Genomic DNA, 72,089 nt, shown 5'->3' on the forward strand with positions numbered 1-72,089 from the left:
AAACGCAATTTTGTTGGATGGGTTCTTGTAACCAATCGATAATACTAAGCAAATACCAGAACCACCCATCACATAACATAACATAGTTTAGTCTTGATCAAGTAGGCCAAGAATAGTACTCAACTCATTATTTATTGAAGCACAAGTACGGAACACACTACAAAATGGCTGACGAGGATCGGATCCCTGAGAAGATAGCTGATGTCAATAAAGAAGATGAACAAAAACGAAGAATTAATCGAAGGAGAAGTACACTCGGGTGAATTAGGCGAGGAAGTTTCTACAAGTTCCATCAGCTGGTTCACGTTCAAGTGCACCTGCGGCAAACTTTACCAACGGAACACGAAGCTCCAGGTTCACATCTGGCGGAACAAAAGTGAAGTCCCAATAAAGTCCCTCATGGACAGCCTTAGGGTGCGCTCAAAACTTTCGACAGTTATCACCACGCGTCGAAGTCGAACGCCGCGGCTCAACATCGAGCAACTTCGTAACGTAAAAGTGGCTCAAGACTACGCGCAGCAGTTAGCAGTGGCCCTACCAACGGAAGAGCAGCTTAGCGCAGCTACACTTGAAGATGGCTGGAGGGACGTCCGATCCGCCATAGGTAGTACCTCGGTTACAGCACTAGGCTTCGCGACTCCGAATCACAGAAACGACTGGTACGACGGCGAATGTGAACAGTTGAAAAACGAGAAGAATGCAGCATGGGCGAGAATGTTGCAACACCGTACGAGAGCGAATGAGGCACGTTACAAACAGGCGCGGAACAGGCAGAACTCAGTCTTCCGGATGAAGAAGCGCCAGCAGGAAGAACGAGATCGCGAAGCGATGGAAGAGCTGTACCGCGCTAAGGACACACGAAAGTTCTACGAGAAGCGCAGAGGCTTTGTGCCACAAGCCGAGATAATCACGGGAATATTCTCACGAGCGAGCGTGAGGTGGTCGAGAGGTGGCGGTAGCATTACGATGAGCACCTCAATGGCGACGTTGCAAGTACCGAAGGTGGCGTGGAACAGATCTAGGAGTATGTGCACAGGACGAAAGACTTCCGGCCCCTGACCTTCAAGAGATTGAGGAGGAGGTTGGCCGGTTGTAAAACAACAAAGCCGCTGGAGCAGATCAACTACCACGCGAGCTTCTAAAATACGGTGGAGAAGCACTGGTGAGAGCACTACACTGGGTCATTACCAAGATTTGGGAGGAGGAAGTATTACCGGAGGAATGGATGGAGGGTATCGTGTGTCCCATCTACAAAAAGGGCGACAAATTGGATTGCGGGAACTACCGCGCGATCACACTACTGAGCGCTACCTACAAGATACTCTCTCAAATTTTATGCCGCCGTCTATCACCGATTGCAAGAGATTTCGTGGGACAATATCAGGCTGGATTTATGGGTGAACGCGCTACAACGGATCAGATCTTCGCCATCCGCCAGGTGTTGCAGAAATGCCGCGAATACAACGTGCCCACACATCACTTGTTCATCGATTTCAAATCGGCGTATGATACAATCGATCGAGAACAGCTATGGCAGATTATGCACGAATACGGATTCCCGGATAAACTGATACGGTTGATCAAGGCGACGATGGATCGAGTGATGTGCGTAGTTCGAGTATCAGGGGCACTCTCGAGTCCCTTCGAATCTCGCATAGGGTTACGGCAAGGTGATGGTCTTTCGTGCTTGCTGTTCAACATTGCTTTGGAGGGTGTAATAAGAAGAGCGGGGATAAACACGAGTGGGACCAAAGTGGGACGATTTTCACGAAGTCCGTTCAGCTGCTTGGTTTCGCCGATGATATTGATATTATTGCTCGTAAATTTGAGACGATGGCGGAAACGTACATCCGACTAAAGAGTGAAGCCAGGCGTATCGGATTAGTCATTAATGTGTCGAAGACAAAGTACATGATGGCAAAGGGCTCCAGGGAGGAATCACCGCGCCCGCCACCCCGAATTCATATCGACGGTGATGAAATCGAGGTGGGTGAGGTGGGTCGACCAAGTGGAGGACGATCTGCGGACCCTACGCAGAGTGCGGAACTGGAGACAAACAGCCATGGACCGAGTGGAATGGAGGCGGCTACTATGTACAGCAGAGGCCACCCCGGCCTTAGCCTGATCGGTAAGAAGTAAGGACAGCCTTAGGGCTGGTCTGGTGAGGGCACGACATAATTAAGTCCCTCATGGACAACCTCCGGGTTGGTCCAGTGAGGGCACGACAGAATCGAAATCCCTCAGGAAGGATTGGAACTAAAACATTCGGTCATTTTATATACCAAACGCTCATTTGGAGATGTGGTAGTTTAGTAGGCCAAGAATAGTACTCAACTCATTATTTATTGAACTGTCAAGAAGCAAGTACGGAACACACCACACAGCACATTTGAATTTAAATTACATTCCCAATCCAAGTAGTCATGTGGTTCATGGTATCCCATAGCAACCTAGAATTTCCACCCAGTTTGTAATTATGTAGCTCGCAATCAGACGCTAATGTAAAGCACGTGAACAAGTTAATTCCAACAGTTCTAGCGACGACGTTTTAAGTAAAAAAAAAAATGCGAAAATCGAAGCCTACAGCAACACCGAATCATCCAAAATGGCATGCGCAGGAGGAGAACCAGCTGGACAGCCAGCGACCAGCGACTTTTTCAGATCACCCAGTTTCTGCAGCGGATTGCAGCTCCGAATCAGCCGAATCCGGAACACACGCTAGAAGTTCTCTCCTAGAACACCACTGAGTTCGTTTTCGATCCAGAGAACGGCTTCACATCCGAGAAGTGGTTTGCACGCTACACGGACCTTTTCGACAGCGACGCAGTATAAGTTCGGCTGCTGCTGCCAAATTTGAATACCATCTCCCATAGCCGGTATCTAAACGCCATTCTTTCGCGGTCTACTGAAACTCCGCAAGTCGGTAGAAGAAGGAGTACAACTTCAGGCCGATGAGAGGAGCGCGGTCGATGCGTACATGCGTGGCAGTGTAACGATGGCGCATGAAACCATACAGCCAGAACCGTATGGGATAGGGAAAACCGCCCCACTGCTTGAGTGGCATGGCCCAAATTTGCCGAAGAGGCGCGGGCCTCGGAGGCCAAGAAGCGCCCAACATAGGTAAAAGACCGTTGAAGAGGAAGGGGACGGCCACCGCGAGCAACCGGACCCCATGCTGGTGGCGGCCAAGAAGCGCACCTTCTACAAGGCACTAACTAGCTCAGTAGGTACAGAGTAAAAAAGTTCAGGCAAGAGCTCTAACGGCGGAGGCGATTGATTCTCCAGTGTCCACGCCGAGTCAGCCGCGTAATCGCCGGCTAAGAATAGGACTACTAACCCCAATTCAAGGTATCAAGCGACCCCTGCCGAGGAATGAGTGATCCGAGGGTGTGAAAAAGATACTCGATCGTTACCGGAGCCAGTGGAATACCAGGGCACCGAGGGCCATTAACCAAAACAGCTAAGGACTGCCCGCAAGGTGGCTGAGCAACAGCTTGGCAAGATAATCGACTTTGCGTCCACGAAGTCCAACATTAGTAAGGACCTGAAAACGGCCTTGTTGCGACTCGTTGCCAGTCGATGGACAATGCCAAGCAGGAACACACGATACTCGCGAAGACTGCAGCAGCGGCGATACCTGTGATAGATCTCGCTTTCGCAGGTAGTCCAAAAGGTGTGGCGGATGCGACTGCCCGTGAAAAGCACTCGAAGAAGCGGGATAGGTGCCCGCAAGGCTAGGCGAATACTTACTCCGAAGGTCGGCAGCAATGCCGGCAAGTCGGACCACAGAGTAGAATAACTAGCCACAGAAGTCCAATGTCGCGACTGTTCGTGTGACTAACATCTAGTTTGCCACGCCCTTACAGCGTCAACAGCGGTACTAGAAGTGTCAAGTTAATTTTGTTTACCATAACAAAAGGTCCTCTACAAGATGGACACTTTGAAATGGTAAATTATTGCAATTAAAGTTATTAAAATAATTAAATAGAAAAACTGACTACAGCGCCATTGGAGTTCTAGTGTATTTCTATTGACCACAGCCAGGTGTCCCGGAAAGCTGGGAAGGGTGGGCCTGAAAAGGCTGGGCTATCTCGGAAGGATGGGAACAAGGGGTTGCGACCGTTGGTAGGCCCTTAGCAGCCACACAGTAGGGCGAACCAAGGGGAGACGGTAGAGCGGAAGAAGAAGAAGACGAAACCACATGTAGAAGTAGCGAGGGATGCCAATTAATCAAGGCCTAAAAGAGTAGGTGCTAAGCGTGTGAAAGACGACGCGTTCGTCATCAAGACAGAACAGTCAAAGTACTCAGACGTCTTGAAGGCTTCCGGAAGGGAAGGTCGACCGTAGACGCTATCCTAAAAACCGCCGGAAAAGCACTCGAGCGTAAGAGAAGGGGAATTCGCTATTGTGCAGTAGTGACTCTGGATGTAAGGAATGCGTTTAATAGCACCAGTTGGCCAGCTACTGCCGATGCGCTTTTGCGTCTGGGGATACCCGGGTATCTGTATAAGATTTTCGGAAGTTTCTTCCAGAATCGAGTACAAGTGTACGACACAGAGGTGGGTCGGAAAAGCTTTCACATAACCTCAGGAGTCCCGCAAGGTTCCACCCTGGGTCCGGTGTTATGGAATGTCATGTACGACGAGGTTTTGAGCTTAGAGTACCCAGTGGGAGTGGAGATTGTCGGATTTGCCGACGACATTACGCTCGAAGTCTACGGTGAAACGATCGAGGAGGTGAAGTCGACTACCGACCACTCGATCAAGGTTGTAGAGGCGTGGATGCGGTCCAGGAAACTGGAACTGGCTCACCATAAGACAGAGGTGATGGTTGTTAACAACCGGAAGTCGGAGCAGCAGACGGAGATCAGTGTAGGAGAGTGCACTATCCTGTTAAAGCGCTCCGTCAAACACTTGGGCGTGATGATCGACGATAACCTCACCTTCGGTAGCCACGTTGAGTATGCCTGTAAAAGATCCTCCACAGCTATTGTGGCACTGTCCCGGATGATGTCCAATAGCTTTGCAGTGTACGGCAGTAAGCGCAAGCTTCTGGCTAGTGTTGCTACGTCCATACTTAGGTATGGCGGGTTCTCCCGAATGCCCAGTGTGCTATGGTTTAGAGGAAACAGCGGAACACGTTCTGTTCGTGTGCCCGCGTTTTCGCACAATGCGTGACCGCATGCTTGCCACATGCGGGGAGGACACAAACCCGGACAACTTGGTCCAGAGGATGTGTAGGGATGAGTTTGGCTGGAACGCCGTTTCAACGTCATCACCCATATTGTCTGGGAGCTACAGAGGAGGTGGCGCGTGGACTCGGGGAATGGCTAGTTCAGATGCGGTACAAGAGGTGATCCAGGGGTTCGGAGTCGGCTTCTTAGGTCATATCGGTGCCCTGCGGTCGGGATCGACCCTTACAGCGATTAAGTGGCGCGGAGAGGATGTCCCGGTAGCGTTGCTGTCGTGGCGTCGGTTTACTGGGTTGGATCCGAGCCTGCGGTTGGGAAGGTTCTGGTGCATCTGATAGGGCCTGAAGGGTAGTGATACCCTTCCTTTGCGGGAAGGTCAGATCGGGTTGCACGTGGGCATCAGTTCTTGATGTCTGCTAAGCAGTTGGGCGCGGCCGGGGTTGACCCTGCCCGCCTTCCGAGGACAAAGGGAGTGGTGAGGACCACTCAGGAAACTGGCTAAGCGCCAGCATGCTACCGTGATGGACTCTCCAAAGCGAGTCGTCGATGTTCGTTACTGCAGGCTACGCAACTAACCTTAAGGGTGCGATGTGCACTAGCCCTCTGAAGCAATACCTGTTTGGTGGTTCCAGTGGTTTGGCGACCATAGGAATGTGTTTAGTGGGTCAAGGAGAGGGTAGTCCTGGCTATTACTATTGTAGTAGAGGACGGCCTCAGCCCCACACTACCCTAGCCTTCCTGCTAGGGTGCCTGTGGCATAAGCCGTGCATGTCAAGGCGATCCCTACCCAGAAATGGACGCAAACTGGTATACTGGTGGTAACCAAAAATCACAGAACTCCGCGCATCCTGCCTAAGAGTTAGAAGGAGGATGCAAAGAGCTCACACCGATGAGGGTATAGAATGGAAGCGAAGGGGAATCCGCTATTGCGCGGTCGTCACACTGGACGAGAGGAATACGTTCAACAGCTGGGCTGCCATTGAACGCCATTCTTTGTTGAGAGGATTCCTCCAGTAAGGGTAGATATATTCCTCATATAAACAAGGGACGAAGGACAATGTCATCACAAATGAAGCTACAGTCGTTCCACAATTTCCTAATAACTCAACTCTAAATAAATGTATTTCCGAACTTACTGTTAAATCAATATAGAATAATGTGTATAATTGCATATTACTGTGTACCTGTACTTCGTCTAGTAGCCGTTCGTGAACGCGATCTAGTCTGCACTGTGGTCACGCACAATATAGGCATATAAAATAAACGATTGTTCCATGTGTTCATCGCCTTCTCGGTTGAGTTGGTGATGATGATCATCGCCGATTGAGAATTTTTTTTCTTCGTAGTTTTATGAAACAACGTGAACTGGGTCACCCCCAGCCTCCCACAGATCCATCAGTACAATTCAGTTTTTTAGGTACGGTTCGTGTATATCTTCTAAAGTGCAGTACGAACCTTACCGCCGGCATTCAATAAATACAAGGCCTCTTCTGTGGTACGGAATTTTTGATTCAGTGTAATTTTCCAACGGGTTAAACCACGCAAATGGTTTGCGGGTTGCGTTCACTAATGTTAATGTATATTATCATATATGTTTTATTCGATATAACAATTAAAGAGTGGATAATTGTTGCACAGTGTAAAAATAAATGTATTAAAAAAGTGATCGATAGTTGTGGATTTAAAATAACAGGTTTCGAAATGTACAAATTAATTTTAGATTGTTTTCCTTCAAGAAAGTTCCATATAAAAACATGTTTACTGGAATATTGTCTTTTCACGATTGTAATTTTAAAAGCGAAACTCCACGATCAGTTAGTAAAAAAGGCGAAAGTACTTGTACAACACATAAGACAGTGATAAGAATTTGGGAGAAAAAAAAACTTTCACAGGTATGCTTACCGCGATGACAATCAGTTCTGTTGTTAGTAGGTATAGTTGGTAGTAGTGGACGACGATTAACAGCGTTCGCTAGGAACGTGTTGTGGGGCGAATGGTTACCCATTTGAGGTACACCTCAAGACTCTACAGATAAACGCACTCCATCAGCTGCTTGCTTATACTGCTGTAAGGAAGAAGGGCAAATCATCCACTGTAAGTAGAGAAATAGGTGTGATTCCGGTTTAAGTCACGCAGGCTACAAAACTGATAGCTTAGATTTAGAGGGGGGTTAGATTTTAGGAAATGTGCTGAACTTTATATAGTATGAAAGCTAAAAATGGTGGATGCTTGTATGTACAACGTATCAATTACCCTGTCCTATTCCTTGAAAAGGTTACTAGTTCTGAGCAGGCTGAAAACGGAAAAGGAAAATTTAACTCATAATACACATAAATATACATAACACAAACATTTTACATAGTAAGGAGAGAGTATTACGTTCAGTACGAATGCAGATTTATTTTTTGTAGACGTTATATAGGTATGACAGTCTTGGCTAAGATTCCCCAGGAAATTCCCACTGGCAATTACTGGAGAAAAACCCAGCTGGAATTGTTTGAGAAATCTAGGCAAGAATTCAGAATTCCTATAGTAGAGATATCCTTAAGGTATTTCTTAGCAGGAATTTCTATTGCGATCTTTGGAGGAATCAGAAGAGGAATTTCTACAGGAATCTTTGGAATAATTATAGGAAGTATGAAGAAACCTTTAGAACAATTCCAGCAAGAATTTCTAGAAAAAAAACATCAAGAATTTCTGGAGGAATACGAAGAATATTTATCCAGGAATTCCTGTTATGACTCCTCTTGTAATGCCTGATGAGACACTTTTGAAACCTCTGCTGGGGTTGCTCCAGGAATTCCTCCTGGGATAACTCCAGGGATTCTGCTTGATGTTCCTTCAGGATTTACTCTTGTGATTCGTCCAAGGATTTCTTCAATGACTTCTCCAGAAATTGCTCTTGGAATCCCAGCTGGGATTCCTTCAGAAATTCATCTTGTGACACCTCAACGAATTTATCCAAGTTTTCTTCTTGACATTCCTCCGCGGATTTCTCCAAGGGCTACTTCGCGATTTCCTCTAGGAAATCCACTAGAAATTTCTACTCGATTTTTTTGCAAAAGTTCCTCCGGTGATTCCGCCTGAGATTTTTCAAGGAGTTTCCCTAAGAATGTCTGCTAGAGTTCCTCCAGGAATTCTTCAAGTGGTTCCTCCAGAAATTTCCCTGAGGATTCCTCCAAGAATTCCTCGTGGGATTCATCCAGCAATCCCTGCTGTAGCTTCTCTGTGGATTCCTCCAGAAATTCTGTTGGATTAGATACTTCCTTGAGGGACATCAGAGGAAGATGAACAGCAGGCACATCTCAGTGCAGATAGACATGATACTGCTGGTATTTAGATGGGAATGCATTATAATATGTGTGTATCTAAATTGAACAAAAAAGAGGTTCTGAATTGCTACTGATACTATGCTATATGACTACTGTATTACTAATACTTATACTATATTACTGGAAGTGCTATTGAGATTTCATTGGGGTTTTACCCGGAAATTTGTGGTGGGAGTTCTAAATAAACTCCAGCAACATTCCTGGAGAAATCCCAGCTAGAATACTTAAAGGAATCTCAAGTTGATTTCTAACAGCAATTACTGGGAAACTTCTTAGAAAATTTGTGGAAGAATGCTTATAGATATCCTTTGAATTTTTGGATAAATTTCAGCTGTAATTGCATGAGCAATTCTAGCAATAATTTCTGCAGGAACCCTAGCGTTCCTTAAGGAAGTTTTCCAAAATTCCTATAGGGATTTCTCCATGGACTTCTCCAGCATTTTTTTTTTTTGGGATTTCTCTCATTTTAGATAAAGACTCTGTTCCGAGAAGTAGCAAAAAACAGAAGAAGATGTAGGTATTTAATTCCAAAGTATAACTTTATACATAGGTATTGGCTCAAAACCTGCAAAAATGCAAACGTTACACATATGCTGAGAAATGAAGAATTCCTTGAAAAGTTTTTGAAGTTTCTGGCGAGTTCCTTACCGAATATTGAATGAGATTAATGAAACTTTTGAAAGAATTTCAGATAAAAATGGGATATAAACTCCCGTAAAAGTTTCAAGTCATGCTGGAGATTTGATCCTCGATGAATTCTTTAGTGATTAGAAAATGTTTTATGGGAATATTGGAACGTTCCAGTACTGCTCTATTATAATCACTTTGATCTGTTGTTCAATCGAAAAGTGATAATCGGACAGATAAATCATAAATCCGTTTATTCAGCTTACTGTTAAAACATCATTGAGCGTTCCCACAATAGCTGAAGTATTAAACATCAAAAGTATTTGTTCAACTTATGTAGACCACAAAAATCAGCTTTCGGAAACTGTGGAATATAAGCTTTTTAACGAACAGAATAAAGTTCTTCAGCTTATATTAAAGCTAGTAAGGGCAAATCGAACAAACAAAAATTGCTGACGTTTGTTAAGCTTATAATTAAATTGCTGTTCACATACGTGCCAAATGTTGCATTTTGACTTATTTACAATGTAAATAGCATCATTTCAGTTAATTATTCAGCATTTGGTTTTGATCAGCTGCGAATGTTATAAACCAGCAATAGTTCGACATACATGCTTATTTATGAATTGTTCCTTGGGATTGCATCGACGCTGCAGCAGGTTTTTCTTGTAAATGTGAGAGCTTAAGGCTCAAGGCTGAAGGCTGGAAGCTGTTTAGCGGACCTGATGATCTACACAGCGCACCACTTCCGAAGTTAAGCCCAGTTTTGTGTTCAAAAGGAATCGCCCAAGAAAGTTCTTGAGCGATTCCTGGCTGAAACTTTCAACAGAGACTGGCATTTGAATTGTCATTTGAAAAACGGTTTCTTGAGCGATTCAGGCAAGGAATTTCCCATGCATCAAGATAGGCCGAAAAATTCCTTCTGAACTGCAAACAGCCCTTTAGGTCCGACGCATTGACTTGGAGAAAAACTGGATTGATAAAACCGTTTGAGATTGGGGACTCTTCGGCAGTGCGGGAAGCAGATGGATAGCGTGGAAGCGGTCGTTCGAGCTCTACTTGGAATGTACTGCCGTGAATCGCATATCTGTCCCATTTGCATAGGAAATCCAGCAAAGATGGGACTGATATGCGATTCACGGCAGTGTAGTGCACTATTGGAAATACAAGAAGACTTCTATGATGATGCGAACCACAATGCTGTCCCAGCTCAAAGGAGCGATGTCTGTAGTCGGAATCCTGATAGGACATTTCAGATCCCTCGTATGCATCCTTCACGAGAGAGTAGTGTTTCGCAAGATGTCACAAAACAAAAACGAAAGTGTCGCAGGATTTGCAAGACGGCTGCGACATCAAGGTGTTGTTTGTGATTATGGAGCTGCGCATTACGCAGCAAATCTTCGACGGTTTTGATGCGGTTGTTAACATTGGCAGACATCATCGAAGAAGGAAAGGTTCTGGCAACAATTCAGCCTTGTAAATATTTGATAGTTCTCAGGTCAATTGACAGATAAAGTTTGTGGCAGTAGCTCCTCTCTGGAGCCACCATGGTGTCAGCACAATCTTGAAATTGGCATCACGATTGGAGTGGTGTTCCTATTGCGATGGGACCCTAGGATGGGGCTAGACGACTCTACTGAATCCAGCAGTACTCTTGTCTACAGCTATCGCGATGATAAATCGACGATGATCAGTATGACGAAACCCGCAGTCGTTTCACGGTACCGTTGCGAAGGGATGCAGTATTACATTCCGTGTATGCCAACCAACAAACTAGACGGAACGTGTTACTAAACGCCAACAAAGCATCCTCAATGCGGCTTGATGCTGAGTTACTGTGTTGTACATCTGGACGGAAGCTTCTATGCAAACCCTGTACCAATGAATCTGGTGAATTTAATCCACATGTATATGCTATGTGAGCAGCTTCTATGCCACCAAGTCATAGCTCTTTTCTCGGCTGCAAATGTAACCACTAACTGAACAACATCTTCAGAAGGCGTTTTTTCAGCCTTTTCACAGTTGTTAAATAATAGTTATATGACATTCCAAATTAATCGATTAAATATAAATATTTAGGTTATGGATACCGTGACGCGATACATGTAGAACTGGAATAACCGCTTTTCAAATTGAATAATTAAAGCACCTACCCCTACTTGGAATCGAACTCCCGATCTCCGTATCCACTGGTCCCGATGATGTCCTTGCTGTGACATAGCATAGAAAATAGCTCGTTTTATTTTACTCCAGATAAGGCTTTATTATTGTGCCACAAGACACCATACCCAACTTCATTTTGCTGCAAAAGCTTGTGAATCGTCAAACGCAGTAATGTTTACAATGAACATGCTGTGTGGTTGCGCCAACAGGTTCTTCGGCACAGCTTCTAGCTGAAAGAATGTTCTTTAAACAGCTACGAAGCGCTGTTGTTTTGAGTATTTGGCAACATTACGACACGTACTGTATAAAAGCAGCTGTTTTATTCAGGCTGGTGCTCTTATTCGACTTGCACATCTTCCGGCAAATCTTCCGGAGTTGGATTAGAGTGCAATAACCCAAATAACCCAAATAACTTCACAGCACACAGATGGATAGCTGTATAGTATGTGTGTAGTAGCTATATTGTTTTGACTAAAGACACTGTATGCTAAAGACACGAAATCTGATGATTGTTGCTATTGATGATGATTGTCGCGTCATGACGATGATGCTGTCGAGCAATGCTTTTAAAGTGCGTTTGATTGGTCTCCTGCTCGATTGGAATGACATTGACAGCAAATTTGGAATTCCAATTGGAACAATTCGTGTCTTTGCATACAGTGTCTTTAGTTTTGACAATAATGTTCACATCTGACAAGCCGTATTATAATAGCTTTTAGCTGTAATGATATCGCATAACGGCCTTCAAAGCGCTGCTGGTTTGTGCATTTGTCAATATTACTAATTGCACTGTATAGTAGCAGCTGCTTTGTTAGTGGAGGCTCCTATTCGATTTATTCATGTTTTTACATCTTCCGGGAAATCTCCCGGAGTTGGAATAGAGCGCAGTAAAGGCAGCCCCAGTGACAAGTGATTGATTTCAGAAAACCGAGATCTCTGTCAACCGACGACCAAAGTTCCCACCAAGTTTGGGTACTCGATCTTCCCTAAGGTTACTCACAGCCTGGCCGGTGCCAGGCCGGAGGTAGGGATAGGAGTTGCTGAGCAGAGGCTTATGAATCTCAATGGGATCTAAATTGCACAAAATAGCCACGAGAGGTTCGTGGGAAGTCACCAAGCCGTTTTCATCGACGGCTGGTTGACAATGCATTACATCTGCGGCAAAGCAAATCCTCCAAAAATGCCGTGAATACCAGGATCAAACGCATCACTTTTTCATCGACTTCAAGGTGTCATACGACAGTATCGACCGCATAGAGCTATGGAAACTCATGAACGAGCACAGCTTTTTCGGGAAGATGGTGTACAAATCTTCGTAAGGATTTTGTAAGAACTGTTCAGTTCATTCGGATCTCAACGGGAACTTCGACAAGGTTATAGACTTTTCTGTCTACTACTTATTCAACATCGCCCGGGAAGTGTAATGCGACGAGCCAAGCTCAACAGATGGGGAACGATCTTCATGAAATGTGGGCAATTTGTCTGTTATGCGGATGACAACGAGGGTTCAAGCGGTGCGGTTAAAGACAGTGTTCGATGACAAAAGAACTGTGTGTGACCCAATAGAATAAGCAACAATCTAGCTACGTTCCACGGCAGCTTCCCGCATCCAGATGTTAATGCCGAGAAAGTATGGTCTAAACAAAGTTGAGAACAATAGAAAATAATCCTACGGCAACTTTTGCTTCAGTATTATAGAAATCAAAAAGGAAACACGTTGCAGAGATGACTAACCAGTCAGTGCTACAAAGTGAAGAAAATTTCGGGAAAAATGCAAAAAAAGCAGATAATCGGACAGAGCACGTAGACCGTGATGTGGAATGTTGATTCGAAACAATGGAACGTTGATACGTTCCTGTAGTACCTGACAAGGTAAAGGTAGAAAGTAATAAAAACTAACACACATTCCAACAAGAACAAACAATATACACAACTTACATAAAAAAAATCATAGAACCTTTTTCACCCAAAACAACACAAACACTCTCACACAAAAAGGACCAACATCCTCTACACTCACCTCTTGGTGGGATTGGCCTTCTGGTAGGGATTCTGCAGTATCCGCGGCTGGCATTCCATCACCTTTAGCAGCAAACTGTCCAGGTAGTCCTCCAGTTCCTTCACCTTCTGCTTCTGGTAGTTGACCTCGTTCTCCAGATTGTGGGCAATCTTCATCATGTCTTCCCGCGTCTTGCCCTCGTATTTGGCCATAATCTCCGGTGACACCTCGGTAACCAGCTTGCTCTGGCGCGCCGCCGACAGGAACGATATCGGCAGATCACCGGTACCGTTGCTGCCGTTCTCGCCTCCGATGATGATTCGCTCGTTTACGTGCTGATGCTTTGTGGCGCCGTTCAGTTGCTTCCGGCTGCCGGACAGATTCTCCATCGATTCCGCCCGGTGGTCCTTTATGAAGTGCTTCAGCTTTTTCGTGAAGGAGCTGCTGTCCTGCTTCTCCAGCTTGGGTGACGGTTGGTTAATCGATTTGCGACTGTTGCTCCTGCTGTTGCCGGTTATGGGCCCATTGTTGATTACCAGCTTATCACTGACTTTGCTGATATCTTGCGATCCGGCACGGGGAAGAGGTCTCGGTTTGTCGTAGCCTTCCGACTCTTCTTTCTGGGTTTTATCCGTCAAAAGTGGAGAAGTAGGAGCAGTAGCGGAGGTGGGAGGAAGGGATGGCTCTTGAGGTGCCTTCTTCTGGTGTTGTTCCTCGTCTTCTTCCTGTTGTACGGAAAGCATTACACGTGAGCTTTCCCATGACCTTCTCTTCAGCGAATCGGTGCTTCCAATCTCTAAGTGTTTCCCGTAAAGCTTCTGTTCCCATTCATCGACCTTGGCCGGTGCTGCCGGCTCAGATTCATTTTCCGAGATTAGTCTCGGAGGTTTGGACGGTGGCAAAGTTACCGATTTATGTTTCCTGGTCTCATCCGGCGTTGAAGCGCTTGATTGTGTCGTGGATTTTGGCAAAATATGTCCTGCTCCACTTTGGGCCCGGGTGTTCAACGAACTGCCCGAACTTTTATGTGAGAGATTGTCGAAAACGAACTCATCTTCGTCCTCGCTGATCACACCTGGATCCGCGTCCCCGAAGGTCTGACGTGATTGTCTGGACTGTAATCCACTAGGTGTGCCGATACTTGAATAGCTGCCCGTAAATGATGCATCATCGGCTACCGAGTCTACATCCTTGTTCTTCTTCTTACCGATCCCACTGATGTGTACCTTAGACCCCAGCGATTTGGCGAACTTTTTCAGACTCTTTCGCTTTTCAATAGCACCGATGCTGAGCAAGGAACCCCCAACGTTAGACGCCAGGTTGCTGACCGAGCTCTTGTTCTTCTCCTTCTTGCTCAGATCCGTCAACGAGCCGGCCTTGACGGTGAAAGCTATCCGAACTTCCAGCTCTCCGCGTTCTTTCTTTTTCTCTTTGCCCGGTTTGCTCTGCAGCTTGAACCACCGGGAACGTGGCCGTTCGTACACGTCCATTTCGTTGAGAGGAAGCACGACCTGGCCCAGGAACTCGTCAAGCCCGAGGGTGTTGTGGTGTAGGGCCGTGAGAACCAACTCTGCTCGGTTGCCTTGCGATGGGATTTGCCTGGAATTGTGGAAGGGGATCGTTAGAAATTCGAATGTGTCCGTGTGTAAAACAACCTCTATATCAAAAGAAAAAAAACCTAATTAATCCACCTCGCGATGATGGCGCCTTTCACGTGCCTTCGACCTTCAACCCTATTTCAACAAAACTTAAGTGACACGTTGATAAATATCGAACTTCCACACGTTTAACAAAAATCCGTTTCATGGCACCAGAAATATCATTTATCTGGCTTTTTATGTTTGACCCGCAACCTTGAATTTTGAGCCATCATTCTGGATTTAAGTCCGCCATCTTGGAAATTCTGGTCGTTTCATACTTCATCCCCAAACCTGATATACCCTTATTGAATGATTTATCAGCCCGAAACATTATTGAACAGCCGCCATATTGAAGTTTTGGACGCCATCTTAGATTTAAGATCGCCATCTTGGATATTCTTGACGCCATTTTTGGACTCCGAACATATTCTCAATATTATATATACCCATATTGCATGGTTTTAGGGCCTAAAACACCATTAAGCTACCGCCATGTTGAATAATATTGACACATCTTGGATTTTAGGCCGTCATCTTAGATTTTCTGGTCGTTATTTTTGGACTCCAGATATCTTCCCTATACATATGAAATATACCCACTCCATTAAACAGACGCCATCTTGAATTTGAAGCCACTGACTGTCTTGGATTTCAGGCCGCCATCTTGGATATTTTGGTAATCATTTTTGGTCCCAGACATCTTCTCCATACCAAATGTACCCATTTTGCATGGTTTTAGATTCAAAAACTCTATCATACAGCCGTCTTGAATATAGTGCCGCCAACTTGGATTTTAGACCGCCAGTTTGAATATTCTGGTCGCAATTTATGGAGTCCAGACTTCTTCTCTATACCAAATATACTTATATTGCATGGTTTTAGAGTATAAAACTCCATTAAACAGCCGCCATCTTAAATTTGGAGCCGCCATCTTGGATACTCTGGTCGCCATTTTTTAACCCTAAAAGGGATACCTGGGGTCCATTGGACCCCAGGCGCCTTTCAGAGCTCGTCTTTGATGGAACACATTCAGCGAGATGACGAAACTGAGACCATGAAGGTATCCCTTTTAGGGTTAACTCCGCACATCTTCCTCATACCAAATATACCCATATTGCATGGTTTAAGGGCCTAAAACTTCATTAAACAGACGCAATCTTGAATTTTGAGCCGCCATGTTGGATATTAGACCACCATCTTGAATATTCTGGTCGCCATTTTTGGACTCCAGACATCTTCCCCGTATCAAATATACCCCATATTGCACGGTTTTAAATCCTAAAACTCCATCAAACAGCCGCCATCTTGAATTTGGAGCCACCATCTTGGATTTTAGACCGCTATCTTGGATACTTTGGTCGCCATTTTTGAACTCCGGACATCTTTCTCATACCAAATATACCAATATTGCATGATCTAAGGGCTAAAACTTTATTAAACAGACGCAATCTTGAATTTTGTGCTGCCATCTTGAATTTTAGACTGACATCGTGGAATTTCTGGTCTCCAGTGTTGATTTCCGCACAAAATTCGTTAACCATGCTATAAATTACAAAAATTGCCGTGATTTGATGTATCGCTTTAGTTTTATATACAACCAGTTCTAGCGGTGCTGATCTGGATCACTCAAATGGCCATAACTCCGGAACGCCTTGATCGATCCGCACCATTTTCAATAGCAAACATTGCGGTAAAATTTCGGTTCAATTCGAGCTATAATCCGTAATAGGCCAATGGGAAGTGCCTTAAAAGTGAGTGAACTTATTTTGCGCACAGACATACATACATACCTACACGCGTACATACACACATACAGACATCGAACTGAGTTGATTGGTATATGTGACTTGACTCTCCGAGCTTTCTAACGAAAATTCGTTTTTTGAGTGAACATATAGCCTTTCAGTCTTGCTTTCATTACACTTCAGTACTTATGCTAACAGCGGTCGCAGCAGAGACCGTGAAGCTGAAGATGCCGAAGTCTACCAGGAACTTTATGGCAAGCAACCGCAGAAGCGTGCGAAGCAGCCGTCAGGTAAGGAGCTGCCAGGCGGCGTTCGCAAGGCTAGGAGGTTTTTGACCACGATAGTAATGGGCAGTAATGCCGATAAGTCGGATCTCAGCCAGGCGTCTTGTAAAGCTGGAAAGGGTAGGCCTGAAAAGGCCGGTCCGTCTCGGATCGAAGGGAACAGGGGGTTGCGACCGTAGATATATCCTCAGCTACCCCAGGTTAAGTCGAGTTAGGAGGAGGACGCCCCTGTCCATAGCAAGCAAAATAAATAAATAAAAAACAATCAGAAGAATAGTAGCATAAAAACATCAGGGCAAGGATAGGTCGGAGAGCATGTACAAAGCACTAAAAGGGTGACGCTCTCGTTATCAAGACGTAAGAGTAAGTACTTGGAAGTATTGAAGGCAATGAGGAGCGATGCCAAGCTCGTGGATCTTGAAGTCGACGTACCCAGTATTTGACGTACTCGTACAGATGAGATGTCTCGTTGTCGAGATGAGGACTCTTACAGCGGGAAACAACTCTGAAGGTGAAAACCCTAGACTAGGTCACCGAGGCGGAAGAGCTCGTCACAGCCCTGCGGCAACAGTGCGAGCTAAAGGTGTCCACCGTTGGGCTAAAGAAAGGATCGGCAGAGACACAGATGGCCTTCGTACACTTACAAATACATTAAAGTAGGGAAGCTCAAGGTGGGCTGGTCGGTATGGCAACTGACCATACACGAATCACCGTAGCCTTGCTTCAGGTGTGTGGAACTAGGACACCAGCCATGGCTCTGACTGGTGCAAGTCTTGTAGGCGAAGTGGAAGGGTGTTAAGGCACAGGGCTACACGAATCCTTCCAAGTGCTTGATTTGTTCCAGGGAATCCGCTAATAACAAGTACCCAAAGGAAGTGCCAATAGGTACCCGGCCTACAGAAGAGCCACAGCTACCAAGTCTCAGTGCAGGTAACGAAGCTGTACCTGAACCTTCCCAGCAACTGCTGTAACACAGCCCAGCAACTGCTGTGTCAGGCAATAGCTGAGTGGGGGACAGATATCGCCATCACAGAGCCACCGAATACCTTACAAGTGCTTCGTGGCGTGTTCACCAAGGTAAATGGGTTCTTCTTCTATAGTTACATGCAGCTCCGCAGTGGTCGATCAGACAGTTTACGCAGATGCTGGACTTTATGACGGTAGTGTTGAAGAGCGATGGTATTATCACGTGGCACAACTGCCCCAAATGGAGGGAGGATAAGGTGCCTCTGGGGCCGGCCTTCTGATACCAACGACTGGACCGTGGAATGTGGAATCAGCGTTACTGGAGGGTAGACGATGGCTACACTCACAGCAATCAACCGGCGGTTCGCTTCAGTATCGACTACAACGTCAGTACTACAACATCAGCGGATAGAAGAAGGGGCGACAAGGCCTAGTTCAAGCCCTCGTAGTTGGAAGCAGCGCTGTTATTGGTCGAGAGCTTCCCATGACGATGAAAAAGTAGGCCCTTTCATCGTCACAAGACAAAACGAGCATTCACGCTCTTCGTCATGTCATTTTGCAATGATCAAGCGTCATGACGGAAAGTTTCATATTGTTATGAAATTAAAATTTTCACCTGGTCCAAGTAAATTTAGGCTAGCCGTTGTATTTAACAGATAGAGTGGATATTCATTCATGCTTTGAAGGATTTAAACTATGACAAAATCCATGAATGTTGTAGTAATTGCCTTGTCTACAACCATGTCACGCTCCGTGATGACCGAAAAATGAGCGAATATTGTTAGCCTCTCTTGGTCATTTCCTCCCGATTCGATGACATTGAGAGAGGCACTTCTGTAAAATTCGCGTGACGACTCGTGTTGACGCTGACGCTTTCCAAGCCTGGTTGGAAGACATTGCCAACGATACTTATCGAGGTGGAAAATCTGCATCTTTTCGCGCCGCCGAAAGTCATGTGTCGGAAGGATGAATGGTCGCCGTAAGGTCGAAGGTGAATTAGGGCTCCGAAACGCGGAGATCCAGACGTACCTAAATCATCCCTCCATCCCTCCGGTGAACACACAGGAGCTCCACGACTGAATGCAGGAGCAGTACATGCTAGAAGAATCGCCGAATACAGTGTTCGCCGTACTAGAGCCGAGTGAACGACGGAGCGAGTAGGCAATCGTTTCGGAACGGGTCTTCTGTGGCGAAGCGAAGAAAGGTGATTTCCTGACAGTTAACATAAGGCTCTATTGCCGTCCGAGGGATGAAGATGAAGGCACTTGACCAGTGCTGAAGAAGAACGTGTGTCGGCAGATAGAAGAAAACAATCGAAGGGATACGCTCACAAAGCAACAGATGCGAAGCTGTCGGAGACACCACAGGTAACTGTGCCAAGCGATACTACGTGGACGATTACTTCTGCAGCGTTGACACAGTAGAGTACGCGATCCGGCGTGCCAACGAAGTGAAATCCGTGCATTCGTATGGCGGATTCCAAATATGGATAACAAATTCCGACGAGTTCATGGAGAAGCGTGGAGAACAAGGTGGTGAGTCGGCGGTACATTTCAGCCTGGACAAGAGCACAGATTACGAGACGTCTTACGATTCGCAAGCGTATCGTAGCCGGAATACTTAAAGGTTCTCCGAGGAAAAGATCGTCCACCCAAGCGAATCGTGCTGAGCATCGTGATGGCGCAGTTTGACCCGTTGGGTTTCCTCACGCTAGTCACCATTTTGGGTAAAATGCTCATCCAAGACTTGTGCGAACAGGGGTGATGTTGTGGACGAAGAAATCCTCGGCAAGTGGAAACGATGGACGAATATTCTAGCGGATGTTCAAGCCTTCAAGCTACCACGGAGCTACTTCGGCAGCGCACGGTCGGAATCGACTAAAACATTGTACGAATGCGTGGCGTATTGCCAAGTCACGGTACAAGGGGAGGCGATGTGACCAGTCGAGCAAAGGTGGCACCGTTGAAGAAGCTGTCGATTCCGTAACTAGAACTTCTTGCAGAGGTGGTGCTTGTTGCACAGAAGTCGCAGAGTGTGCGTGATAACCACAATTTTGTCATTACCAAGGTGGTTTTCTGGGTGGATACTCCGGTCGTCCTTTACTGGATTTGATCTAATCAGCGTCGGTATAAGCAGTTTAGATGATCAGCTAACAAAGTGAAACATGGTTCCGCATATAAACCTTAGCAGGCCTTGGATGAAAGGAAAGCAGTTTCTGTACGAGAGCGAGGAAGATTGGTCAAAGAAGGCGCCGACGAACACAACAGAAGAGCTGCGAGTTCATCTGCTGCTACACGACGTGTTGCCTGCTAAAAGTCATCGACGAGCTAAAAATTATACCGAGGAACAAGAGTCGACCAGTGAGTTAGTGGATAACCATCGAGAAGTCCAGTTCGCTGTACAAGCCGACCCCGATGTGGTTGACGAGAAAGGACTGCTTATTACAATCATTATCCCAGTTTTATGTACCATGCTTCGGATGGAGGGACGAGTCGAAAGAGCGGAATTTCTACCGTTCGACCTGCGATTTCCGGTGATTCTACCGGATTACATGGCTGATCGTTCTACACTTTCATGGGAGAATCGGTCACGGCTCTGTCAGTACAGCGACCGATGCCGATTTTACGGCCGTTCAGCTACGTAGGAGTCGATTACCTGGGGTATTTCAACGTGACACAAGTGTAGTATCCCAGTAGCACAAACAGATTAAGATCTAGATAGCCTTGAATAACTGTAGTTATAGATGACAGCTAATAAATATTCATTACTATTCAAACCACCAAACGATCAAGTCTAGTTTCTACAACAAGGACGCAAGACAAAGAAGAGGTGGATCGCGCTGTTCATCTGCATGGTGGTTTGGCGAATCGAGGCCGTTGCGAATTGGAGAGGTAGTGTATGTACGTGGTCGTGAGTGCCAATCGGAAGTGCTGAGTCCGTTGAGTAATCGAAGAGGTCATCGCGTCTTGCGACGGAAGGATCCGTCAAGTGTGGATGCTTACCAGCACTGAACGATGTAAGCGAGCGACAGTGAAGCTTACCAGTATGAAGATCGACTGTGGTAACCCTGAGCTCGATTGAACTGATGTACGAGACGGGGAATGCTCTAAATTGACCGCAGAAGAGGAATTGACTGCAACCTACTCGATCGCAATTGTGGAGGAGTGGATGAGCTCCAATAAACTGGAATTGGCTCACCAGAAAACAGAGATGGTAGTTGTCAACAATCGAATGTCGGAGCAGCCAGCAGTGATCAATGTAGGCGATTGCACTATGTATCGCTTCCAAGCGCATCGAAGATAAGTATATGAGGAGGACATAGAGTGGTCAAATGTCAGCGTGCGTGGAACAATTCCGCCAATGACAGGTGGACCCACCGGCTGATTTCGAGGGTAGATAGTTGGGTTATGAGAAAGCAACATTTTACCTGTCTTAGGTCCTTTGCTTCCGACAGTATCTACAGTCTAGTATACGAGACGGTTCCAAACCCCACACTACCTAGCCCTGGGCCTTTTGCGTATCTGTTCAGCAGATTATCCCCTCACTGCCTTAAAAAAAACTAAAGCTTCACAAATTTAAGATTGATCATTGCTGTTCTTTTGTACTGGAGATTGATCTGAGCTATTCTAGCTACTAAGCAATCGATTGAAGAACAGGCTAGGAGCAGTTCTTGCCAACAGGGCCCTGTAGCATAATCGGGCTAATAATATTAGCTACAAGTTACAAGTTATAAGTACTATTATTACAAGTGCTAATAATTTGTGTTGCATAAAGGCTCAATTTTCTACTAATATTATTAGCACTTGTAATATTAGTGACCATGAAAATACAAGTTGTTTTGGTTCATTTATCTGTCAAAATTCATCCGGCAGTTCACTATTAATTTGAAATGGCAGTTGATGTTTGTTTATATTTTGCATTTTCCGCGTAACATCCGGAAATAACTTCATTTATTCCGAAGTTTTGCATTCTATATACGATAGATGAAGAAAAGCATGTGCTGTTTGGATAATTTTCGGTCGCTCTGACGAAATTTTTTTTTACAAAGTATGGCACTGCAAGCGAGACTGCAAGTACCTAGATTTTTAGTAAAATGTCCCAAATAGTACTGGTTGAAAAACAATGTATAAAGATTTAGCAACATGTATTATGCTTCTTGTTAAAATCCGAAGTGATCTGGGATGCAAAAATTCAGCACCAACATTTCAAAAGGGCGTAACTGCATTTGGAAGTAATACCTTCTTTCAAAGCTGTAGGTCGTACTGCATCCGTTACACTCAAACCACCGTGGTTGTCGGAAAGAGGAGAGTTTTTCCCATCTGGTACTTGTTATGAAAAACATGAAAATCATAACACATGATCCACAGCTTTAAAAGAAGGTGATGATTCTAAAAGCAGTTACGCCCTTTTGAAATGTTGGTGTCGAATTGAGATTTTACCTACTTTTATATGTCGCAACTCGATTCGAGTTAGTGTATATATATTGTAGCTCATGATTAGCTTAATGATGCGCAATACAAGCAATTGATTCAAATTTATTTCGCATCTGCATCTTTACCTGTGCTTATGCAGTGACCATAACATATAACTTTACCAAGAACCTCCAATCAAAGATGGGTATTGTAGAAACTTTGGAGAACTTGAGAGACTCAGCAGAAATTATATTTTGGATACAAAGTGTACATCAACGCAATTTTCTCTTCAATGAGTTTCGAAAACGTACTGCCAAATTTAATCGTCGAAAACTGGAATTAAGGTTGACATGTTGGATAAATAATATCTTTTGAGTTCATCAAAATGGTAAATCGATATATTCAAAACTAAATATGACTTCTGCAATACTTTAAATCTAACTTGTAAATTATTTTACAAGACCTTTGAGACTTGTAATCAAAAGTACAAGTCATAGCTAATATTTTATACTTGTAGTTTGTTTATGCAACATACACTTGTAAATTCTACTAATAATATTAGTCCATCCGACTTGTAGTATTGGACTTGTAACTTGTACTTGTAGTATTTTTATGCAACAGAAAATTATAAGTTACAAGCTACAAGACTAATATTATTAGTAAAATTTTCATTATGCTACAGGCCCCAGGGAAGAATTAATGATTGCTCTGGAGCTATACAGAAAGATCTGTTTAATGTTACAACATAAATCAAGATAAAGGGGCTGTTTCTGCAGAGTTCACACTCCAGCATAATTACTTACAGTTCGCACTCCTCGTGCCATTCCACAGCTTCCGGTGCCTTCTCCTTGACCGACGTCGTGTACTTCTCCTTGCCGAGTGCGATGATGACGAAACAGTTGTTGGTTCCATGCTTGCCTTTTATCAGCAGGCCTTTGGCTCGTTGGACTGCGATTACGAACGGCGCGGAACGAATATTCGATGTGCCGAAAACATGAAAAGAAGAAACAAAACGAAGCGTAAGTAAGGTTGGCTGTATTCATAATGCTCTGTGAATCTGTATAGAAATGTTACGAAATCGCCGCGCCGGCGGACCAGATCCGTTCGCATTAGTTTGGGAAAAATCGCGAATCACAAGCTGTGTGTTCACATGCTGATGCTTCTGCTCTTTTGGCGTAATTGAAATATGTGAGTCATTAAAGAGTTATTAAACGAACGAAAAAAAAGTAAAAGATCTTCCGTTTTCTTCTGTTTGAGACCCCAAAACTGTTTCTTCACAACAAACACCTCTCTCCCGGGGTGGCGCGCGGGCATAATCATCATCCCCAATCGCGTGTTGTGTTGTGGTGAAGCAACGAAACGAAACTGAAAGTAAATTAGATTTTTGATTGGACTGCTGCATCAAACGTTGTTGTATACCGGTTCCGCAGCTCTATTTGCTTTCGGATCGAACCGGTAAGCCGAGGCAGATGCTTCGGTGGGATTCCCTAACTCCCTGCCTAACTGAATGGCAACGGGGAACCGTTCTGAAGATGATCATAGTTCATGCATAGCTGTTGCCTTTCTTTCCGTATCGTATGCCTTTAGAATCCGATCGTCAAACATTCGTCTAATATATAGTAATAAGTTTAATTAAATTACCAAGGTGGCTCTAATTGAGGGCAGTTTGCTGATGTATCGACTGTCGAAGCATATATAGCGGATAGCAAACTATAGTGATACAACAAAAATATTGTTTGGGTACACTATTTTTTGCAGCAGCTGTTCGGAGCAACTCAAAACTGAAACTTGTTCCATTCATAATTATTATTGACTATTTTAGCACTAAACTGTTATCCTCACTACTCATACAAATAGTTTCCTCCTTCTCAATAATATTTTTCATATTTTTCATTTCAGGTATGTACTGAATATGCTTTTTCTTGTTTGTGTTTCATTTGATTTTTGTTCTAACTTTCTACAATTGCGCTGCCGTCCAAAGGTTCGGCGATTACACCGACTCCTGCCACCCCGCGGTATGAACAATCTCCACCCCGTAACATCTGGTATTTCCTCCGGAACTGCTCCGGTGTTAGCCGTCTCTATCTCCAACATCGCTAGATGTGCTGCAGCTCGCCGATGTATCTTGCCATCCACAGTATTTATGTATGTATATTCGCGTGGCGGATTCTCCCATCAGACCCCTGAATTCCGCCCTGATCCAAGGAAAAAATCCTTGGATCTAGTTGTTCCTGTTCCGCCTATGTACCACGATCGCAAGATCTTCGACTTCCAGCAACTTCCTTTCTTAGAACTATTTCGTGCGGTGATTCAGAGAAGGAAGATAGTCTTTCAGCCAACGTTCCCGCATCTTGTTGGTCAAATACTCTGACAGCTTGAACGTTCTTCAGGGCTTGTGCGTAGTCCACAGATTCTTCCAGTGTCATATCCGCATTTGTCACTGTTCCACGTGGATGATTCGAAGGTATAGCTTCTTCATCGACTGTTACTTGTGGAATATACGTGAGTGGTAGGGTATGGATCATATCTTCGGTTTCCGCTAAACTCGTAGACAAGATCTCATCTGTCAAATAGTCTTCGACGTAATGTCGATGTATAATGCTACCGTGTGCAGCATAGTTGTCCCATGTTAATAGGAATTCCCATAGAACATGGGACAACTATGCTGCACACGGCAGAATGGCTGCTGCTGCTGGATGGTTTGTTGCACTCCGGTTCTTGACGAGCTGTGCCGATGACGTCCATTACGTATATTTTCGACGGTTCGCTGCTATCGTTTCGGAAGAGAAAATTTTGGGGCTGTTTATTTTTATGAATGATCTTAGTTGGTGATACATCTCTCGGATGTCCCACTAACGACGACTCTTCTTTCGCGGAAGTAGATGATCACCGATATTAGGCACGAGTACTCAGATTAGGCCCTTTCAACAACAGTGAATAAAGCGAAACACCCTGGATGGACACCGCTGCGTCCCAAACGTGTCGAACTTTCTGGGGTTTCTTGGACTTCAGGATGCCATTTAGCGGAAGATACCACACTTTATCGCTATCAAACACCGATCAAACACCTTTCTTCTTGTAGCAGGCCACTCCTGATATTAATAATAGTAGTAGGCCTTGATTCTAGAATAGAAAAAAATAATTGTCATTAGTTAGCCAACCACCAATCAAGTCAGAAGCAATAAACCTTAGCTCCTAGCTACCTGTTTTATTTCCTTGGTTATTCCCTTGGTTACGGCTATAACACTTCTGGTACTCTGTAATCTGCTGCCGGACGTTTTGGTATAATTCCTGTGATGTTTAAGCTACCTCTCAAAGCAGATCAGCAGGACGGTTTTCACTAACTTGAAAGCTTCCCTGCGGAATACCCTGCTTTTCTCCAGATTATTGCGCCAAAGTCACTTAATCACTTATATGGTATTTTACGTGTTTTACCAATAATTTAAGTTTTATTCGCTAATTTAGGACTAGATTTGCAATTACTTTTCCTATAAAATTTGATTTTTCAGTGAAGGAGTTCAATTGCACGCGTGCTCTCAGGTGGAAAATTTTCACTGATTTCAATTTCAGTCACCGCTTGCTGCGATCGCTGCGATGGGTTACACCTCGTTGGCATGGCAACCACGAGCGACATCGGGACGCCAACGAAACCCGAGCAAAAATGATTACATGGTGGTACTGTTGGCGACAGGTGACTTTTTCAACTTCCTTTCTAACTGCTATAAGCGTGTCAAGGCCATTGGATAACTGTCAGGGAAGCTCATTTCGTCCGTTTTACAGAGCAGCTCTGTTTCAAAACGATTTCCCACACGCTGGGTAATGCTTTCCACTTTTAGTAGCACATAGTGACACTTTAGAATATCATAGAGTTTTCTTCATTGGATATTCCTTGGTGATAACCTAGGAACCCACTAGTCGGCGTTGAGTTCGCTTGCCGAGGTCCGTAGACAATCTAACCACGTTTACAACGAAGTGCAATCGGCTCTTTCGTCGTTCCGGGTCTCGCTTCTAATGGAGCAAACGCGTGAATATTGTTAAACGGCACGTTCCACTGTGATCGTTGAGACAAATGTTTCACAGCTTTCATTTGATCACGACTTTCATTCGATCTGCGTAAGATAGATTCCTGAAATCCTGGCATAACAGTAGGCTCTCGCTGGTAGGTATACTTTGCATGGCATGCGTTCTGGAGCATGCGATCCCGTTCGACTCACTCACTTCACTGTGCCTATACATAGAACGCACCCTTTTCTTTTGCTGGTTTGCTTCGTGCTCTTGCACCAGCGACAGTTCTGAACAAACTGCTGCTTCTCTCCGTCCAAAAATTTGCTAACCAGATCCTGGATAAGGATCGGGGTCACCAAGTGAAGTGCGAGCTCCGCCACGGCATTTTCAAACGGAAGCGGACCTTATTTAGATAGCTTTGCAGTAATTGCTCTGGACGCCTGTACAGCCAGGGCCGGATTTACAAATGTGGGGGCCCGGGGCCACAGTGTTGTGGGGACCCTTGTTCAAGAATATAAAATTTTCTTCATATAGAATGGAAAATATCGAAAAAAAATTGATGCATTACAGGGTCCAGATTCAAAACTCTAGTTTGAAAACGATGAAACTAGTATTTATATAAAGTAAAAACGCTTTTCCCAAGTGTGCTTGTGGCATTAGATTTAATAGATTTAGTCTGAATTCATGACTCGCTAGAAAATTTTCAAGAATAATTTATAGCAGAAAACTTCAAGAAATTTAAAAGTAAAATTTATAGCGCAACCGCAGGGTCATTTTTGCAAAAGCTCCAAAAAGAATTTTTAGCGGAATCTTTAATGTAATTTCAGGAGGAAATGCTAATTGATTACCATGATTTTTTGTGGAACTTAAGGATAACAAGTTCTAACGACAAGAGAACAAGAGAATTTTCGACAAAACAAATCAACTTATGGCAAAACGTCATGGAGCAACGAAAAATCTGTAGTGCTTTTTAGCGGCAATTCTAATAGATACTGTTGAAGATTTTTTTTACAGAAATCTATGATAAGTTCTTGATCGAACTATCAAGTTCAGTTCTAATAAAATTTGTAATGAAATTTCTAGAAATCTTTGCTGGAAATCTCGGACGTATTTTCAGCGCACTTTTACAAAAAATGTTTGCAACTTTTTTAATTCTCTCAAGATTTGTTAGATAGAATTTCTCCACATTTTTTTCTGCAATTTCCTCAAAAAAATCTATGGAAGTTTGGCATCACATCACAATTCAGGAAGAAAACATCATAAGAACTTAGCCATATTTTTTCTAGAGAAATTCTGAACGAAATTCTTTGCAATAATCCGTCTAAATTTCTTACTTGAGTTCCTACTAAAACTGTTTGAACATCTATTCGCGATCTATTCTGTTTAATTTGAATAGATTGCGAGTTTTTTCTAAATTACAAAGAAGTTCTTGCAATAGAAGAACTCTGTTAAACATTCTTCAAAATATCTTGGATTTTGTCTTCGGTAGAAATGAACAAGAATATTCTTGAAATTATTTTAACAACTTCATGAAAAATTCCTCAAATTATCTTCAAAATTTTTCGAAAGAAATAAACGCGAATATTCAGCAAGAACTTTTTGATTCTCGATTTACAGATTTTTGAGAATCGTCAAGAATTCAAGCGAATATTTTCAAAATTTTTAAACTTTATAACGAACCAGTTTGGAATTTTATGAGTAGTTAGCTGAACAGACAGCTGCAGTCTTTCCAATTTGAACAGTAATTTAAAATTCTCATGTCAAAAATAAATTCAAGTGATGTTTCTTGGACTACCTCTTTTTTCTTGTTTTTCATTTTCATCCGTGAAGTGAGATTTTGTGGGGGCCCCTAAAATGTGGGGGCCCGGGGCCCTGGCCCCCCTGGACCCCCCCCCTAAATCCGGCCATGTGTACAGCTGACGAAGTTTTGCAATCACTCTAGGAACCGACTTGAGGAGTAGAAGCTGTCCACGTACCAACTTCAACGCTGCACCTTTCAGGCTGCCTTGGAGTCTCACCAAATTCTCCACTTCCATATAGCCTTCGACGCCTGATACGCTTCGAAGCAACTAGGCCGTTCTACAAGTTTACCAGTTTACTCGAGAGTTCACTTCTGGCTGAAAGCTGTTCTTTGCTCAATCCAGTACGCCGCTCTTCATTCAGGGAAGCGCTGGTGATCCTTCTTCTTTGCCAAACTTTCTTCTTTTTCGCTCACTTCTTATCCACACTCCGTAAAAAGCTACAAATTCGCTTGTCAATTTAATGACGACTGGAAGTTTCGACCTGCCGGAGGGTTCCTCTTGTGGCCAGACCGATTCTAGTCCATCCTCCTTTTTGCACTCGAAGTTCTCCGCTTTGTTTAGTTGCTTGTAGAAACTGCCTCTCACTGAGTGGACACACACCAATGATATCGCCATCGTATTTCATCTCAGCTGCCAATGCCCCGAAAGAAACGTTCACTCCTGCTTCGATCCTTTTCTTCAAGGAAAGCAAATTCGCTCTTACATCAGGCACATACACCGGAGTCCAGCGTGAATGTAATTTTTCTCCGGCCACATCTATCTTTGGACTCAGCGCTCATGAACACAACTGCCTTTCTGCTGCTCGCTGTATTCGCTTCTGCTTCGTCTACTTCTGAATCGTACTTGCAGTCTTTGGCCTCGTGCCCTTTCTTGTGACAGCGATGACTTTTCTCCTGTGTTACGAGTAATAACGAGGTGGTAGACTTCTAACTATTTATTAAGGTGTGTCTTGCACTAAAGCTCGTAACTGAATGAATCAATAATTTCTGCTACCGCTGTCATCTTGGTTGCGCTCCCAAACCATGGATTGCTTGGTTGCACAACTGGTGGTGGTAGCATCCTGAAACTTCTATGGCTCATTTCGTTGTCCATTCCACGGCTCCTGAATGCTCCCAACAAACGCTAACACAACACATTTATTCCGATTTTCTGCTAATAGTCTTTCTCTTACGGCATCCAGCATCAGTTTGTCTTCGTTCAGGTTTTCCAAGGCTGTCACCTACGGATCGTAGGATTCGGGAAGTGTGACGAACTATTGCAGAGTGAAACGCGTGTTTTAGTTAAAGGTTACACAAGAATGAAAATTTTATTTCTGACAGTAGCGGCACGGATTATCACCGACTACTTCGATTGCTTATTCTAATACTCCTCCCTATTCCGAGACGCCTAGAAGTTCACAAAATCTACGTTGTTTTTGAACTGCTATTGGCTTCGTGAATCCGTCGGCTGGTTGTTCCGTCGTCGGAATGTACCGTAGCTGCGCTACTCCTTGTAGTAGGCTATCATGCACAAAGTGGTAGCGGATCGTGTAGCGGATGCTTACGTGCTTCGTACGAGGGTTGTAGGAACCGTTATTTGCGATGCTGATTGCCGACTGGCTGTCGCAGTTTATCGCCACCGAACGGTCCTCAAACAGTTGCGAACGTAGGTTGTTCCACCACATCGCCTCCTGAATGGTTCTAGACAGAGCCACAGGATGATAGGGCGACGGTTGGCTGCTTCTTCATGTTCCATGATATGGCTCCACCTTGTAGCGTGAACACGTAACCAGTCGTCGACTTTCGGTTGTCGGGGTCTTTGTGACTCGTGCTCATTAATTCGTCCACGTACGCCTCGACGCTGGGGCAATCAACCAGCCGCACAGATGTGAACTTACGTAGCAGTCCAATTTTCCGTGTCAATCCGCTGTCCTGGAATGCGGACTGTAACTTCTCCCACGCTTCTTTCGCCGTGGCCGCATCTTGCACCAGGCTGTAATTGCAGCTCTCCAGGCTTAGGCAGATCGTCGCCAGGGCCTGTAGCTTCACTTCTTCAGGAACGCCTTCACCGTTTCCGTCCACGGCACACCAGCTTCCCTCGCGGATCAGGATCATCGGCATCGCTAACGCCCACGTGGTGTAATTTTCCCGTCCTCGTAGCTTCTCAATGGCTGGCAGTGCCACGGAACTCCTGCTGACTCGAACGCTTCCTGCTTCAGTCACGCCTCGTTCGACGGCGGCCACTCCATCTTCTCGCTGACCGGAACTCCTACTCGTGAACATCTTCCTTTTCTTCTGTTAAAAAAAATCTTGAAATCTGCAGGTTAAATCTGGGCCCATAACCTATTGCAGAGTGAAACGCGTGTGTTTTAGTTAAAGGTTACACAAGAATGGAAATTTTATTTCTGACAGTAGCGGCACGGATTATCACCGACTACTTCGATTGCTTATTCTAATACGAACAGCTGCGAAATCAAATCAAATCGCTCCCGCTGACATGAGTTTCCGGATGAGCTCATCGAACGTCTTCAGGTGGTCCCTGATCGAGGAATCTTCCGCCATCTTGAGCTTCCCAAGTTGTTTACGTATGAGCGATTGCGACGAAACCGACTCTTTGGCGTAGGCACCTTCCAACGTCACCCAGATGTCCTTGGCCGTTTTCTTCTCCCGGATCAAATCCAACAAACCGCCGTGAAAGAAGGAAATGATCAGATTCACTGCTTTCCAGTTTATCTCTTGAAACATCGCTAATTCGGCTGCAACGGTTGGCGCATCCTTCTTGATCGCGTCCAGCAATCCGGCCGACTTTAGCAGTTTCTCGACTCAAAACTTCCAGTTTTCGAATTCAGCACCGGTGAACTGCAGAATTCCGTGCACCAGTTCGGAGGTTTAACAGAGAATGGACAAAATTGTGCCCTTGTTGACACTCGTCAACAACTGGATTACTAGGATAGTCTTGATCGGGTAACTAGGATATCGAACGGGGTATTTGATTACCTCGATCTTGAGCATTTTTGATTGGTCCTCTACACTGAACGGCGGCTTGCGGTAATGACCAGCATAAAATTGTTTTTAAATTTACCATGGCAAAACATAATCATCGACTCACCAACGCTTTTTGTGTGCGTTTTGTTTCTTCTCACATCAACCGGTTCGATAGCCGAGTGGTAGCGTGCGAGCCTGGTGATGTCAAGGTTCTTGGTTCGAATTCGATTGCCAACAGAAACTTTTTTTAATTGAAAATCGAGTCCATGGTAAAATTGAAAACATAATTCTGATGAATTGAAACGAAACTCAGTCTGCACAAATTTAGTGGCGTTGTGTATTTAAATTGACCCTTAGAATAGTAATTTTCACCGCAAGCCGCCGTTCAGTGTACTGTCAGATCGGTGTAACACGCAGAAAATAATTTACACAAATGACAAATTACGTGGAAAAAATACACGGTAATAGGATTTATTGATATACACCCGATTCTTTTTTGCACGGGTCTGGGTTTTGCTATAACTCAGTCAATTTTTAACCGATTCTCACGAAATTTCGTACACTGATAGTACTAATGGTGCCTACATGTGTACAAAATTTCATGAGAATCGGTTGAAAATTGACTGAGTTATAGCAAAAATCACACCCGTGCAAAAAAGATTCGGGTGTACCCGATTAGACACACAAAATTCAATGGTTTACTTCGGTACATTCAGGTCTTGAAATTAGTTTATGGCATTACCAAGCTGAAGCTTAAGAATCCATGAATGAATCACCATGGTTTAGTTATCGAATCGACAGTTCACCATCATTTACACTCTGGTAATCAGCCAAGTGTGCAGTACCAATCCTTCACTGAAATTGTGGGCGTTTTGCTGTGTTATCTGTTATCTTACGCCTGGTCGACGATGTGACGAAGCTACCTTGTGTTTGTTTTATATTTGCACAAAAATCACTGCTATCGGTACCGTCAAGGCACCATTCACCGTGAAGGCTCCATTCACCGTGTGCCTTCGAATATTTTTTCATTATTTCCATATTATGATTGAATGATATGACAATTTCCCTTCAATTTCACCAATACAATGTTGCATTGGTGAAATTGAAGGGAAATTGTCATATCATTCAATCATATTATGGAAATAATGAAAAATATTCGAAGGCACACGGTGAATGGAGCCCCCACGGTGAATGGCGCCTTGACGGTATGTCTTTATCTCGAAGTCACGTTAATTACCATTATTCTTATTTTATACTAAGTATCGTTTTCGAACATAATATTTTTGACGAAGTAAAACTTTTTCACGAATAAATAAAATGGCACTAGAATAGAGAAAATAGTGAGGAAAGTCCTTATAAACAATTAATTCATAAACCCTTAACTAAATTCACGTGATCCACATCATGAATCTGAACTGCTCCGGAAATCACACAATAATTATTATGAAAGCCGAAAGACACCATCAAAGCAGTCGCTGCTGATGTCTTCAAGGTGCTGTCCAATAAATCATCACCCAGCTTTGAAGCGATTGTTTTTCAAGGCCTTCTTTGCCATTCTCTTCGCCTCTTTCTCGCAGCCGGCCATTCGTCCAACATCCCAAATGAAGAGAAATTTAATCACGACGAATACGCCGCCGGTTCCACTGTGACAGGTGTTTGTGTTGTACTTGAAAAAAAAAGAAAAAGCCATCATGTTGTTGTCGAAACATCCATCGCCGTTGACACGACGTCCAATGCCACAGGAAATTGTGGAGTTTGGGTAAGTACCAACAAGTGAACAAACCAATTTGCGGGACAAAATATGACCGAAAGAAGTTAACTGTGTTTAATATATAGAGCCAATAACCAAGATTAACTTGTTGAACTGAGACAACTAACTGATTACCTTTTTGGTCTCATTGATCTATAGGCAAAAGTCCCTTGCATATAGATAAATTTTTGTGTAAATAACTTCAAGCGTGTAAGCCAATTGCACTTCAAAGCGTAGAACGACATCCGTGAATGGATTAAAAAATAATATGTTTACTACGGCTCTGGGGCCAGTTGAGTAAAAGTGAGGTCCAATTTGCAAGTCAAACTGTATGTACCTATGGGACAATTAAAGCCGGAAAAAACTACATTCAGGAGAAAGCAGCTTGACTTGCGGTTATCCAAGAAATATTTTGTTTTAACTTACTTTTCATACGGAAGCTTGTGATTAACTCAGTCTCCCACAATTGTCACAATTGGTCGACGAAAGAAAAATTATCGCTAGTCAGATTGGTTGGGTTTCATGGGCTGAATGTAGAGTGCTAACGTAAAGATAGTTATCACGCGGAGATTAAATTTCATATTGCGTAAAAGCATGACATTGGAAATTTTGCTTGTCATTTTCGCAGCTTTAAATTCATTTCCGGTGCATTGATCAGAGTAGCCCATCAAATGGTGAGCCCGAGCAAACCTTCAACCTTTATAACACCAATCCGCTGATCTTCACGCAATTTGCTTCGTTTTTTACGGCCTACTGTGATGGTCATCGTTAGTAACTAATTTTTACCAGGATTGCGCACTTTGGACAAACTTGGACCGAACCGCTGCTCGTTCCGTAGTTGTCCGTCCACCAGGGACCACGTAATAAACAATTGAAGTGAAAGTGTTTATTAGTTGGCGTTATTGTGGATTCCGTTCCGTTCCGTCCATCCGCAATCGACAACATCAACAAAGGGGAAACGGAGAACGAAAAGTGACTTGAAACCGGAGAGTGGAGGCAAATTTGTTTCCGAAAAAGAGTGCAACTGGTGGTATAACTGCTGTCGCTTTTTTTTATAACAAAGCAGGCCGGAGCTATAGCAGACCACCTACACTGCCGTTATATGCATAATTGTCCCATGTTATATGGGATTCCCATATAACATGGGACAATCGGGCGTAGAACGGCAGTACACAAGTTATCTTGAGCACGGCTGTTGAAGTGCTTGTTTTCGAGATGATTACGTTATGTTTTTTTTTTACATGGGTGCAGTAAATTAGGAATCAATCTTTTTTTACTACTTTGCATACCGGACATAAGATTGAAGGAAGATATAGCAAAAATGTTTTCAGTCTACTTATTCTTCTTCTAAGTACTTTCACAGTTATTACCTGAGAGTATTTTCTGTACAAAACTGAGCCCCCGTGGAACTCCAGAAGGAATAACCGGAGTACTCCTAGAGGAGTTGTCCAGGAACGCCAGGAGAATTCCTGGCTAATCCACTAGGATACTCCTTGAGAAATCGCCAGGGAAATCCTGGAGGAATTCCCGATGACCTCCGAAAGTAAACTTCTTGGAAATCCTGAAGGAAATTTCCGAAAACGTTATGGAGGAATTTGCAGGAAAATCCTGCAGGGATTCTACCACAAATGCTAGCGGAATTCTGAGGGAAACTTCCAAAGGAATTCCCGTGGAATTACTAGAAGTATATCTGGAGAAGCCTTGGAGGGATTCCCGGGAAATTCTATGAGGAATTCTCACGGAAACACTGGAGAAATTTCGGGAAGCTCCAGAAGATATTCCCGGGGGGATTTTTGGGGGAGAACTCCAAGAGGAAACTCAGACTTGGCTACTCAGAAAGGTACTCCTGGAATTATCTCAACAGGAACTCTTGTAGTAATCCCTAAAGAAACGATTAGAAGCGTTTTAGAAAGCATTAAATGATGAATCACAAAAAAACTAGAGTGAACTACTGAAGATATTCCGAACTCCTTGAACTCCATAAAAAAAGCTGTGGATGAGACCACCGATAACATTCCTTTCGTAATTCACTTATTACTGCAATCCAGAATGTCTTCGAAATCCTTTCATAGTTTCATAATGAATCTGATAAGAAATCTCCTGTTCCCGTAACGTGGGTAGATCACCTTACAACGGTGCGTTACGGTGTAAGATCTACCAAATTGCATCAAATTTTAATCTTGCTATTATACTGCCTAAAGTGGTAGCATACCAGATTGAAATTTGATGTATTTTTGTAACGGCTATGTTTTAATTAATGTTTTGTTTTTAACTGCTAATAAACCTTGTTGTTTCAGGAAGATTCAGGTAATTTTATTGTATAATAATACCATGTTTTAAAAAATAGTAACTGTAACGAGCGTATCACTTATGCCTTATTCAGTATATATTACTTAATCCTTTATTCTCTGTTCAGTGAAGAATCTTACCACCATTCCTGGCGCACTAATCAATATTCTTTAGCAAATCACCGTATACATCACCATATTAATACATGCGAACATGTTTAAATATCTATATCGTTATCTGGAAGCGTTTGGTACGGGAGGTCCACGCTTCCATTTTTCCCCTCGATTTCAAGGTATAGAATGTTTTCAAATATTGACTATGTTGAAATCTTTCTATCCCTTGAAATCTTCTCTGCGGTACATGCTGCGCAGTTGGCCTGGCCGTTAGACAAGAAAAATGATAGACTTGAAAAGTTTTCATTTTCCAGGATGCATTCAAGTAATGGCTGCGTTAGTGTGAGATTAGATTAGAGATTAGATTAGAATCTGATAAGAAATCTCCTGGCAACTTCAATATACTGCGTAATTTTACCGAAAACTTCACAAAGCCGTCATCGGCTTAAACCATTCAATAACGGACCAAATTTATTTTTTCGTTTCCACGTAATGTTATTTGTTTTTTAGTTCGCCAACAACAACATCAACCCAATTAAATTTGTCGTAGCTGTCTTCATGTCCTTCACATCTCATCGACTTGAATGCAACACCTTTCCATCAGCGAAAATAACCTTCTGCGACTCCACCTCTGTGTGCCAGTCCAATATTTCTGCCTGGCTGAGAATTTACGGAATCTAGGTACATACCAAACTTCCTCCGTTGTTTGTGGAATTCTTGCAAAGCAAACACTGCTGATCTAGCTGTGTGTTTCGCTTAGCTTCAAGTGACTGTGAAGTTTCTCCCCTCAGGTTGCTCAAAATACTGAAGTTTCTCATCAGATGATCAGTACTTCCACAAGCAAAACACAAACCTTTGGTCTGGTCAGAGGTTTATTCTTCCGATTTCGCCTTTCCCCTAGGCCGATCGAACTCTTCCAATCCCATCACTGTATTCTCATACGAACTCGGTAAGCTGGCCAGCATAAACGCCCCTTCCACGTCCTCATATAGTCGTCACCCAACATTCTTAATCCGCACAGACAAAGTCTCCAGCTCCACTAAATGCTGACGCATATCTCCTCCGTCAGGAAGCTCCATCTTACGACAGCTTTTCAATCAGCGCGACTTTGTTGACGGAAGAATCCTTCACGTAACAGCTTTTCAACGTTTTTTAAGCATTCCTTGCTGTCTCATCATTTTATAGTTTTGTACTATACGCAGCTGCGAGTCATCTATCAGATATCCGATAGTTTGCAATGCCAGATTGTTCTTCGTTGCCCATTCTGCTGTTATTTGTCTCTCGGGTGGCAGCCACACATGACTCATCACTTGCCTTGCACGTATCCTCCAAAGCTCGTGGTTCCAAGTGTTTAAAGTTCAGCTTCGTAGAATACATCATTCTTACACCAAAAACTTCACTTCGCTCTTGAAAATAATGAGCTAGTATAAGTTTCACTGCACGGATTCACTAGTGCAATTTACCTGTCACTGGGACCACAACCTGTTGGATTAATTGAGTAAAACAGGTATTGCAACTGTAAATTAGGTTAATTGTTTACGTCTCACGAGCAAGAACGGAATGACAATATATTTCAGATTCAATGGTCCACTGCACGAATTTATGCTTGCCTGCTTACTCTTACAGGAAATTTGACGTTTGAGAGGTGTCGACACCGCTCAAACGTCAAATTTCGTGTGAGAGTAAGCAGGCCAGAATAAATTCGTGAAGTAATCCATAGCCGGCCTACTGCGTTGTTTCAAAATTACATCCTTTATAATAAGTCATGGTGCTACCATTGCTTGAATATGCCAACAAGTTTGAGGATCGAATGACAGAGTGGAATACGCAAGAAATACGTCAGATTCAACGTGTGTTACCAGGATGATATAGCGATAAAGCAAAAATGCGAATCTACAAAATATCTATACCTACTATTAAAATTATGTACAGTAGGGTCTGCGATTAAACACCGATCTGAATGTCGTTCGTGAACTTGTCTGGAAGAGGAACACTAATGTAAGACAAGATGATACTGAAAAAAATAAAAAGGCACAGAATGTTTTCAATTGACAAATTACCAGATGAATTTGTGCGTTTTGGTCGAATACGAAACCACGAAACCATAGAACAGAACACGATTCTGCAGAACAGAAAACCTAACTGACTCCTATCCCACACCATGAATATTAGACCTGTCTACTTTTCAAAAATGATCTTCGATTCTCAAGAGCCCATCATCCCCATATTTTGATTGGCATCCAAAAAGAAGTCGCTGGTCAAAATGTCAGTTAAATGCATTGAAATTAAGATGCACCTCTTAATACAATCAATTCTGTGTTTTTCGACTATGATCGAACTTCTAAAAATCACAACTACCTACACTAAAACTTGTCGAAAAATAAAGTTAAGCACGAGTCAGAAGGTATACCTTTCTACTTCAAGTCCTCCGAACAATTGATTGATTTGTCTTTATTAAAGAGACTTTCAGTTCTCCGAACAACGTATATCGTTAAAACTCAATGAAACATATGTAAGAATCACATTTGTAATCCATATTCATGTATCTTAAAGTTGATGTTTTGATGAAATTTGTTCCTGTACACCATATATGTGTAAAGAACTAACATAAAGAAGATCCAAGAACTAACACAAAATTAAAAAGATAATTGAATGTAAAACGCTGTTTTCCCATAGTAATTTCCATATAAACTTGAAAGGGCTTGTGCAGTCTTAATGATCAATCGAATCTGCTCAAATTTCGGAAGGAGGCGTAGATTCTGATTATGAATCGATTAAGCGTTGTGGAGCAAGAAGGTTTTTTGAACCACCTTAATAGGTACCCGTACCCCAATCGTCTTAACCGGTACATAAATTCTCCATTTCCTTCGCTACGCTTTCTTTCGCCGCTTTATTTTCTCTCTGCGATTATTCAACGCCTACTGATTGATGATCGAATCGAGTTTATAGCCTAATCGTATTTTGGCGCTATACATTTGGCTGGCCTCCTGCATATTTGCTGTTTAGTATTCAGCCACCTTTTCTATTCCGTTTTAAACGATGCTCGAAAAAAAAAACACGAGAAATGCCTAACGGTATTATAAACACATAGCCCAGCAGCATAGCGCATCATAGCATGAACAATTGCAAAAATCTGATCGTCAGTGCAAAAAAAAACCCTCCATGGGTAAAAGAGATCCTTCGATTGAAGCACCTGCTTGAAGGGCAGGCGCACACCTATTACAATTTGAATGACTTCTCGTTCTTCTGACTCAATCCGGTGGCGTTCTTCGGAAAACAATAATAAAGAAAAACATTTTAATGTTTTCCGAGCAAAAATTTTTGCTTTGCCGCCTTGAACCATCCGTCCCATCGTCCACCACCAGCCAATCGCCAATCGTAGTAGGCAAGCGCGCGCGGAATGTAATGGTGAGAAAACTTTGGCGCACCTTCTTCGAGTGAACAAAGTCGGCCTTGAGCAACCGGCAGCAGCAGAAGAAGCGATTCTTTGCCTTCATTGTCATCGTCATCGCTCAATGCAGATGACTGAACTTTGGTTGAGCGATTGGAAAGGGGTATGGGTGGTTTGATCATTGTATTACAAATTCGCAAAACTTCAGATTGAGCGTGTAACTCCCACGCGTTCAGTTAGTATATTGTTTGTGTATACAAAAATCATGGTGAAGACGCGAAAAGCTGTAAGTTATCTATCTTAATGCACATATTAGATCTACCGTTGAAGTCAATTTCGAAAGAATCTTCTTCGTGTCTGAAGGAAGTCGATATGAGGTTGTAGATACGGAGTTATTATAAATCCAATTAAATAATTTATCAGCGCTTGGTGTGAGGCTACTCGGCACTGACTCTCGAAAACAACCGGCGCATTCTTTCGTTTCACCTCGACAGCAGGCAAAGCTAGCCGTCTGGTTTGAGGCGAGACGATATACATACCTACATATATATTGCTGTGAGTGAACGGCCGAGCCGTTCAAGTATAGATGCGCCGTGCCTGTAACAAGAATGTGTGCTTTGATGGATTTTCAGAGGAGGAATTTAAATGAACTTTTGTAAACAAAACTTCTCTCGATGAATTCTAGTAATAAGACACTTGCCCACAAGAACTTTTATGATCATTGAATAGAGGAAACTTTGCTCTACTTGATGTGTCTACAAGTATTCGTAGATTTTAATAGAAGTCGTCGAAATAATGATTTGCTAACAAAAGCTAATTCGCCTTACAGGTTCAATATTGATTTCATTTCCCTAAATAAAATCATCATGTACTCATTGCAATTTTCAAGATAGACTGTCATTTAGCGCACATCTAGTGAACTATTCACTAGCATACGCATAGCGAGCGGCTACGACTGGCCTACATACATCATTGCAGTTTGCAGGTAATCGTAGTAGGCGAGGCTATTTCTGTGTTGCTGCAACCCAGTACCATGACATCAATGACGTAGTAGCCAGCCACATCTGAATGAAGATCCGCACCACACAAACCTGAAACAACATAAATGATGTAATTTTACATATTAAGTAGGCCATGCCACTCGAGGAGCGACAGGAAGAAGGCAGGCAACGCCTGCTGCTATGTTTTAACCAGCCAGGGATGCGGGAAAGTAGGGAAGCAATGCACAACGCATCTGGCTCTGTGGTGATCTCGTCGGAACAGGAAGGTTTTTTTTGCGCTCTCTGCACCACGCATCGATAGTTTCCGTTGCTTTTCAGTGGTTCTGTTGCAAATGGGTGGTGAACGGCCCGCCGAGGACATTGGATTTTCTGCCTGCCCGGTCTGATGGCAGGCAAAGATAGATCGTATGAACAGATCGAAGATTAGTTAATTTTTGAAAGGTATCTGTCCAAATATCCGGTTCACAGTTGCCACGCTACATCCATTTGAGTATGAAGATATGTATGACATGGATTGAAACGGATTTTTTGCTGGTTATAATTCTAAAATAGTTTTCATTATCAGTTTGCTTCAATCAGAGTAACACTTCATACTAAGTTGCAGTTACTGCGAAGCTTTCAAAAGTTATTAACTCTGTCCAAATTAATCACGTTTTCGCTATAACCTCTTGAGCGACAGCAGTATTAAAATTTGCTAAGCTTACTGCGCTGCTGGACTACAATACCCATCGGACCCGCCTCTGCATTCCAACGTGCATCTGTCCGTGTCTACTAGATCGCGCCGGGGCGACGCCGCCGCCACCGCTAGTTTGTTTTCAATCGTTTTCGGCCTGCTTAGCTCAACAATCACTCAGTCAGTGAACAACGGCTGAACATATACCTAGTAGACGAATATTACGCCAGCTTTGAATGCGATACTGTACCTTACTGAGTACTGACTGACGGTGATGCTTACGGTTACGGTACGTTTGACGATATTTTTTTGCGGCTCGCGTGATTTTTCCACGGCGATCATGAAACACGCGTTTTCACACACACATACGCGCCCCTTGCGCTGATCATATGCTTATGGGGGAGGTATCCATTACACATCTCGAAACAAAGTGTTGTGAATTTCATTCCGAACACAGTACATACAAGGGCGTAGCCAGCTTTTCAGCCAGGGGGGGGCGAGCACCCTTACACTGAAAACCACTTTGCAGTAACAAGGAGTTCAAATACTTCATCATTTAAAAAATAAAAGTGAAGTATGAAATATGGGTGATTAACATGAATGGTTCAATGGAAGAATCATATATGATTATAATCCTGAGGAATTCCTCAAGATATTGCTTCAGGAATTTCTTAACAAATGCCATCGTGAATTTGAATTTATCCAGCAGTTTCTCCAGAAATTTCTTTAATATTGTCCAGGTTATTTTAATGTAGATATTCCAGCAGAAATTACCTTCGGAAAACTTTCAGTAATTCCGTAGGAAACCTTCAGAAATTTCTTCAATAATTCCTCCAGAAGTTTTATTACGAATTTCATGCATTCTTTTGAGAATTTCCCCAGTAATTCTTCACAAATATCATTCTTAATTCCATCAGAAATCCGTTTGAGAAGCTCCAGAAAATACTTTAAGAATTTCTCCGGGAATTCTTTTAAAAATTACAATTAAACTAAGATTTCTTTCCTTGAGGAATACCCTAAGAAATATTTGGAGAAATTTCTTCGAAAAATCCTTTAATGAATTTCTTCGGAATTACCGGAAAAAATTCTTTGAAAATTTCTAAAGGAATTCCTTTGGAAATTCCTGGAGGAATATCTTTGGAAGTTGCTAGAGGAATGCATTCGGGAATTTTTAAAGGAATCAATTAAAAAATAATTTAAGTGATTTATTTCGAAAATCCTTGAGGAATTCCACCTGAAATTCCTTGAAAAATTGTTCAGAAATTTCTTGAGGAATTCCTTCATTTCTAAAGCTCCTTGAGAAATTCCATAAGACATTCCTTCGAGAGTTCTTCTACGATTTTCTTTTCGGGAATTCCTTGAGGAATTTCTTTGAAATAGATTTAGAATATTCCTTGAGGAATTCCTTTGGAGTTTTCGTGAGGAATTCTTCCGAAAATTCCTTGAGGATTACTATTAAAAAATTCTTGGAGGAATTCACCCAGAAATTTCTGTGAGAATTCCTTCCCAAATTCCAGAAGCAATTTTTTCGAAAATATTGGAAAAATTCCATTAAAAGTCTCATGAGATATCCCTTCTGAAATTCCATAAAGGAATTTCTTTAAAAATCTTTCAAAACTCCCTTGAAAAAATATTTCGGAAAACATGAAGAAATGCTTTTAATGATTTTTTATTTCCTAGAGGAACTCGTTCGGAAATTCTTTGAAGAATTGCTTTAAAAATGCCTTGAAAAGGAAAATTCGGAAATTGTTGAAGGAGTTCGTTTGGAAATTTTTCTGACATATGTCTGAAATATCTTATGGAATACCTTCGGAAATTTCGTGAGAAATTGTTTGATAAGTTCGTTGAGGATTTTTTTCGGTTTTTTAATAAATCTTTACGAAATTCCTCCAGGAATTCCAGCGAAAGACCCTTGAGAAGTTTCTTCGGAAATGCCTCAAGAAATTCCTTCAAAAATGTATTGCGGAACTCCTACGAAAACTTGAGAAACTTCTTCAAACATTCCTTCAGAAACACATTTGGGGATTATGTGAGAAAATCCTAAGGATTTTTTTTGAGGACAACCGTCAAAAATTTTTGGAGGAATTCATTCGCAAATCCATAAGAAATTTCTTTGGAAATTCAGGGAGGGGTTTCTTTGGAAATTCGTAGAGGAATTCCTTCGGAAATTCAGGAGAAAATCCTTTGAAAATTCCAGGAGAAATTTCTTTGAAAATTCCTGGAGGAATTCCTACGGAAATTCCTGGACAAACTCCTCCGGAAACTCATGGAGGAATCCCTTCGAGAATTCGTGGAGGATTTCCTTCAGGAATTCCTGGAGGAATTTCTTCGGAAATTCCTGGAGTAATTCCTTCGGATTTTTTTTTGTCTGTATTAACGAGATTTTTAACCCTAGGCTAGTTCATCTCGGGACCCACGCTTTACTTCCCTTCTGAAGGAAGAACCCACATTTTGTGAGTATGTCGGGAGTGGGATTCGATCCCAGGTCCTCGGCGTGAATGAATTCTTTCGGAAAATTTCTGGAGCAATTCCTTCGGAAATTCATGGAGGAACTCCTTCGGAAAATGCTTAAGGATCTCCTTCGCAAAATTCCTGGAGGAATTCCTTCGGAAATTCATAGAGGAATTCCTTCGGTATTTCCTGGAGGAATTCCTCTGGAAATTCCTCGAGGAATTTCTTCGGAAATTCGTGGAGGGATTCCGTCGGAAAATTTCTGGAGGAATTCCTTTGGAAATTCATGTAGGAATTCCTTCGGAAAATTCTTTAGAAATTCCTTCGCAAAATTCATGGAGGAATTCATTTGGAAATTCATGGAGGAATTCCTTCGGACATTCATGGAGGAATTCCTTCGGAAATTCCAGGAGGACATCCTTTAAAAATTCCAAGAGGAATTCCTTTGAAAATTCCTAGAAGAATTTCTTCGGAAATTCTTGGAGGAATTCCTCCGAAAATTCCTCGAGGAATTTCTTCGGAAATTCGTAGAGGAATTCCGTCGGAAAATTTCTGGAAGAATTCCTTCGGAAATTCATGGAGGCTTCCTTTGGAAAATCCTTTAGAAATTCCTTGGCAAAATTCCTGGAGGAATTTGTTCGGCAATTCATGGAGGAGTTCCTTCGAAAATTCATGGAGGGATTTCTTCGGACATTCATGGAGGAATTCCTTCGGAAATTCCAGGAGGAAATCCTTAGAAAATTCCAAGAGGAAGTCCCTTGAAAATTCCTGGAAGAATTCCTTCGGAAATTCCTGGAGGAATTCCTCCGGAAATTCCTAGAGTAAAGCCTCCAGAAATTTGTGGAGGAATTTTCCGAAATTTCCTGGAGGAATTTCTCCGGAAGTTCCTGAAGGATTTCCCTCGGAAATTCCTAGAGGAATTGCCACGGAAATTCCTCGAGGAATTCTTTCGGAAATACATGGAGGAATTCCTTCGCAAAATTCCTGGTGGAATTACATCGGAAATTCATGGAGAAATTCCTTTGGAAATTTCCAATGGAATTTCTCCAGGAATTTCCGACAGAATTTCTCCTGGAATTTCTGAAGGAATTCTTCCTGGAATTTCAAAAAAAAAATCGTTCAGGAATTTCCAAAAGAGTTTCTGTAGGAATTTCCGAAGGAATTTCCAATGGAATTCCTCCGGGAATTTTCAAAACAATTCCTCCAAGAATTTCCGAAATAATTGCTCCACGAATTTCAGAAGGAATGCATCCAAGAGATTCCGGAGGGATTTCTCCAGGAATTTCCGAAAGAATTCCTGCAGGATTTTCAAAAGGAATTCCTCCATGAATCTTCAAACGAATTCGTCCAGCAATTTCCGAAAGAATTCCTCCAGGAATTTTTGAAGGAATTCCTAACGGAATTTGTAAAGGAATTCCTCCATGAATTTTCGAGGGAATTCCTCTTGGAATTTCCAAAAATAAAATCCAAAAAGACTTTCCGAAAAAATTTCTCCAGAAATTTCTGAAGGAATTCCTCCTGGAATTTCCGAAAGAATACCTCCAGAAATTTCCAAAGGAATTCGTCCAGTAATTTCCGAAGGAATTCCTCCAGGAATCATAAAAAGCATCCCTCTAAGAAGTTTAGAATGACTTTTTCCAGGAATGTCCTAAGGAATTCATCCAAGGATTTTCTCAGGAATTTCTCTATAGATTTCTGAAAGAATTCCTCCAGAAATTTCCGGAGGTATTCATCCAAGATTTTTCGAGGGAACTCCCCAAGGAATTTCCGAAGGAATTCCTCCAGAAATTTCCGAAAGAATTCCTTCAGGAATTTCCGAAGGAATTCCTTCAGAAATTTCCGAAGGAATTCTTCCAGGAATTTGTGAAGGGATTCCTCCAAGAATTTTGAAAGGAATTCCTTCCGGAATTTTTAAGGAATTCCTCCAGGATTTTTTGAAGGAATTGCTTCAGGAATTTCCGAAGCAATTCCTCCCGGAATTTCCGAAAGAATTCCTCCAGGAATTCCTAAAGAAATTCCTTCTGGAATTTCCGAATGAATTCCTCCAGGAATCTCCAAAGCAATTTCCGAAGGAATTCCTCCAGAAATTTCCGAATGTATTCATCCAAGATTTTTCGAAGGACCTCGCCAAGGAATTTCCGATGGAATTCCTCCAGTAATTTCCGAACGAAGTCCTTCAGGAATTTCCGATGGAATTTCTTCAGAAATTTCCGAAGGAATTCTTCCAGGATTTTGCGAACGGATTCCTCCAAGAATTTTGGAAAGAATTCCTCCAGGAATTTCCAATGGATTTCGTCCAGCAATTTCCGATGGAATTCCTTCAGGAATTCCTTTCCGAAAGAATGTCTCCAGGAATTCCTAAAGGAATTTCTCCTGGACTTTCCGAATGAATTCCTCCGGGAATCTCCAAAGAAATTCGTCCAACAATTTCCGAAGGAATTCCTCCCGAAATTTCTGAAAGAATTCCTCCAGGATTTTTTTGAAGGAATTCCTAATGGAATTTCCGAAGGAATTCCAGGATTTCCTTCAGGATTTTCTGAAGGAATCCTGCTAGGAATTTCCGACGGTATTCCTCCAGGAATTAAAAAAAAATCTAAAAAACAATTCCGAAAAAATTCCTCCAGGAATTTCTGAAGGAATTCCTCCATGAATTTCCGAAGGAATTCCTCCAGGAATTTCCGAAAGAATACCTCCAGGAATTTCAGAAGGAATTCTTCCAGTAATTGCCGAAGAAATTATTGCAGGAATTTCCGAAGGAATTCCTCCTAGAAATTCCAATGAAATTCGTCCAGCAATTTCCGAAGGAATTCCTCGCGGAATTTCCGAAGGAATTCCTCGCGGAATTTCTGAAAGAATTCCTCCAGGAACTCCTAAAGGAATTCCTGAAATTCCAAAGGAATTCATCCAGCAATTTCCGAAGGAATTCCTACCGAAATTTCTGAAAGAATTTCTCCAGGAATTTCCGAAAGAGTTCCTCCTGGAATTTCCGATGGAATTCCTCCAGGAATTCCGCTAGGAATTTCCGAAGGAATTCCTGCAAGAATTTCCAAAAAAAATCCAAAAAGTATTTCCGATAAAAATCCTTCACGACTTTCCGAAGAAATTCCTCCAGGAATTTTCAATGACATTCGTCCAGCAATTTCTGAAGAAATTCCTCCAAGAATTTCCAAAAGCATTCCTCCAGTTATTTTGTCAAGGAATTACGTAAGGAATTCACCTAAGGATTTCCTGATTTCCTCACGAATTTCTCTATGGATTTCTGAAAGAACTCCTCCAGGAATCTCCAAAGGTATTCATCCAAGATTTTCCCAAGGAACTGCCCAAGGAATTTCCGAAGGAATTCTTCCAGGAATTTCGGAAGGAATTGCTCCAGGAATTTCCGAAGGAATTTCTTCAGGAATTTCCGAAGGAATTCCTTCAGAAATTTCCAATGGAATTTGCGAAGGGATTAGTCCAGGAATTTTGGATGGAATTCTTTCAGGAATTTCCAAAGGAATTCCTCCAGGTATTTCCGAAGGGATACCCATTGGAATTTTTGAAGATATTCCTCCAAGAATTTCCGAAGGAATTCCTGCATACATTAAAAAAAATACGAGGATGCAGGAGAATTTTTTTTTACTAGTCAAAAACAGTTCTGATCATCTAAGTTTTTCGGTTAAGTTAGAATATAGTTGCTCGGTCAGGGGGGGGGCACGGCCCCCCCCTGCCCCCCCTTGGCTACGCCCTTGAGTACATACATTGGTTACAATGTATATGAAGAGCTGCATTTCAAACTGATCAGAAAGCGGATGGTTTAATTACAGTTCCGATCCAAATCGTTGATTCGAACCGAACCGTATGTGACAGAAATGGGCGCTGGAACTGGAAGTACACAAATCGATCTCCTATGGCTACTGAATTGAATTACCTTTGTGTTATCAAAAACAGCTGTGTTGCTGAGATTACTGAGCTAATCTCTGTGAACAACAATATAAACACTGATTACTAAGGTCACCCCTTGAAGTGGATCATAGCATCCATCGGCACGACTCTTATTGCGACAAATTGTAATGAATATAGAATAACGTTACCTTACGTGGAATGTATAACGTACAATAAGAATCTTTGTATTGAAATACATGGTGACATCACCATCTTAACGATCATGATTCATTCATTTCAATTTGAAATCCATTCAATCTCTTTATTTTGAGTTATTTTCATTTCATAGTCTGCAAAAGTATATTGCAGATGTTTTCAAACAATTATTGATATATTTTTGCCTTTCTTGTGCACTAAGTGTACTGGAAAGGCTATATGTTGACTCAAAAAACGATTTTTTGAAAAAAGGCCCGGAGGATCAACTCGCATATACCAATCAACTCAGTTCGACGAATTGAAATGATGTCTGTATGTGTGTATGTATGTATGTCTGTGCGCAAAATAAGTTCACTCATTTTTAAGGCACTTCCCATTGGCCGATATTACGGATTATAGCTCGAATCGAACCGGAACTTTACCGCATTGTTTGCTATTGAAAATGGTCCGGATCGGTCAAGGCGTTCCGGAATTATGACCTATGACCATTTCAGTGATTCGGACCAGCACCGGTAGAACTGGCCGTATATAAAACTGAACCAAGCCCCACCATGCGACACATAAAACTATGTCGGTTTTTGTAACCTTTATCATGGTTGACAAATTTTATGCGGAAATCAACACTGGAGACCAGAAATACCACGATGTCGGCCCTGAATTCAAGATGGCGGCCTAATATACAAGATTGAGGCTCAAAATTCAAGATGGCATATGATTGATGAAGTTCTATGCTCTAAAACCATGCAATATGGGTATATTTGGTATGGGAAGATGCCCGGAGTCCAAAAATGACAACCCGAATATCCAAGATGGCGGCCTTAAACTCAAAACTTAAGATGGCAGCTGTTTAATGGTGTTTTGGGCTCCAAAACCATGTATTATGGGTATATTTGGTACGGGATAGCAGTCTGGACTCCAAAAATAGCAACCAGAATATCCAAGATGGCTGGCAAATCAAGATGGCAGCTGTTTAATATTTTTCAGACTCCAAAACCAAGCAATAAAGGTTTATGTATTAGGTATGGGAAAGAATACTGGACTTCCAAAATGGCGACCAGAGTACACAGACTCTTAGGGGGAACGAGGGGTATGAACGAAAGTCTACGAGGGGGGAGGGGGGTCCTGAGTTGGCCAAAGCAAATAGCAACCAGTTCGATATAATGGATATAATAGAATAATAGAATACATTTAGGCGTTGCACAAAAGGTGTAAGTGCAGCTGCCAATCGGAATCGCTCACGTAGTGCCCAGGTGGACAACATAGCTGTAAATAAGGATAAGTTACAATTTACAGAATTCATTGGTGTTTTAAGCTATAAAACCACGCAATATGGGTATATTTGGTATGGGAAAGATGACTGGAATCCAAAAATGACGACCAAAATATCCAAGATGGTGGTCCAAAATCCTAGATGGTGGCTCGAAATTCAAGATGGCGGCCAGAATATTCAAGATGATGATCTAATTTCTAATGTCGTTTTCGTTTTTGCGGGGGTGCTACACCGGTGCAGCACTTTTGCACCGAAAATGTTCGTTTTTGATTTTCGTGATGCACCGGTGTAGCACTTTTTCTGCACCGCTCATGATAGTGCAGCACTCAGAAATTCGGGAGTGTAGCAGGTGTACACCGCGTCCACCAATCAGCGTTTGTAAAGTTGTCAATATTTTGGTGTTTATACACGCACACCAATGCAACTACACCAAAAACGTTCGTTTTTTCAGCGCAAAGTGTAACACGGAACGGTGTAGCACCGCCGCAAAAACGAAAACGACATAAGATGCCGTCCCAAAATTCAAGATGGTGGCTATTCAATGGTGTTTTGGGCCAACAAATCGTTCAATGAGGGTATATTTGGTATAGGGAGGATTTCCGGAGTGCAAATATAGCAACCAGAATAACCAAGACGGCGGTCCAATATTTAAGATGGCGGCTGTTTAATGGAGTTGCGGGCTGGTTTTAACCATTCAATATGGGTACATATACATATGGTTTAAGGAAGTAGTCTGGAGTTCAAAATGGCCACCACAATTTCCAAGTTGGTAGACTTAAATCCAAAATGGGGGCTCAAAATTCAAGATTGCGGCTTTATTATAAGAGTTAAAGACTCAAACATCAGAAGCCAGATAAACGATACGATTCCATGCAATGGATTTTTGTTAATCTTATGAAAGTATGATATTCATTAACATATCACTTGAGTTTTGTTGAAATGGGTTGTTCGAAGGCACGAGAAAGGCGCCAGTATCGCTTGGTGGATTAATTTGTTTTTTCTTTTTTTTATACAGTAAGGTCCCGATTTTGTCAGCCTCTGGTAGCACTTTAGACTGACAAAATCAGAACATTTTTTAAAACATTTTTTTTATTCATGAAAAATTGTTCTGAGCTCGTCTGAAACAGTAGTATCGAGGAAGGAATTGAGGATATACCTAGATGGGAAGGGTTTGCTTTGTGTTAAAAAAATCGAGTGGGTGTTAAGTGCACAGAAAAAAATGAGATTTTAAAGTGAACATTGGGCATAATGAATGTTTTTTTTACAGCAGGACTATTAAATCTTTCATTTCTTTTTCTTTTCACAACATCCCTACTCGAACATAGCCTCCTCCCCTTATAGCAATTGTAATCTACAGAAACTGATCAGCGTAGCTTCAATCATAACGTTTTAGCTTTAGCTTTCAACGAATGAAAATGAAACAACATCTGATTGACTAGTATGTCATAACTGATACTGGCCGAATTGGCTATGTTTTCGCAGCCTCTCCACTTTAATTTCTAGAACCTAATCTCTAAAAAAATCTCTTGAGAAATCTTTGAAGAAGCTTTTGGAAAAAAAATCCTGGAGAAATTACCCGAGGAATTTCGGGACGTAACGATCAAGGCATTCCTGAAGGATTCTTTTAAGTAGTTTCTACAATAACCTTTACAGGTGCTCCGGATGAATCCCTTATCTAATTTCCGAAAAAATCTTTACAGCAATCTCCGTAGAAATCCCTAGCGGCCTGCTTGGAGCATTCCCTAAAAAATCATTAAAGGAATTCCTATCCCAAGAAACAGAAATAGCTGAATAACAGCTCCTTAAGCTGAAGTTTGCTTAAAACCTGTTTGTTCAGCAGTTGTACAGTTAAAATGTTTGCTGGGATTGCAATCTTTGAAGAATTCTGTTAGGATATCAGATGAAATGTCTTGAGAAATCCATGAAGCATTCCCTGAAAAATCATTAAAGGAATTCCTATTGCAATCTTTGAAGAATTCTGTTAGGATATCAGATGAAATGTCTTGAGAAATCCATGAAGGAATTTCTGAAAAAAAAAGTACTGGGGAAATATCTGGAGCAGTTCCAGGAGAAATCACAGCAGAACTGGGATGGTAAATTCCACCATGAATACCAAAGGTCAACTAACGCTCTAGGGCACTTGCGGAAATACTACGGTCGGTTGAATGAAAAACATCGTTTTTCCATAGTAATCCCATACAAACTTTAAAGGGCTTGTGGAGTCTCAATTTTCAACCAAATGAGCTCAAATTTTGGGAGAAGGCATAGAATCTGGTTACGAATCGAAAAAGCGGTGTGGAGCAAAAACGATTTTTTGAACCACGCTAATGAATACCTGGAAGAATTCCGATAGCAATTCCTGAAGCAATGTCAGCAGGAAATCTACAACATAAATCTTATAATCAATTTCTGGAGAAATCCCAACAAGTAAACCTGGAGGAATCTTCGAGATGCCGGAGAGAAGAAGTAAATTGGTAGACTTGTAATCACAACAACAGGCATCGTGTATGGTTTGTTATGTTCCAGAGGAAATTAAAAAGAATAGTCTCCAAGCCTATATCAAGACCAACAATTGAAAAGGCATGTTTCTGTCGGCTTGAGGCCTCCTGAACTCCACCCATACACTTCACCACTACTAACAGGAAGCGCAAATATCAAGCTTTCTGATAGTGGTAGTGAGATGCGTGGGCGGATGTCCTCAAGTCGACAGAAACGTGATATTGATGTGGCCTTTTCAATTGTTGATCTTGGGATATGATGTTTCTACCAGTTTTTGTACGCAAACATTACGAAAAATGTGTGCAATCATCGTCAGCTCGTTGTATTAAGAAACGCTACACGGTTCTACACCACTACACACAAACACTTCTTTCCAATCCGAGACAAACCCAGATCGCGTCTAAAAATGCTGGGCGCGCTGGGCTTTGTCTGATGGTACTTTTCGCTTACAACGAGAGCAGCTAGAAGCCGCTGGTTTTGAAACTCGAACTGATGCATTTCCCATGGGAAATTGGCCAAATAATCGAATGCTGATGGTTTAATGCTGTGCCGACCTCAGAAAGAGATCCATTTTGCCCCATTTTACCCTAAAACAACCATTGTCAATGAGTATACTTTCATAACTCTACACGCCGCTGTTATTTTTGTATATGAATTGACGAATATAATATTATGTTTTCAGAATCGACTGATGAAGAGTATACACTCCCGTTCAAAAGTTTGGGGTCACCCCCTCAAAAACATGTCATTTTTTTAGGCCCATATCTCCGCCAATTTGCGTCCGATTTCAAAACCCTAGGTTTCATTCAAAAGATAATAAGTCAAAGAAACTTTGAACATGATTTAAAAGAAACTTTTTCAGAAAATTTTGTATGTAAACTTAACCCAAAGTTGCCAAATTTTCTAAAAAATGAATATAAACTTACGGCAGTGTCGCTGGAAGTTGGGTCGACCAAATTTTAAGATGAGAGCGGTAATATGACCCATTTTCTATTAGCTTTCAACTGCTTTTTACAGAACTCAGCTAAAAAATCTAGAAAAAAAGTTATTAAGTAAATTAATCATTGATGTCATCGACCAAAAGTTTGGGGTCACCCCTCAAAATGCTGTATCGGCCAAAAGTTTGGGGTCACTTTCGTAAAACATGGAAAAGTGATTTGTTGATATCCTCGTCATCTATAGTTCAATTTTAATTATTTTTGGCTCATTTCAAAGATAATTAACTAAATTTACGTTTGATGTCTTCAACTTAACGTATTTAACGATTTTTGTATATAAAAATGTTATGTAAAGTTAGCACATTTCACCACGCTTCAAAAAATGAGGCAACTTTACGTTAAGTTTTAGTATGTAAATTTCAACAAATATGTGTGGTTCAATGTCTATGCAGTAAGTATCATTCATTTTGTTTCAAATAAGCCAAGAAGAATTAAAATTGAATGAAAGATAACAAAGATATCAACAAATCACTTTTCCATGTTTTACGATAGTGACCCCAAACTTTTGGCCGATACAGCATTTTGAGGGGTGACCCCAAACTTTTGGTCGATGACATCAATGATTAATTTACTTAATAACTTTTTTTCTAGATTTTTTAGCTAAGTTCTGTAAAAAGCAGTTGAAAGCTAATAGAAAATGGGTCATATTACCGCTCTCATCTTGAAATTTGGTCGACCCAACTTCCAGCGACACTGCCGTAAGTTTATATTCATTTTTTAGAAAATTTGGCAACTTTGGGTGAAGTTTACATACAAAATTTTTTGAAAAAGTTTCTTTTAAATCATGTTCAAAGTTTCTTTGACTTATTATCTTTTGAATGAAACCTAGGGTTTTGAAATCGGACGCAAATTGGCGGAGATATGGGCCTAAAAAAATGACATGTTTTTGAGGGGGTGACCCCAAACTTTTGAACGGGAGTGTATATGTAGGTATTTGTATAGTGCAGAGCCCTAGCAGGCATTCCGGAGGAATACTAGCAGGAATTCCGGAGGAATCCTAGCAGAAATTCCGGAGGAATAATAACAGGAATTCTGGCAAAATTCCAACAGGAATTCCTAGAGAAACCTGGAATATTTCCAGATAATTCCCTGTTAGGATACCTCCGGATACCACTGTCAGAATTCTCATGGAATCCCTCTCAGAACTTCCCCGGCATCCCAATACATTGGAAGGAATCACGAGAGAAATCTCAGGTAAAATAAACACCACGAGAACCTTTTATAAATATCCCAGCTGAAACTCCTGTAGAACACCATGAAGGAACTCTGGAAGAAAGCTCACAGAAATTCCTTAAAGATATTACAGGAAAAACTTTGGAAGAAATCTCGGGAGGAACTCCTGTAGCAACTCTGAAAGAAATTATGGGAAGGTCTCCTGGGGAAGTCCCAAGAGGAACACCGGAAATAATTCTAGACGAACATTTGAAAAGGGCCTATCTGCTTTTTGTAAACAAACATGTTTCTGTCTCTGTAGGGCCCATCTGCATCCACGCACATCAACACCCTTAACAGATAGCTTGAAGAACACTCTTCCTGATAGAGGTGTTGATGTGCGTGGGTGGATGCAGATAGGCCCTGCAGAGACAAAAACATGTTTGTTTAGGCAAAGCAAATAGGCCCTTTTCAAATGTTCGTCTAGAATTGCGTAAAATATCCAAGAAGAATCCCGAGATAAATTATGCGACAGCATCCAATTTATCCCGATAAAAACTCTTGTAGAGAATTGGTGATAAATTCTGGTGGAAATCCTACGAAAAGTGGCGATTAAAAGTAGAGGTTATGTCGTAAAAATTTGGAAGTTTGAAAGGGAAATATCAGTTCCCTATCAGCTTAAGTATTATTTTTTGATAAATTTACCGGTGAATCAATTTTTTCTACCCGGTTTTCGCAAAAAAGATTATCTGGCACTACTCAATCACTAATATAAGAAATGGGATTTCACGTAACATAACCTCTCTTTAGGAGGCTAATTTCTTAAAGCAGAACGCAGGAGAAACTCCGCGAAAAATCCCACGAGGGGCTCTGGGAGCAATACCGGAATTAAATTCTGTAGCATCCCCGTGCTACAGTCCTGAAAAAAATACTGGAAGGAATCCGGAAGTATACCTATTTGGGAAAAAATCAAAAGGGAATACCAAGAAAAATGGCATGAAAAATACGGAAGGAATTTTGTGAGAAATCCTGGCAGGTATTCCAGGAAATATTCCTGCGAAAATTACAGAAAAAAAACGCTGACGAAATTCATGGAAAAATCCTTGTAGTGGAAATTCTATATGGATGTTAACTTGCAGGTTCATCTACGTGGATTTTCAGCATCATATCGGAAACATCGGCTTGCCGGAGTTATCTGTTAGGTCTAGGAGCCTTCCTTTGTATTCCAGGTTTATCTAGATAATTTCTTGATTTGAATTGCTTTGCGAAGAATTTTTAACGTCTTCACCACAAGCTACCAGTAAGAACCATCATCATCGGGAAAATACGTTTTGATTCAAACCAACAATTCAGTAATCCCTATGGACTCTTCTTTTGAGTAGATCTACAAGTAGGGGCTGTCCATAAACCACGTGGTCATGGGGGGGGGGGGGGGGGTTCGGCCAATGATCATTTTGTATGGACAAATAAAACTTTTTGTATTGACTAATGACCACGCGGGGGGGTTAAAAGTCCCAAAAAATGACCACGTGGTTTATGGACAGCCCCGTAGTAATATTCACTAATTTTTTATCCATACCACCCAATATTTTATTTTGTTATCGGAGTAAAATTTCCCTGAGTACCGTCAAACGGGGTGTCTTGCAATATTTTCAGCTTTGACTAACAAAAAATGTGGTTGAGAGATAATTTTACAATTCAAACTTCTTGCAATAGTTTTAATGACCGGGCCCTCTATAGAATGGAGTGAAAAAGTTATATGTTTATTTAACTTTTTCACTTAAAAAAAGTCAAATCGCGTCATTTTTCAAAGAAGTCGTAGTGCGGGGTGACTTGCAACACTCAGTGTAATTCTGTTTTTTTACCTAGCAAATCATATTTTTATGTTTACATATGTTGAACAAGTATTCGCATTACTATTACGATATAGTTTGGTTTGACATTCACATGTTCGCCTTAAGTTTTTCATAAGAAACTAGATTTTGGATTTTATATGGAAATATTAGGCTTAAAAACACCAAGTTTCTAACTTCCTATTTTACATAAGTTTTACTAAGTTTTTAGTTCACATGATGATCCTCCAGTATGTTGTTGATGAAATATTAGCTAAACGTTTCATTATTAGTTTTTTGGAGTTCTGAATTGTTAAGAAAATAAGTGTTGCAAGCACCCCGTCTGGGTACAATATTTCAAAACATTTGATTATAACAAACATATTTCAATAGTTTTTTAAAGTAAAATGGAAATTCTTATATCTCATAAGGTAAAGCAACCGCATATAGAATATTATTTCTGAGAAATTACTTTGACATTATTTTCTAGGCAACGATTCAAGGCTCACATTTTTACCGCTTTTTTAGGCTAATATCAAATATATGAATATTTTGTTGAAACTATGTAAATAAAAGTACAAATCGTGACTACTACTGAGAAAGTATGTAGACTTTATAGTTCAATTGAGTTGTGGTATGTAAACGTCAGAATTTTATGTTTTATTGATAGACAAAACCAGACGATATCAAGTGTTGCAAGTCGCCCCGTTGGACGGTACTCAAGATATCAAGCATAACTTTTCAATTCGACGTAACTCGTAAATGTAAACAAATCCGGGTTTTCAACTGCATGTATGATTAATAAAGCAAATTAAAGAATCCACATCAATGTTTGTCGATTAATTGCTTAATTTGTATAACTAAGCATATGTTACGAAACGACGTATCTAACTATTGTTATGTTAACAACTTTGCTGATAGATACACCGTTTTGATATATGAGAAAACCAAACGACGTATCTAGCCAAAATCCAAAGTAACAGATACAGCAAACTGGAACCATACAAAAGCGACGTATCTGGCATGACGTATCTCTAACCAACCCGGTGTATGTGATTTTTGTAAAAATTCATTGTAAAAATTATATGGAAAGAGTAGGTTTGGTTTCTTACCTAGTGAATGCTCTATCCCTGGTGATGTAAAGCACGAAAAAACTTATGAAAAGTCTTTTTATATAAAAACCATTTTGGTAAAATGGTCGTCAACATTGACCATGAATTTACTCAGATCAGTGAAAAAGATAGATACGTCGATTTGAAAAATTATGCTTGAAATGTTTATTATTGCTGGGTGATTCGGCACTGTAGTTTTGTGATCATAGATATCAGAACAGAACTGGAAACAGTTTGGAGCACATGTATTTTTAGTTTATAAAGAAAAAAAATAATTAAAAACGTAGGGTGGGGCGGGGCAAGATGGGTCGCGGGGCAAGATGGGTCAGTGCCATTTTTGGGCGCATTACTCATGTTTTGATTATGTTAACAATTTTGTTAGATGACCACCATGAATATACAAAAGTTTGGGGCATTGATTGAAAAATTATTCACTCTCATTGGAAATAAAAAATAAAATGGTTTTTAGCCATTTTTCTTATGCGATACATCCCATACAATCTCCATATAAACGGCCGAGGGGCAAGATGGGTCACCTTCAATTTTGAACGTATTTTTGGAGCATTCAAAACTTATTTATTTTTTATTACAAGATTATAACTGACTTCAATCAAGCGGAATGAACGCTTACAATTATAACATAAAATTATGATAATTTTTTAGTGAAAACATCGATTTTCAAGTCGCCTGAGGACCACTCGAATTGTAAAGTTTTTTTATATTCCAAATAAATTAATAAAATTTTTACTAGTAGCTCTTGTTTACTCAGTATGGATATGGAGCATATATGAATGCGGAACAAATCATATATTTTGACGTTTTTCGTTGAGAAAATGTGAATTACCTAAAAGGTGACCCATCTTGCCCCGCCCTTTTTTCACGACGCAAAATCGATCACTTTTTAAAACTTCTTGTTTAACATCATATTTTTTATTTAATGATCTTTTTATCGACTTTTAGCATAGCTAACTAGTGTATTGAAGAGTGACGGACGAATACAAACCAATACGATTTGTATTTAGAAAGATATGGTGATGCATCCTTAGGTGACCCATCTTGCCCCGTCCCACCCTAATGATTAGAACATAAACATTAGCGTGGTACAAAAAAATCGGTAACTAATTAATAAGGCATGCGATTTCAATGCGGTCTTCGACAAAGTTGTAGCTTATAGAGTAACCTATAAGCACCATGGGTCAACTAACGCTCTAGGATTTGGGGAACTACTACGAACGATTGAATGAAAATCATCGTTTTCCCATAGTAATTTCCATACAAACTTTGAAGGGCTTGTGCAGTCTCAATTTTCGACCAAATGTGCTCAAATTTTAGGAGAAGGCATAGAATCTGGTTATAAATTGAATAAGCGATGTGGAGCAATAACAGTTTTTTGAACCACGCTAATAAACATAGAATTACGTTCAAAACCGCATTTCATACTGTTTATAACGACATTATGTTTGCTTTACTACTCCCTGTTCTGGAAGTTTTGGATCCTGATAGCTAACATAATTTATGATTATTTCATTTCTGAATACTTAAAGATAATATATATATTATATGGTGACTTTGGGTATTATCGGCAGGCTTGTTCTCTTCATCATGGGGGTATTTATCGGCCAAATTGCCTGAAACTTTTTCACATAACAGGCGTATAACATATAGCAGGTCAAAATTCAATGAATTCAAATTATTTGCAATGTAATAAAATAGCAAATGTTTAATTTGCTGTTCTTCAACTAGCTATCAAGTATATTGACCAAAAAAAATATATGCATTATGAATAATATTATCCATCGATGTCTATAAATGCGATTACTCACCAGTCACTTGTATATGTGTTGGACTCCACATTTTTGCTTCGGAGCTAATTCCTACACAGATGATGCGTCAGCAACCTCTGGCGGGCGCTGCTTGCTGGTCTACGTTATCTGAAGAATGTTTTCCGCTCGATCAGCTCCACCTTCCCCAATCAGCAATCCCGTTAGCTGCTAAAATCTTCTCCAATCATCAAACGCAAATTTCTTGCGAAAGGCAGCACTTCCCGAATATTTCGAACTAAAAAGCCACACAGTAGGCCGATTCAGCAACAGATTGCTTTGTCGTCGGATTTCACCGATGACGACGACGATGCATTCAGCCTACTAGATAGACGGATTGCATACCACGACGGCGATAAGTTTCACTCGCCCGTATTAATCTCTTGCGCCTAGGCAGCGACGAGCAGTCGAGCAAACAGCAGTAGTAGGCTGGGTAAATACACTTTCTGGGAGATTTCCACCTTGGCGCGCCGTTCACTCTGCCAAATGGTCAGTCAACCATTCAGCCTTCCCGTTTCACTCTGTGGTGCCTCTCCTATTAATTGTAATTGGTTAACACTCCTTCCGACACCCAACTTGCAGCACACAGATTCACGGACAATTTAGGAGCTGCTTCCACCGACCCAGACCCACGACACGGATTCAACACATCCTGCCACGGACAAAGACGATTGATCTTCCGCGGATGACACTCCACAAATCGACACGAATTACCTTCCGACGAAAGTAAATAACGTAAATGACTCACCGCGCGCAGCAGATTGGAATCGAAAGGTGTAGAAAACAATAAAAACTGAATGAAAAAAAATATCACGAGACCAACGAGACGAGCAACATAATGCTAACGGAACGGAGTGACGGATCGAACTGGTAGTCTGGCCACGGAGACACGGTCGCAGCAGCTCTCGAACTCGGATCGAACGATGCACGACGAAGAAAAAACAGATGCGATTAATCCACCTGTAGCATGACGTGCCTAATATGACACGAAAAGAGTTGGATATGCATATGCATATGCATACAACTTGATTCCATAAAAGTTAGGAATGATGTGACGGATGTGATTTAACGTATATGTGTCTCTGTTTTAATTTATTTTTGATAATATTATGAAATTTGTCGAGATAAATTAAACAATGATTTTTTTAATGCAAAAGTACAATACTTTTCGCTTGCCATGGCGATAAAACAGTAAAATTGAACAACATCCAGCCACACGTCAACAAACTGAAACGTCATGTATCTACACTGAAGCAAAAAGATGTTTCGTGTCTGACGGGAAAGTCCATTAGCGTGTTCGAAAAGGGGCAAGAGCATTAAATTGATAGTAGGGTAGCGAGCCACTTGAGCATGGTATTTTTGGGCACTCTCTCGCTACAACTCATGTCGAATTCGTTTATTCCCGACGGTGCACTGCACCGGTGTAGCAATTGACACCGGAAAAACGAACGATTTTGGTGCAATTTGTTGACAGCTTTTGATGGTATTAGTAAGAGCGCGTGAGAGCGTCAATGAAACCAATAAAGGATATCAAAAATAAACATAATCAATGTTTTCATGATTTCTGTGATGAACAAAATTATTTTTTATTTATTTTTATTTTTTACTTTCTACATCCAATTTAACAATTTTAAAAGTTTTCAGTAATCCACTTGTATTTACATGATAAACTTGTAATGATAAATGTTACTTGAAAATTATCTAATGTTTTAACACTCCTACATTATTTATCTTCTTCAAATTCTCGTAATATATTATTTTTTCAAATAAAAGAAACTTTTTAGAACTTAACCATTTCCGTTACCCAATAAAAAAGGATGCTCACATACAATTGTAAACGATTTACGTGCACAAATTCAACATAAAAAATGTTAGAGGCACTTCAATAGAAAAAGTTTAGCTACAACGTTAAAAGGAAAATAAATAAAAGCCTTTTAAAACACAAAGTTATTGAAATGCAACTCATATTAAAAACGCTATAACCATCCTTTAGTGGCATTTGTTTGACTTTCAATGTAATTCAAAAATTCAATATTTGTTGTAAGAAAACAAAATAGAATTTACGGTTTTTTAAACTGTTTGTACCTACAAAATGTTACTTCAGTAATATTTCAGTCCAATTTGAATTAATAGATTTTTATTCTATTCTGGGCTTATCATAAATGTCCCAAGTAACCACAAGCATTATATCATTACATTAATTCAATCGTATTGTAGTTTAGCTAATGTGAGATAACTTTTATCATACACCTGTCAAGTAATAAAGCGTTTACTCTACATTATGAAAGCATTGAAGCATTAAAGGATTTTGACAGTTCGGTATAGTTCTATAGCGACGTTGTTTAATGCTTCATTGCATTACCAGGTTAAAAGCTTTATAGCAATCAATAATGCAAGGATTTATTACTTTATACATGCCTTTACTAATGCTTTCATCGTTGTAAACAGAAAAAAAAACTCAGTTCGAAAAAAATCTGTAAAACATTTTTAGAAACACAACCATTCAAAAGAAAAGAAAAACAAACCCAAATTTTCATGGATTGCTGCGTAGAACTTGGATTATTATGCTCAGATGTTGCTGTTTGAAAATTTATATTGCGTATGGTTTTTCTGGTTTCTGTTTGGGACTTGAAGACAATCAGATGCTGAGGGAACAAAAATTATGTGGGGTTGAGATATTGGTTTCCTTATTTAACATAGCGCCCCGATTTCATAAAAGAAATGATAGAAGTGAGCACGTATGAAAATAATAATAAGAACAGAATCAACACAGACTAATTTATATCTTTATATTATCTTCGTTTGTGGAATCAATCGGTTCTGTAGTCGCTTGTTTTCGAATGGATTTGGGAGAGTAAGATAACTGATGGCATTCAGACCCTCTAGCACAACTTTTTAGAGCTGCTGAAAACACAACTCAATAAAGCACGAGCTGAGTATACGTTACTTTATGTTGCACATTTTTCCAGGTGCAAAATACATGGTAGTCGTAGCACAGTGTTAGCGCGTCCGAGTTTCATCGCGGTCCAGTTTCAGCAGTCTAGGTTCAATTCCCGAAACAGAATATAAAACATCAGTGCGAGAGTATCGGAACAGGTATGAGAAGATAAAAATAGACAGAAAAATGAAAAAAATACTTTTTTTCTTTTGTTGACATGATGCCTTAAGTATGCATTCCATACTATTTCATTGCATTAGCTATATGGCACAAGCATTTTATATGCTTTAGCAATCGCCACAGTAAAGCTTGCTTTAAATCAACAATAGTAGCGCCACTTTCGACTTTAAACCTACTTTAATTATACCTATATGACAAAACAACTTTATATCGCATGTCATATAATGTACTATAAAGCAAAATTAATGCTCTATATCCAGCGTCATGGTTACTTGGGGTATTACGTCAATTTCTTTCATAATTAATAGATCACCATGCGATTGAAAATTCTAATGATTAATATTATTAAAAGTAATCCACATATTTGCGATTATCAAAAAATAGTGAAGGAAAAAATATACGTTGAATCAACTCTTTGAAATTTCATGTTACCGATAAATTTTGAAAATTCCTCAGAAGTTGAAAGCGTGATAATCATCGATCAAGTTTAAATAATTTTTAAACGCACAGATTCGCAGTTTGGAAATTGAAACATCTCAAAATAAACGAATATCCAAGAAAACTCTGGAGCTCGATTTGAATAGGTCGTATGTGCTTTTGTCGATATAAAATTCGATCAGTATATTTTAGTAATAGTAGTGATATGGATGATATTTCTGTGGATTTTAATGATAAAACCGAAAGCCTGTTTTGTAAGGAATGGGTTGTGTGGTAGTTTAACAGCTCGATGAGTAGGCCGAGCTCTTGGAATTATCATTATCAGTATAACTGTCAAGAGAGAAGAACCACATTGGCGACGAACGAACCCCGTTTGCTTTCGGCCCCTCGAAACAATCATCGAAGCGTTTGCCAAAACGACTTTGGACGCGATTTTGTAGATCCAATCCAGACAATGAAAAAAAATCAAGATCCGTTGTCCGTGAAAGAACGTGCAAGTGCTGCAAGTAAAGCTGAACATCAAGAAGGAACTCTTCCTGGTCTGCCGAGAATATGGGACATCCTGCGAGGAAAAAAAATCAAGCCAAACAATTTGTTGTCTAGGCAACGAACTTCGGTTACCTGAATCGGACAAAACAATCAAGTTCCTTTTCAAGGAACTGCCCCAGGAACGGACTCCATCCGTTGAGTTGGGCGAAAGTATTATCAAGTTCACCATAATGGTGAACTGCCTCAGGAACGGATTAAATCCGTTGAGTTAGGCGATAAAATTATGAAGTTCACCCAAAGGTGGACTGCCTCAGGAGCGGTTGAAATCCGTTGAGTTAGGCGACAACATTACCAAGCTCAAGTTCCCTCGCAAGGGACTGCCCCAGGAACGGATTCCATCCGTTGAGTTGGGCGAAACAATTATCAAGTTTACCTTAATGGTAAACTGCCTCAGGAGCGGATTCAATCCGTTGAGTTAGGCGATAACATTATGAAGTTCACCCAAAAGGTGGACTGCCTCAGGAACGGATTCTGTCCGTTGAGTTAGGCGACGAGATTTCCAAGTTCACTTCAAAGGTGGATTGCTTCAAAAACAAAGTTCTCCGTTTAGACGAAATAGTGGATCTGCGGTTAACGGACTATGGTCAGTTTCGAAAGAAAAGGAGATGTGGTAGTTTAACAGCTCGATGAGTAGGCCGAGCTCTTGGAATTATCATTATCAGTATAACTGTCAAGAGAGAAGCACCACAGGTTGTATGTATAAATTTTGTTGAATTTCAACAGTTTCCGCTATAAGAAGCGAATCCAACTGATCGAGTTTTATATCGACGAAAGCACATACGACCTATTCAAATCGAGCTCCAGAACTGTTTGCCTCATGCCGAAGAGAAAATCATTATTCCTACCAAAACAAAACCACGATACAAGTTCAGCGATATGCATGTATTGGTAAAACTAGCTTTGTACCTGCTACACCGCGCTCAAACTGGGTGTAGCATTTTCTTGCACCGGTGCCAATCGGGTGTCAAAACAGAACAGTACCTGCGAATAAACGAACGGTTTCGGTGAAAGTTTGCTACACCCGGTGGCAAAGCGGTGCAGGCGGTGCAAATAAACGAATTCGACATCAGTTACAGCGGCCGTTCGCTTGTTGACACTAAAGTGCATCGAAATGCAGTGACAGCATAACTGTCAGAACGATATTGATAGCTTTTTCAATTGCAAAAACTTGTCAAACGTTGCAATTAGTGGACTTGCAATTGGGTTCTTTAGGGGTATCCAGATTATTGCATAATCGGAATCTCCTTCGAAAAATTAGTCGAAATCCAAATTTTCAGCATTTTTGGTGCCCGGGATCTATTTTTAAAATGCATTTAAAGTTTGTATGGGCAAATTTTTTTGTTCGGGGCGAACTGTCACTTTATCGATTGAACTGTCTTGGAACTATCATTCTATCCACGGAAATTAAAAATGTTTTGTTTATTTGACCATCAAAACAATGGAATTGGAACGCAATAAAATCACCTTATACTCAGAAAAATGAGCTCTTTCGATTGGACTAAAAGAAAATGGCAATATTTGATTCGCTAAACAACCCAATTAAAAAGCGTTGCAACTAGCGGGTTTGCAACGAGCGAACGGCCGCTGTAGTTCCAAATCTAGGGTTTTTAAATTTAGAATGATGTATTGATTGTTTGATTTTATACGAAAGAGCACCTCTTTCTGAGCCACTACACGAAAAGAAAAGTAATAGTTTTTATTATTAGAAATAGGTTATTGATTTTATTCCAATCTAACTTATAACATTCATTTCGCTACCTTATAAACTTTCAAATAAAACCTAATAAAGCGTATAACGTGTCCTAGTGAAAAGTATAAGTTTTGCCTAATGGCGAAAATATATTTGGCAAAACTTATACTTTCGATAATGTTTGGGATTGAAAATTTTCAACATGGCACTCGGCGCAGAAGAAGCCAGAAAACCAGGCAGATCGTTCTTCAGGTTGTTTCTCTTTGGAGATATTTATGTTTGGGTAAGTAAAAATTAAATTGTTTCATTACATTACTTGATAATCCATTAATTTACGCTCTCAGGTAAGATACCAATGGAATCCACATTTATTGACTCCCAGCATGGATTTCCCGATTTCCACACAATCAAGCACACCGTCACGGAAGTGGCCATCATTACCACCAAGCTACTCCGTCCGCGGTCTCAATCAAGCTGCAAGAGGAAGAACGTAAGCGCAATGATAACTGCGTGGCGGAAGTATCCTCGGAACATGGCATTATTCAGGTCAACGCGGAGACAAAGGAGATGATAAAGCAGTCGGACGCGAAGGAAAATCGTCATCCCGAGCACCAACGCGTCATAACCTTGGTAGTAACAGAGCTACGGTGATCGGTCTTGGGTTCCCGTTGGGATGCTCTATAGAATGTCCCACAGTTTCCCGCGAGCCGCGATAATGTGCTTTGTATTTTAAGCTGTATTTTAACAATAAAAATAAACATTGAGGTATAATTATGCGCTTTTTCATACATTGTTTTAACATGTTTTTAATGAAAAATAAGAAGTATCAATCAAAACAAAACATAGTATATATTAATAGTTTTCTCTAATACCTTGTATAATGCACGTAATTAACATTATTAGGAAAAGTACATGAAAAGTATGAGAATAACTTATATTTATCATTATGTTTTTTCTAATATAATTTAAAAAGATTTCACATAATTTTCATTTGGCAAACGAAATGGCAAAAATGTATTACATTTTCTTATACATTTGATAAGGAATTTTCTTTTCGTGTATGATTTTTTTCAGATTTTTAGAATTTAATTGGGTTTTTAAATTAAGAAAAAATCAATGATTTTTTATTTTTGAACGAAAGAGCACCTTTTTCTGAGCCGCTATGATTTTTTTTAGATTTTTAGAACTTTATTTTGGTATCTAAAATCAATTTCAAAGAGATTTTTTGAAATCACCTTTTGACAGCTGGGCAACTGCTTGACAGCTCCGCTCAGTACAAAATGCGACAAGGGGTGATTCGACAAATCGCTCCCATACAAATTTCAAATTGATTTTTAAATAGGTTCCCGGGCACCAAAATTGACGAAAATTTGGATTTCGGCTCAGTTTGGCATGCAGATTCAAGGGGAATGACATATCCTTTTCTAACCGGAATATCCGCATTTATCCGTTTCAAACCGTCGCTAACCGCGTCTAACTTCTGCTCACTTAGCAGCTCGCTTAGCAACGGTTAGCGACGGTTAGAAACGGATAAATGCGGATATTCCGGTTAGAAAAGGATATGTCATTCCCCTTGAGCCGGCCTTCTGATACCTGACAGGCGACAGGCCCTTATGAAAGGATAGTATTTCAGGCCAAATCACCTTTTCTTACTTACCGTGTACAGGAAAAGCCTTTTCGCCTAACCTGTTTCATTTTCCGCCCGTTCCATGTGCTAAACCCCCGCAATGACAGCTCGAACCGCTCTTTCCGAAACGTCACCGGGCAACGGGCCTTTTCTACACTTCCGTTTCTCCAAAGCAAAACAGAGAAATTTTAAGGTAAAGGAAATTTTCGTGATTTTTCGGTGTTTTACGCTGTGATACGATTCGAATTGGTGATTTAAGTGCACTCAAAGTAAGACAGCAGCCAGGGAATAAGGATTTGACGAGGCGGCTGGCCGTTCGATGGAAAAATCGACGTAAATCTGCGATTGTCTTGCCATGCATGTACCGCCGTTCGTCTGTCATTCTCCCTGTTGACAGGAAGCTTCTCCCTAACCTTCTCCGTCGAGCGATGTTATGAACCGCTGGAATTAACCGTAAGTTTTTCGTTCGTTTTAGCAGCTAGCAGAATGGCTCCCCGCAAGAACAAAACCGTAAAGGAAGAGGTCCAGGTCTCGCTGGGTCCCCAGGTCCGCGAGGGTGAAATCGTCTTCGGAGTTGCCCACATCTACGCCAGCTTCAACGACACCTTCGTCCATGTCACCGATCTGTCCGGCAAGGAAACCATCTCCCGTGTCACCGGAGGAATGAAGGTCAAGGCCGATCGTGATGAGGCTTCGCCCTACGCCGCTATGTTGGCCGCTCAGGTGAGTGTTGTTGCCTGGAAAGCGGTTGCAGGGTGGTTATTGGGGTCCATTGTTTGCGTAGTGATCGGACGCAAAATTGATAGATAGTTCTAGGACGGCACAAGGAAGTGGAACATTTTGCATATATTATATTCTTGGCACAATATAGCGCATTTAGTTCACCGCTGGACTATCGCACTAGTTTTCGTGAGTGCGAAAACTGCGCGATTGCATACAATCAACTTGGTGTCTTTAGAGCACTTATTCAGCATACATCGAAGAAATAGTGCGCCGAAGACATCAATTTGATTTGATGCAATCGCGCAGTTTCATTAACGTTTTCACACTTATGAAGACTCAGTGGTGAACTAAATGCGGTATATAACAGGTGCTGAAAATGTGCTAAACATTTGAAATACTTTCAGTGATTATTAGAAATAGGGTTTTTGAAAAAAATATGATCTTTTGGTTACAATATTTTTGTCTCCCAATCACGCAATACACATCTACCACATACACAATTACACAATTAGCGAGTTAGCGACAAGCTTACCTTGCAATTTTATCCCTCCAGCATAGAGTCTGACGAGATTATTTGAAATCCTGGTCATATCCCGAAGAAATGTCGCAAGTTGCAACATGCAACGTTCTTTATGGTTCTTTTATAGATACTACTAGTACGAATGGCATTCGGGTGGTTGTGGTATTCGGGCTAGTGTTATAGAACCATTCCTAGGTTCTTAACCAGACCCTCAACATTTTTCCTAAGAATGTGATTTGATGCCTTGGGTCCTAAAACTATTCCCGGGATCTATACCCCAGGCATCTTTCCTTTTATATCACTGATCATTTTCTAAGTTTCGGGGAAATGTTATGGAAGCGATGCCCTGTACCAAGATTCTTTGCCAGACGAATTGCTGACTAGTTTGTTTCTTCGGCTTATTCTTTGTAAATTTAGCACATTTCATTCACTACTGACTGCTGGTTTGCATCGAATTCAGTCGGCCCCTTCCAGTGAACCTTTTCTTTGATAAATGACGAATCCTCACTGAACGTTTCAGTCTTGAGCACCCATGGTGGTGTAGAGGGCCGAATGGAAAGATCTCCATCCTGGGCGATTGCCAGTCATCGCCTTGACCTGTGACCAGGTCAAATTTCGTTGTTGAGGCGCGCCCCATGAGCCTCTTGCCCCTTGCTTGCAGATTTCCGACCCACCTCGAGTTCGTTCCCGAATTTCTGTTGCTATCGGCTTTTGATGGAGATCCCAATTGTGAGGCCGTCATGCACGAATTATTCACCGCAGGCATATATTGATGAAGACCTGCACTGCCCCTATCCTCATAACAGTCCCATGTTTGCTGGGTTTCCTATTCACTTGGGACTGTTGCGAATGGGGGTAGTGCAGTCGTTGAGTGTTCTCCACTGATACACACCAAGTTTCACTGGCGTACAGCCAGCACACATTTCACATTCGAGTTGAAAATTCGGATTTTGGTGCGTCGACGTTTTTTTTTATACATTTTTAAACTCGAAAAGGCAGCCCTCGCCTTCTTAATCCGTGCATTTATGTCGATCTTGGTGTCACCATTGGTCGCCATTTAACTACCAAGATATCGAAAGCTTTCAACATTCTCCACTGCTTGCCCAGATACCGTAAAGCTGGAAGGGTTGACCGTGTTTACATCCAATGATTTCGTCTTGCTGACGTTGATGATAAACCCTGCCGTCGAGGTGCGATCATCTAGATCATCGAGCTTGCTCTGCATATCAGAGCTCAACGGCGCTCTGCGAGCAACGTCGCTAGGAGAGCAACGTCATCAGCCAGTTCGAAGTCATTTAGGTGCTCCATGGTAATGGGTTGCCACAGCAATCCACGATTTGGTTCACAGTCAATCGCACCTACCAGGATCTCGTCGATTACGATGAGGAACAGTAGCGATGATAGTATACATCCTTGCCTCACTCCAGCAACGACCCGGATGGGATCGGGCAAAACACCGTTGTGCAGTACTCTGCATGAAAATGCTCTGTACTGTGCTTCAATGAGGCCGATGAATTTCTCAGGGACGCCCTTGCGCCTGAGGGCTTCCCACATGTTTCCGTGATTGAGACGATCGAAAGATTTTTCGTAATCAATGAACACCAGGTAGAGAGACTCTTGGAATTCATTGATTTGCTCCAGAATGATACGGAGCGTGACAATATGGTCCACACAGGATCGTCCGGCACGGAATCCTGCTTGCTGCCGTCGGAGAATTGCGTTAACCTTTTGCTGTATCCGGTGAAGGGTCACTTTGCAGAGGATTTTGAGAACGATACACAGTAACATGATGCCCCGCCCGCATGCAGTCAGGTCACCCTTTTTGGGTACCTTTACTGCCGTGAATCGCATACTTGTCCCATCTGCATAGGAAATCCAGCAAAGATGGGACTGATATGCGATTCACGGCAGTTTACTAAAACGCCTTGCATCCAGTCGACCGGCAATGTCGCGGTTCCCCATATGTTGCAGAATAATTGATGCAGCAGTTGTGCGGATACTACGGGTTTAGTTTTGAGCATCGCAGCTTATATGCGATCGACCTCCGGGGTCCTGCTGAGGTGTTGGAGGTGTGGCCGTTCTCGCTCATATCTCCGAGACCATGGCGTCCAATGATGTGTTCATAGTACAAGTTGCCGGAACTAACCTTAGTGTTGAAGTTGCCCATAAGAATCTTGATATCACTTTTTGAATCTGGTCCACAACAGCATTCAATTGGCTATAAAAGTTCTCTCATTCAAGTTGTCTTTCATTTTGGCAGCATCGGTTGGCGCGTAACATTGAATCATGGTAAGGTTTCAAACCCGTGTTCTGATTCTGGATACAATTATCCTGAGCAGAAAAACCAACTCCACGGTGATGAGGAGCGTGTTCGCCTCGTAGACCAGAGTATAGCAGAATTTGGCCCGGTGTCAATCTGTGTTCTCCGATGTTCGCTCAACGGACTTCGCTCAGTCCTAGGATCTCAACCTTCATACGGCGTGCCTCATTGGTCAGTTGTGCCAGGAGTTTACTCTGCTGGGCTAGGGTTAATACATTCCAAGTTCCAATTTATGTCCGTTGTTTCGCTATAAAAGTTGTTCCCATTGAATCAGTTCGTAATCTTTCATTTTCGGTTTCTATAACGGTTTTTGGATTTCAAAAAAAAAAAGTATGTTGTTGGCCTAAGGTCCCTTATCTACCATGGTAGGGCTGCCATCTTAGGTAGAGCTTCATACTCAGGAAGGAACAATAGGAAGTAAGCAGCTGCGCTTATGCTAAAGTGCCGGTAGTGGCGCTTTTCTGATAAATGCGGTAAACGTGATAACAGTGTAAACAAGCAGAAAAGTTTGCGCTACGGAATCATAGATGGCGCTCGTGTTCCATGTGTTTTTCACATATACAGCGGCGCCGCCTGGCACCTATCCACTCGAAACATCATGCGCAACACGGGTGGAAAATGCCAGTCAGAAAAAAAAGAAGTAAACAACTTGAAATTTGTATGGTGATGTAATCAATTCTCTGTTACTGCAATGAATCCAGAAGAAACGCGTAGGGATAATGATTTTGTTTCTAATTTGCAACTTTTTGCCCCAAGGCTCAAATCGCTGCGATGCGGAACGAGTGCAAGCCAACGATTTGTCCATACAAGAAAAATGATTTTACCAGTGGCGTCGCGTAACCTCACTTTTTACCTGTGCACCAAGTATAAATTCTTGAATTGTTTCAACAAATTTGCTTGTAATAATTACAAAATGACGAGAATAGCTGTTTTCACTCATTTCTATTTCGATTTTGATCATAAATCCCCTGCAATTACAAGTTTTAGGGTCGGTGCACAGGTAAAAAGTGAGGTTACGCGACGCCACTGGATTTTACTTTTAATGTGGTGGCGCCATCTCTGAGAAAAACAAGCTTTGATTTCTTACTATTCATACCCAGCCGCCAGGATGCCAGAACACGCTGTTTAGCTACACCTCCTTGTCAGAAGTCAGAAGGACAACAGTGACCAGGCTGCACTACCAGCTAAGCACAAAACTCTTAGCTGTCGGTCTTTGTCATCGGTTGACCCGTGGAAGCATGAGGTAGAGACTTGTGAGGAGTGAGGACCATAGCTCCTATGTTGGACGCTCTCCTCATCGTCTCACCGTTTTTTCATCCCTGGATTGATAATAGGCAATGGATATTTCACGAGTTAAAAGTACGCAATAAATCCACCTTCTGGTTTATCACAGACAAACAGGTTGGGACCTAAAAGTTGGGACAAAGCACCAGGGTGCACGATCGCCCGCCATGTTTAAGAATCCAAGATGTTGCATGTAAACATTTGTGTTTTCATTGCTTTGTGATTGTGCACGATAGATGTTGGCTCCTGTCCTGGAGTTTTTGCTTTGCCTCACCTAATGGGAATAGGATTGCCACATACTTGGGACAAAGGATAAACTCCACGCCTTCCTCATCGTTTCTTTTGCATTTTTTGTCCAATTATCTTCTTTCCGTTCATCACTAAATTACTTTACAATCTCCTGCGATGGGGATTGAAGCCTTCATGATGTAGCCTTGTGATGTAACTGACACGTTGAGTTCGACATGAGGACGTGCGTCGAAGGGTTGGGAACGGTGTACATCTTGAATTTTCGTCCTTCCAAAAGGTTCCTGAAGAACTTCACACAGCCACTCCTGGGATAGCTTTGCTGAGCTGTTGTGAAGTTCTTCGACAAGAACCCCAAGGCTGCCAAAGTACGCTCAAAAAGTGTTGCAAATTGGAGTGTTTTAGTATTGAAGGAGGTGTCTACTATCAGCTTTAATGATTTCTCGGGATCTGGATAGTAGAGCAAGTGCATTTTTGCCATCATCGAACACCGCTTGAGCGGCGCCGCTCCAAATGATTCTGCAAGTATATTTTTCCTGTTTCCAGGAATAGGCTTAACCACTAGACTAACTGGAGACCCTACTTCAAACACTATGCGCAAAAGTTCAGCGTGTTCTTTGGGGAAATTCAAAAATACAAATTAAAAAAAAACTTTAATATCTATTAACAGATATCAGAAGGCCGGCTCCAGAGGCACGTTATCCTCCATTTGGGACTTTTGTGCCATCGCCACATATTTAAGCCTATTTCGTTATCTACCTGAGGGAGAATGGGTCAAGGGATGTGAATTAGGAATGGGAAAGGTGATGAAATAGGAAGGGGTGCCCTGAAAAGGACACTGTAAAACGCATAAGCGTGCTTCCTTCTCGTTTAATATAGAGGTAGCTTCTGACGTCATAAGAATGTCAATATGACATTGTTAGTCAGACGAACATCACAGATGTGATAATTGACAATGCGTTTCAAGCATTTCAGAAAAAAATGAGGTTACCTGATAAATCTGGAACTCATTTCTTTTTTTATTTAACGCACGCACCCTTTTGGGATGAAACTATAAAGTAATCTCACGTCATGAAATTACCCAATAGAAAACTAGGTGCATGAGTTCAAAACATGTTTGAAATACTCAAACTCTCTAGAAAGAATAGGACAAAACCCCATTTGTTCCTGGAGATTTTAAATAAGCAGAGCTTTTTAGTGTCCACTAAATCGATTCTATAGCTACAATTCTCAGGATATGGAAGCTAGATTTGCAACTATACAAAAGACTGGTTTATCCGGAGATATTTTGAACTTGAACGGATCAGAGCTCCATTCAGAAATACCTCTTGCGGTCCGGACAGACCGCAGAGGACAAGCTTCTTTTAAAGCAATAGTTATTGCACAGATAACAGACGTTTATGCTTATATTGGCAATGTGTGTAAAAATGCTCAACAGCCGTTTTGTATGTAACGAACAGCTGAAACTCATGTGGCAATCATTTAGAGATGGCGCAGTGATCACTTTCAAGATTGCATGCACTACGCAATTTTACATTCAAGATTGTATTCGATCTTGAATGAAAGTGGAACTTTGAACTATTTTTGCATTCAAGTTAGATGTAATGTCGCAAACAGTTGAGTAGATGGCGGTAGTGAGCCAACGTATATCGTTTTGAACATTTACACAGGATTCTGCGAAAAATTTGTACTAGCATAAACATCTGTTATCTGTGGTTATTGTATACCACAATGGGAGCGTTGTAGTAACGAAACCACAATGAAACTCTTGGAGTGCCAATGGAAGCGAGCTATCCATAAAATGTGGTCGCAATCAATTAGTAGGTCCAGTTCCCCAGTTTGATGAGCAGGTACGCCTGGAATACGCAAAGTATGTGAAGGAACACTCAAATGTGCAAAGAATGTCAAATGGAGATTCTTTATCTGACACATGCCAATCAGTCAACTCATGACAAATTCTGCTCAAGCAGAGTTGGGTTAAGTGCAATTCTATGTTATACTTCACACATGTGATACA

The 72,089-nt window shown here is 41.5% G+C and overlaps 2 protein-coding genes across 3 annotated transcripts; one reads left to right on the plus strand and one right to left on the minus strand.

Moving 5' to 3' along the window:
* Positions 1–6,280: 6,280 nt before the first annotated feature.
* Positions 6,281–58,489, minus strand: LOC109405359 (rab11 family-interacting protein 5). 2 transcript variants are annotated; one of them, XM_062843179.1, is made up of 5 exons: positions 57,561–58,489; positions 23,163–23,307; positions 13,334–14,911; positions 7,445–7,484; positions 6,281–7,283 (listed from the first exon to the last, which is right to left on the minus strand). In XM_062843179.1, exons 1-4 carry the CDS (start codon positions 57,589–57,591, stop codon positions 7,451–7,453), a joined length of 1,788 nt encoding a protein of 595 aa, XP_062699163.1. In that variant the 5' UTR covers positions 57,592–58,489; the 3' UTR covers positions 6,281–7,283; positions 7,445–7,450. The 2 variants fall into 2 exon arrangements, with proteins under 2 accessions (XP_062699163.1, XP_029715575.2); XM_029859715.2 differs by lacking the exon at positions 7,445–7,484 and having other exon boundaries at positions 57,561–58,487.
* A 6,576-nt stretch (positions 58,490–65,065) lies between these two features.
* Positions 65,066–65,702, plus strand: LOC115255639 (small ribosomal subunit protein uS11; the record flags this gene model as incomplete). Its single annotated transcript, XM_062856010.1, is given in 2 exon segments — positions 65,066–65,172; positions 65,455–65,702. A coding segment is annotated over 1 exon segment (237 nt), but the record flags the coding sequence as incomplete, so codon positions are not given.
* Positions 65,703–72,089: the final 6,387 nt, after the last annotated feature.

Source organism: Aedes albopictus, chromosome 1 (genome assembly GCF_035046485.1).
Source record: "Aedes albopictus strain Foshan chromosome 1, AalbF5, whole genome shotgun sequence".
NCBI classification, from domain to species: Eukaryota; Metazoa; Arthropoda; class Insecta; order Diptera; family Culicidae; genus Aedes; species Aedes albopictus.

Bases quoted from the DNA above. Each gene is read 5' to 3' on its own strand.
- LOC109405359 (XM_062843179.1), bottom strand. From the start codon at position 57,591: ATGTGGAGTCCAACACATATACAAGTGACTG. The intron at 14,912-23,162 runs GTAAGTAATTAT...CCACAATTCCAG, and splicing joins TGGCACGAGGAGTGCGAACT to GCAAATCCCATCGCAAGGCA. The intron at 7,485-13,333 runs GTGAGTGTAGAG...TTCCGTTTTCAG, and splicing joins AAGGCCAATCCCACCAAGAG to CCTGCTCAGAACTAGTAACC.